The sequence below is a fragment of the Dermacentor variabilis genome, chromosome 1, assembly GCF_050947875.1.
Source record: "Dermacentor variabilis isolate Ectoservices chromosome 1, ASM5094787v1, whole genome shotgun sequence".
Taxonomy (NCBI): Eukaryota; Metazoa; Arthropoda; class Arachnida; order Ixodida; family Ixodidae; genus Dermacentor; species Dermacentor variabilis.
The window spans coordinates 178,351,845-178,423,933 of record NC_134568.1 but is presented as its reverse complement, the minus strand read 5'-3'; the positions used below and the strand labels follow the sequence as shown (position 1 = coordinate 178,423,933).

General features: G+C 45.9%; 1 protein-coding gene across 2 annotated transcripts; it reads right to left on the bottom strand.

Annotated features, from left to right (window-relative positions):
• Positions 1–18,082: 18,082 nt before the first annotated feature.
• Positions 18,083–44,108, bottom strand: LOC142588485 (cytochrome P450 3A5-like). 2 transcript variants are annotated; one of them, XM_075700281.1, is made up of 5 exons: positions 44,032–44,108; positions 34,742–34,921; positions 33,033–33,222; positions 23,467–23,675; positions 18,083–19,103 (listed from the first exon to the last, which is right to left on the bottom strand). In XM_075700281.1, the coding sequence occupies exons 1-5, from the start codon at positions 44,068–44,070 to the stop codon at positions 18,147–18,149; spliced, it is 1,575 nt and encodes a 524-aa protein (XP_075556396.1). In that variant the 5' UTR covers positions 44,071–44,108; the 3' UTR covers positions 18,083–18,146. The 2 variants fall into 2 exon arrangements, with proteins under 2 accessions (XP_075556396.1, XP_075556405.1); XM_075700290.1 differs by lacking the exon at positions 44,032–44,108 and adding an exon at positions 35,648–35,749.
• Between the last annotated feature and the right edge of the window lie 27,981 nt (positions 44,109–72,089).

The following is a 72,089-nucleotide window of genomic DNA, read 5'->3' as shown; positions in this document are numbered from 1 at the left end:
ACTAACTAAATAAGTAACTAAATAAATAAATACATAAATAAATAAATTAATTAATACATATACGACTTACAGTTATAAACTCGCTATGTTCTAATTATCGAGAGAGCAGGGTGCCCCCTTGGGCCACTCGAAGTGTGCGGAATAAGCGAATATTTTAGCTTAAACGATGAAAATAATTGATGTCGAGTGTTTCACAAAACCTCCTCTGGTAGGGATTAATTATAGTCTGAGGTAAAATGGACGCTGAGCAGAAACATAAATACTTAACCAAGCACAATAATTTTGCCTGTGACAATGTTTACATCCAGCAGATTTTGCCATGACAAATGAAATCACGCGTACTTAAAGCCTACAACATGTTTGTATAAGGGAAGTGTAAAACGGACTGTTCATAACTCAGAAACTTCAGAAATAAAATAACAGAAAGGTTATTTTTTAATTTTTTTCAGTATCTACTCTATGCCTTCCGGGGTGTGCATATTGCTTGATGGTCTGAAAGTGTGATAAATAGAGATGAGGCCCCACGATATTGATTAGTACAAAGATCAAAAATGTAATCATAAACGAAGTGCGAATATGTCAGCGTGAACGCTGACGAGCCATGTATCAAATTTAAATTATCATGGTCATTACAGCGAAATAGTTAGGGAAATCATTCTGACCTGTAAAGGACATACGCCAAGTCGGGGTGAATGAAACTTTGAATAGTGAAGCAGGTTAGTTACAATACGTTCTTGTTAAAATGCGAGAATGATGTGCTAACAACGAATTGCGCTGTAACAACTGGAACAGAACGTTATGACGACGCTTTGCCATGTATATATGTGACTGTGCCATAGACCGAGCAAAAATTTACGTATGTCATCCACGTCCGCAGTGTGCAAACGGAGGATGCGTTCATTGGGGCAGCAAAGCGCGTTGCACATCCTCAAATCCAGCAGCTATAGTCAACGCAGCCAGAGTCCAGTGCCCCTGAAAAAAAAAAGAGCGTGGCACTTTTGCGAGTGAGGTTTCATCTCTATGTTTAAGAAGGGACGATTGAGGCTGTGCCGATAATGTACTAATGAGCTTCGCGGCTGCAAAGCTATGCTTTGAAGCCGGTTACCCCCATTCAGGGACCTATCTAGTTTTTCCATTTCATTTTTCTACCACGCTGCTTGCGGCTGAATTTTGATAGGCTTGTATCACGACGCAGAGCGGATGCACAACGACCCCAGAGGAAAGGCGCCCCTACCGCTCCAAACAGGATACTGCAGAGATGGGGTTATTCCGCGAGGCCATCATCCTATTTCATTTCCTGCAGATAGTAGCCCACAATTAGAATTGTCTGCAGTGCGTTGACCACCGCTCTCTCTCTCGTGCGTAGCATCGGACAGACTAACACTACAGCAAGAACGAGCAAAGAATTAGAGAATAGAAAAGAAAGAAGCTCCCGCATTACGGTTTCCATATGCACTTCTAAATATTATGACACAAGCGTGATTCATAGTCAGAAGCCACGGTTTGAGGCTATAACGTATTTAGAGGCCGGCGTCACAGAGGATATAGATGGGACTTTCTAGTAAGGCTGCATTAGATATGCGCGCACACACATACACACATCATATATTTTGTATTATTACATATTATTTATATATTGCACAGGGTGCCCAAACTATCATACACCAAGATTTGAAAATATGCAAATGCCAATTAGCTGGGCCGAACCGAGGTAATGTTGTTCGCCGTCCCTTGGAGATGCTCAGATAATTATAATTAGTCTAAATTAATTAATCAACTTCTCAAATATAATTAGATGAATATTGCCAAAGAGAAAATCGTCTAGAAACACAAAAAGCTTCCTTTACAACTTCATGTTGCTCAATACGGGCTACATAAAAGTGTTTTTCCGAGCGTGAAAGCAGCCCGCGAATACTCGCAAAATTGCCGCGCGACTGGCCGCTCGAGGCACTTTGCGTGTACTCGCGGGCTTCTTTCACGTGTGTTCACGTGCATTTTGCGGGTATTCGCGGGCTCTTCCTTCTCTCCCTCAGTGCCATGCAGCGACTAATGACGGCGTGCTTCCTCCCCGCTTTCCTTCCTTGCGCGCGCGAGATTGAGCCGCGATTGTCGGCTCACGCTTGCAAGCTTTCACTCGCACATACAGCATACGGCGCCCGGCGACAGCATTATCAAGTTTGGACTTTACAAGGAACACCACGGTGAAACCGACAACGATGGCGAAAATGCGCATGGAATGTCCACATTGTGGCCAAGCACTGCCAGATACGAAGCTGAAGGCAGTACAGAAGACGACGGCGCTCGCTGATGTCGCGCGGACTGTCTTCGACCTTGTATGCCATTGGACGTCGTGTAAGTACCTTGTAAACATATTTTAAACCTCTCTTCTCCCCGTAACATTTTGGTGGAGGTTGAGGGCATGTTACAGACGCACGACGGATTTACGCAGCAGCCGCTCCTTAGCTGCACCGGCAATGCCAGCTCAAGGCGAGAATGCTTAGGGCACGTCGCCACCCGCGCCCACCGTCATCCTGGTGCAGCCGCTTGACGCTGGCAGAGTTTCCGGAACGGATCGCACCGACGTTGAAGATTGGCGTCAACTTTACGAACGGTTGAGCGCGAACAATCACTGTGACCTGACCGTCATGCTCACTAACCTGATCTTTTACCTCGTGGGAACAGCACGCGTCAGGTTTGAGACCCACGAAGAGAAACTGACCAGCTGGGACTTGTGCAAACAAAAGCTCACTGATGGGTTTGGCAAGCCTCCTGGCCGCCGGTGTGCCGCGCAGAAAGACCTTGTGTGCGGAGTTCAGACTCGCACCGAGTCCTATGTGACATATATTCAGGACGCGCTTGTGCTTTGTCCCCAGGTTGACGAGAAGGTACCGGAAGTGGAAAAGGTCGCACATATTCCGAAAGGGATCGCGAACGACGCGTTTACGCTCCTTCAAGAACTCTTAAGAAGTCTTCGACAGTGCCAGATGTTCATGTAAATACCCGGCAAATATACTTTAAACCTCTCTTCTCCCCAATAAAAATGAGGTGAGGAAATTACTCCTGACCTCACTGTAAGCGTGCTGTGGTTGCTGACACGTGAATGGCGGTCAGTAGTGAGGAGGATGGGGGCTGCGGAGTAAAAGGACAGCGATACACAACAGCGGAGAGAATAGAGGAAAAGAAGGCAACTATTTACTGATGGGACTAGAAAAACGACAGACAGAAAAAGAAAAGTCGCGGTCAAGATGTGCGCCATCAACGCTTTAGCCTGGGGTAGTTCGTTTATTGCTCTAACAGATAACGTAAACGGTACGGAACAAAGACGAAGACAGCGTAAAATCACAGGGGCACCAATTACCTACTGTTTATTCGTTTCTTCAAGACTGTGATTGCATACCCTGCTGCAAGTGCAAACACGCAAGGTTAAACTTCAGTGATTGGCTATAATCGCGACGGAACTGAACTTTTTTAAATCAGTAAGCTGGCGTGGCACATCTGTTGCCAAGCCTTAAAAAAATTGGTTGCCTTCGCTGCAACAGCCGCTCCGAGAAACGTCAAGGGAGTGTCATACAAAAAAGTAATACGGACTGGGATTTAACATGTATCCTCTGTTTGGAATCCATATGGAACAGTGGGAAATAGGTGCCTTTGGGGCTGTGCAAAGTAAAGTTGTCCGTCTTACTTTATGTCATTTTGACCGCGATTTTCACTACAATCGCCCTCGCCATGCGCTATATCTCCAGCTTCTTTCAGAACGCTGGCGCGTCGGGTCCTTGAATATGCTCTATTTCTTGATTAATTCCCTCTGTCCCTTCTGCTACCCCTTTGACGCCTACTGATAAAACATCTACTAGCGGTTATTGTGCTTTCGATATCATGCCTTGTTACCCGCGCACAAATACCTTCACACGTGAAATTTGCCTCATCATGATTAAACAGTGGGATTAATTGCCTGTCGAAGTTCTGCTGTGTCCAAGTCATGCGTTAGTGCACAGTTTCAGTATTTTTACTTCATTCGCAAGTCACTTTGTTTGTTGCCCACTCCTGGTAAGGTCCTAACAGACAGCAGTATGCACAAAATAAAATAAAATATAAATTATATATATATAAATAAATATAAGCCACACGTTGCTGTCACCCCCATTGTCTTTCCCGATGAGCGTGCGCTGAGCGCGGCGATGGAAAATACCAAAGCATACCTTGGCATGATCCACTGCTGAGCCGGCTTTTTCTGGCTTCAATTTTGTCACGCGTCGCTTCCTCCTAGTATCTTCCTTCCTCTAGCTTCTTACGGCGCCCCAGTCGCGTGAGATCCCTGGATACCTCGCGCTCTTATTTATTTTTATTTTTTTGTCTGTCGAGAGGGTTGACTCTGAATGTGAAATTAGCGTGCATATGGTGAAATTTAATGATGGGATTCTCGGAATACTACCGCTCTATAAAAGTATAAAATAAAATGAAGCCATTTTCCAATACGATTGTCTTCAAATTTTTAATATTAGAATATACTGTAGCCGCTAAATTAGAACAATATTTGCATGCTCTTGTTAATTATATATTTGTAAACTTACTTGTTCGCGTAAATAGTGTCTGCCAAGATGTATAAACAACTTGTGCACATTTTTTTCATAGCTAACATAGCATTTCTATTAAACTTTCTTATAATTTAACTTTAACGGCCCTGCATCTACGTAATATAATAAAGTGCACTGCGTGACTTTCAGGTGGGGAAGTATACTAAACATCTTTATCTTTCACTGAAAAATTGTTTGAAGCTAGAGTTTAAGAGGGGAAATGTAATTGTGACACATTTTCTGTCTGGTGACGTCATAAAACCAATTTCTTTATTGCGACGTCAAAAAAAAATGAAAACACACAGAACAACTTAGGTTTTGCGTGATTATAATTAGGAACTAATGCATTCACTACAGCCTCACGCCTAACGCGCGCAGAAACCAATTGCGTCCGGGGTAATTTAACGTAGTCATCAACTACAGTTCTGAAGCAAGGATAGCCCAGTGCTAGCTCAAGGTAGACACGGAATAAGTTTGTATGAGCGGCCTTTCATCTTACTATAGCGATAGCAATTATATGTACGCTCCAGGCTCATTTCTGCCGTCGCCTTCGCCGTGATGTTCAGTATAAAGTCCAAGGGTGATAACGTCGTCGCCGCGCGCCGTGTGCGGTATGTGCGAGTGAAAGCGTGCGAGCGTGAGCCGACGATGGTGGCTCAATCTCGCATGCGCAAACGATGAAAGCGGGGAGGAAGCGTGCCGTCTTCCGTCGCGCGCAAGGCACCGGGGGCAGGTGAGGGGGAGAGCCGCTCTACTCCGGCGGCGGCTGCGTATGGCGCGGCCGCGTGGGCCCTATCTTGCAAGCGATCTACGATGAGTACAGAGTCTAGGTTCACCGAAGGCGCATAGCTTCGTGTGCGTTGTGTTCTTACCGCTTAGTTCGCGTTGAAGCGAGTGGCAGCACGAAGGTCAATTGGTTCGCTCCAGCGTTTCGACAGCGAGTGTGCGCGGTCATCGATGTGTTCATGTTTGCTTGTGCGAGCGTGACACTATGCTTGTTAATTTAGTTAGTAAGCGAATGTTTACAAGCGTATACGGTCGATAAAACTGCTAATATTCCTTCGTATAGCTGTCTACTGATTTGCTACCGCAGTCGATGCTTCGTTTTTCGGGCAAAACTGGTACTTTCTTTTTTAAAAACGAGGGCTTGATATGGAGCCGTGGGCTTCTCACAGATTCTAAGCTTATGACGAAGACGCAGCTAGCATTCTGAGTAGGATCATGGGTGCCTCGGACACCCTATTCCTTCTGAAAATGGGTTATTCGTCACCGCATGCGAGTACCTTCGATCGGTGCTTGACGATGTCTCGAGAGGAAAGCCACAAGTGCTTCACTTTATCGAGCGTGGAGCAGTCGGCGGTGCTGCCGACTGCTCGCCGGCAGCACTGCCAGAATGTTGTCTATCCCCTTCTCGTTTTCGCAATGTTCGCGAAGCGGATAAGGAGTCGAGATTTCTTGAATGACATTACGCAATGCCTGCTGGCGTCATCCAGACACAGAAAGATGGACACAGGAGTAAAAGCGGGGCTTAACACCGAAAGCGGGCTTGGAGCAGCAAGGCATGCAGTGTGTGAGACAACATCCAAACTTACAGCAAAATGGTTTAGAAATCATTTTGGTGTTAAACTGCACCAACGAAAAGCGAAAGCAACACTAAGAACAGCAATAATGTAAGGCGACGCGAAACATGTGGCAGGGGCTTAAAATACTTCTGTTGATAACTGATGCAGGCGAAACTTCCAAGTTGTCCACAAGTGCTTAAAGAGTTGTAACGTGTCTATTTGCTACCTAGGAGACTTAATATCAAGTTAACAGCGCTGGCACCCTGCGAAAGGAGCCTTCCCGCGTACCGAACGTGCAGAGAGCGCGCTCCGATGGGGAAGGAAGGCGCTTCGGCGTGTCTAATCCAATTCATGCAAACGAGATCTAAACAACGGAAGCGGGATCCACCGCCTGTCCCTGTCTCGAGCGACGCTCGTCCCCCGCGTCGCCTCATCGCGTCCCCGACAGAGCGCTGCAGTGACCACGAGTACATTCTCGCGTGCGTTGAGCCCCACTCGCAGCGTTGACGTCACGCAATTCGCAATCCGCGCAAATTTTATTTGAGTCAGCGCTTGGCGAGCAGTTCTGAGTCACGGCTTGCATCCAACGCGGCATTCCACTCGGGTGCATTGCGAGGCAAGCAGGCCGTGCGGCTTTGCAGAACTTTGGTAATCTCGCTGGATCGTCTACTCTCCAACCCTTTCCCCCTCTCGGCTTCCTGCCATTCACTCGGTTTTTATATTTCTACTCAGTCACGCCTAAGCTTATACGCAGACTACTGCGAAGCATTCGACTGGTTAAGTTATTATATTAGTAAATTGCACATGGTGTAGCGCATTCCCTGTTTGCCATATGTTCATGACAGAAAACAGCCTCAAGCTATGGGAAGTAATTTGTCTTTAATCAAGCAAATTGTTTGTAACTTGCCCCAGAAGAGGGCTTTAGCACCGTTTATTTTTAATACTTTGATTAACGATTACAGCTGTCATTAACTATCATTTGTCTATGGTACGGAATGTAGACGACACTATCATGTTTGTGTACGGCATTGACGAGAAAGGCCTCACGATAATAGCTTAAAGTTCTGTTTCGAACATTTGCCATTGATCATGTAAGAACAGCCTTAAATTCAGCATCAAGAAATCCAGAGCCATTAAACCACGAATGAAACCCGCTGACACAGGTTAGCATTGGCAAATAATGATGGACGGTTGTCTTATTTAGATAATCCACAAGTACTAGTGTAGTTGATGTTAGTTTTGCGGCCGATATAACGTCGGCTTCCGACACAGAGAAATTAAGGAAGTTGCTGCATCAGCGACCAATGCATTGTGGCAGTGCCGGGGCTTTCTGTTACCTAAGGCAAAATTAGAGACATACCAGGCTCCGATGGCTTCCCACTTGAATTACTGCACGCTATTCGGCACAGAGAACCACTTTAGTACCCCTTCGGCCGCACACGTGTTCTATTCGTGGTTTTCTGTTGTTTGTACTTTACTTACGCAATTATATTTTGTTGCTTTCGGCACATGAATGCACGTACAACGTGCGAACAGGATCCGCACATATGAACACGAACTTGATGCACACACGGCCCATGAATACAATCTGAACGTGAGCACAACTACTGACATATTTACACCGGTTGATCCCCAAATCTGTAGCTTTCTCGACTGGCGCTCTTCCGACTAAGCCACATCGGCAAAGTATGCGTAAGCGAAGCTTCCGTAGAACCCCATAGACCAATAAAATGCGGGTCGTTTACCCTGGCGCCATCTCTGAGACTGGGGAACGCTTCTGGTGGATCGGAACCTAGTGTGATGTCACATCCGGAATAGAGAAAAAAAAGAAGAAACGACGCCATGCTTGCATGCTGCTCGGCACAACAGATGCAATCACAAAACCGCACCCGCCCACACACACGCACGTGTAATATAAGCAACACATAACCAGATACCATAAACACACACATATATACGCGACCTCAAAAAAAATATGTTAAGTTCGACTGAACCATGGACCTTTCGATCCTAAGACGAACACTACATTGACAGAGCTACGGTCTTGTTCGCTTTTCTGCAGAGGCTCATCAGACACACTGGCGTACCGGAGCACAAAATTAGTCGTTGGTCGATCAAACAAAATTTCAGCACGTGTTCACTGACAAAAAATATCAAAATATTTGCGATAAGAGTGAGTACAAGTGCCCCTGGAAGCCTACTATAGGAAATAATAACAGACATGACGTGTGCGCGCATCTCTTCAAATGCCAGGAGGACTTCTCGAAACTTCATATGTGCCATCAACTAATTGCGCACAAGAACAATGAAGCAAGCATAACAACAATTGCACCTTACATGAAACCATAAACGTTTCCTATTGCTGTCAATAATTGTTTTCTTGTCCGAATAGGGTAACCCGTTATAATTTACAATTCAAAATTATTTCTATACGCTTCCCCCTCTCACTTAGTCACTTGCTGCTGACAAATGTTCTTAACTACTTTTCGTGCCAAGCTTCCTAACCAATGTTAATCGACCTCGACAACGGTGTTGGATGCAGCATGCGTCAGCAAAAGCCGCAGTGTCGTGCCACAGCTGCTACACAAAGCGGCAGGCGGTCGTGGTCGCGGTGAGGGTGCGCACTTGACGTTGAAGATGATGCTAATGTCCAACAATATATCGGCTCTCTCAGTTCTGTGGGTGGCAGGAGCGGCAATCTTATAGCGCGGGCGCTGCGTATTATATGGTGCTATCGTGAAATCCGGAAGTGCAACAACATCGGTGGATTAACGAAGCAGTCGATCTTAAACGGGCTTGCGCTGATGCTGCCATTGACAACGCCGCGGTAAGCGCAATGTCTTAAAATACAATAGAAACAGCCGTTCAATCCAATTTTCGCACCACTAAATTACACACGCTCAATGTTTTATTCCTGTATCATGATTCTTCTTATTTTCCACAAATTCTTTGTTTTTGTCGCTTCTACATTCCGATATCTCGCGTATATCTCATACGTGGTTGCATTAATTGACTCGGTGACGACGATAACAAGAGCTACCTCGAGCTCCTCGAGCGGTCATTCGCGTAGAAAGTTTGCGTGTATTCGCGGCGTCCTTTCACGTTTCACGTAACAACAGCAAAAAAAAAAAAAATAATAAACACTTTTATGTAGCAGGTATGGAGCAACAGAAAGCTGTATCGGGAGTTTTTCATGTAGCTCTACCATTTTCTCAGTGACGCGTTCAATCTAATTAGAATATTTGAGAAGGTAATTAATTAGCTTACAATTATATAATTAAGTGGGATGCAAAATATAATCTGGATATCTCCCAGCGACAGCAAACAACATTACTTTTGTTCTGTCCAGCTACGTGACATTTGCATATTTTTAAATCTTGGTGTGTGATACTTGGGACACCCTGTATATATGAAGGGCGGACCCCGGCCGAAACGCGGAAATTAAGTGTATGTTTTTGCTTTTTTTACATGCGCCTGCACTGTATTCGAAGGACTACTTCCTTCATCTATATATATATATATATATATATATATATATATATATATATATATATATATATATATATATATATATATTTGTGAGAACAAGGACGTCTTAGGCGAGTTCAGATCAATTAGCGGTTCGTAGGATCTGGGTATCTAATCCCTTTCATGTCGTAAATTACACAAATTGAGGCCGTCTGATGCACACGCAGTACAACGAAACATGCGTGACAATAAAGCTTGTAACAAAAAGAAAAACGAACCAAGTTAGCGTAGAGCAATGAACGGTGCAGTAATAATGCGTAAATAGAAAAAAAAAGGGGCGAAGTAAAACCCACATGCGCTCGTTCCAACTGCTCGCGCCTAAAACTGGAACAGTTTAGTGCGGATTCACTCAAGGATGAACGTTGGCCTTTAAGCGGGGGCTACATGGGGCGTTTTTCTCCTGCGATTATCGCGCACCAAAAAAAAAAAAAAAAAACGCGCTGGCGGGACGCCGGCCAGGCTACATGAGGCGTACGAGCGGCGAACGCCGCCGCAGTGTGGCCAGACATGGCAAAAATGTTTTGGCTACCACTAAATGAACGAGCAATGCTTATATGTTGTTTGCTTGTGTTATAATTAATAAATTATGCAATAAATACCCCACTAATATGTCTATACACATTACCAGGTATGTTTAGTATTGTATCGATATTTTTGTGGATGTTCAGCGGAGAGAGTTTGCCGGAAATGTTTCGTCTGGCGACCTTGTGCGACTGAGACCGCTGGCCGCAACGTTACTCTAGTGAACTAGCCATAACGTTACTAGACTAGGTTCAGTTTTCAAACTCCCGTGACTGCGTGGACCCACCACCGATCCTCGCATCTCGTGGCGCTGCTGTCGCACTTTGCTCGGTCAGCACGGCGCGGACAGGGCGACGAAGCACTGTCCGTTGTTTGTGTTTTGGCGCGTTGTATACATGCGTGTTTTGCTGCAGTCTCGGTGCATTTTTGCGACACTCTTATGCGTTTTAAATGCCGTGTGCGTTTTGAAGAGTGTATGGGCCGTATCATCCAATTTTATTTGGTGACGCGAATGCATATTTATGCTCCGTTCCTGCAGCGATAACTTACCTTGAACGTGCAAGTCTGCTCGCAAGGGAGCAAAGCTCACGTAGGTTTCAGCATTGCACTTGTGAATGCGGTGCTCTGATGAAAAAAATAGTGCTAGCTTCATTTTTTTTATCCCGAAATGAAGTGCTGAGAGTGTGTATATACCATGTGTCCCAGCTCACTTCAGCCAGAGTTTTAGAATATGCGAATGCCGCGTAGCTGGGCACAACCAAGGTAATGTTGTTTGCCGTAGCTTCGAGATATTCAAATTATTATAAATCCGCCTAGTTAGGTAATGCGCAGTTAATTCATTATTAATTAATAATTATCCAATATTTGTTAGTGTACTTCTTAATTCACTCATTAATAAATTAGTTCATCTAGTTATGTAATTCGTTGCCACCACCAAGGTCGAGGCTTCAACTCTCACCAACGACCGTGGGTTCGAGTGCCTTAACTCAATAGTAATTAACTGTGCCTTAATTAACTTCGCCTAATTCACTCTGCCTTGACTGGCGTCGTGAACTGCCTCGATTGGTTTGCTTGGGCTCCCGTGACTTTTTTGGACCATCGTGTGGTCGCGCTAACATCGCCTCATGCGTTCGCATTAATAATTAATTAGTACTAAGCAGCAACAGTTGATTACAACTACTAATCAGCTACTTACAGCTACTCATCAGCAACAGCTGATTAATATAGAGCGCAGTGGACGGCCGGGGCTGCTGCGGCCCTGGACTAAGGACTCCACAGTGCACTCTGGGGCAGCGCAGCAGCATTTTCACAGCTACGTAAAGTTTTTTAATCAATCTCCTAAACGCGAGACTATACAAACATTTAAAGACGCATCGGTGAAAACACTTGCTGAGTACGTAACCTTCGAAGTCTGAGGACTCAAGCCCCTTCGCCAACGCAGAGCTGCGCCCGCGTAGAGCTACCTGCAGTGCTCCCGCTCTCTGGCGTCAAACCAAGACAAGGGGGCACCCGCGATGTACGGCGCCTACGGAGAGTTTGACAACTGAACCTAGTTTAGTAACATTGGGTGGCCGCTCCCGCCGAAAACAGACGGAAGTGACTCGGACAGGCACTTCCGATAGCGTCAGACGCGTGCGCGCCGCGTCAAAATCTAGCCGGTCCTGATCGGCGGCGGCAGGCGTTTTTCTCGACGCCGGGCGTCAAATCGGCGCCGTGAGGCGAAAATCGCCTCAAAAACGCTCCATGTATTCCGGGCTTTATGGTTTGACCATATTTACTCTGAAGAAAATACGGTAGATAGAAAATTCAGGGAAAACCACAGCGCAACGTTAGAAAGATAGGGCAGTACTTAGCACTGCTATCTCTCCAAGTATTCGATATCATACTTATAACGTGATGATTGTGACGTCACGACCGCAGCACGGGGGTGCGTCACAGGCGACCTTGCACACTGTCATTTACTAAAGTGACGTTTCTATATCTCGTGCCTCATACGAACTTGCGATTTCGTGCACACTGAGACGGGCGCTCGCGTACGCGCAACGCACCTCGATTTTTTTGTCGGATACGTCCGAATGCATGACCGATGGTGGGTTTGAGCCTAGTTCTCTTACAGCACATCAGCGCAATACTCTAATAATAATAATATTTGGGGTTTTACGTGCCAAAACCACTTTCTGATTATGAGGCACGCCGTAGTGGAGGACTCCGGAAATTTTGACCACCTGGGGTTCTTTAACGTGCACCTAAATCTAAGCACACGGGTGTTTTCGCATTTCGCCCCCATCGAAATGCGGCCGCCGTGGCCGGGATTCGATCCCGCGACCTCGTGCTCAGCAGCCCAACACCATAGCCACTGAGCAACCACGGCGGCTAGCGCAATACTCTAACCGTTTGGCCACGATTCCACGCATGCTTTTTTCGTGCCAGTTTCTCGCATTCTTTTCTCGCGACAGTAGTGCTTTGAGACGCGGTGTTAAGCTCCACTGCCTGCAAGCTCGGCCCATAATTTTCATCACACGAAAACCTACAAAATGGGTGAGATCCGCCTATAATGCTGCCGCATTAAAAATTGTCACGCCTACTTCAAGTACTCCTTGGGAAGTAAGAACAGGAGCGTCTTTTCTCTCAACGACGGAGATAATGAATCTCGTTGTTGTGAGGACAACTGAAGAGGAAGTTTAATCTCGGCACCGGTTATCTAGATACATGAAAACAAAGAAACTACTTTTCCTGGCAGTCACTGCGCTGAATTTGATTACAGTTGTTGCATTTAAAAGGAAAAGTTAAAGTTCAGTGACTATAAGACGCGGATTTTTGAGTTAGGGCGTCAACTTCTTTTTTTCCCAAAAATTCTTGATGACTGCAAGACTGAAAGATAAAACTCAAGCATAAGTTTAAGCTCTGTCACTCAGCATTAGAAAGGATATGACAATTCTGTAAACTAAACCTAATAATGCATCTAAAGTGGACAAAATTGATGTAGTATACACCATTCTTAAAGGGAAGCTGAAACGGTTTTGAATTTCCATGAATTGCTGGGATTGGGAAGAACAGACCTAATAATTTACGGTTCCGAAATTTTTTTCTTCGTTTGGTTAATATAAGAGGCGGAAATCGCTTTCTAAATCACCCCCGCGGACACGCCCCCATCGCTTCCCGGAGCACCGGGTGAGGTGGTTGCCAGAGGAGAGAACCGGCGAGAGTGACGTCACGCGCGGGGACCGAGCTGCCGGACCGGCGTGCTGGCATGTGTTGGCATGCCTCTTTCCGTCCTGCGCTTTACTGAACGACGCTACGAGAGATTTGCCGCCACCGCCGCCGCCGCTCACGTTTGTTTTCTTTTGCGATTTTCGCAACCTGATCTTTCCTTCGGTGCTGCGTGAGTGCCTACAGCCAAGGGCGCCCAACATGCCCTCGTTCTGTGCAGCATTCGGCTGCGCGAACACAGGCGGGCGAGACGATGTGGTGTTTCACAGGTTCCCGAAGGACAAGAAGCTTGCAGCGCAGTGCGGTGAGGAGAGATAAGTTCGTGCCGACGAAATCAACTGTGCTGTGCTCGGACCATTTCCGCGATAGCCGGATAGCCTTACGACAAATGCGGAAACGCGTTGTTGCTAGCGTTGCTATACTCCGTTTCATACATCAGGTGCAACGCTGTGGAGGCTTGAGATACTTCTTGCAGTGGCTGCGTTCGCACTTAGAAAAAGTTCGATGTTTCTTGACCCGATTTTTGAGAAAATTTTTCATATATAAGCTCAGTTCTGAATGAAAAAAAAAGAATTTACCCATAGAAACAATACGGCTGCTAACACGTTCTTTTAAATCAATTTTCTTTTCGGCATTTTTTAATTGCAGCCCGTCGCGGCAGCTTCACGTGCATGCTCGCGCGAGCAAACACCGCTGGCACGCTGCGAAGCATAGACGGAAACGCGCGCAGTAATAAATTTTGGTGACCGGACTTCGTGTGTAGCTTCCACAGCGTTGCACCTGAGGTATGAAATGGAGCATAGGCTTGCCTAGTGACATTCGACGTACGCTTGCAGTTATCGTGTTTACCACACGGCGGTGCTAAAACTGCCTAATATCTTTATGTCAACACTAGCATGGAGCACGCATACCGATTCTTGATTGAGCCGCAATCGCAAAGTCGTCGAACCATAGTATGAATATTGCACATATAATACCTCTGGCCATCTCTGGATGTGTATGATAAGCAACTTCCATGACTGTACCTCGCAGCACTGCATGTGCGCGCTTTCAAACGCGGCACTTATGTTCGCGATCGTGTATCAACACTAAAAAAACCACGGGACTTTAGACAAGCAGCGGCAAGGTGCTTGACATCGCGGAATTGCACCCGTGTTTACAATCTAATGAGAAGTTAGTGCTTCGGCATTCTTCCAGCAGCAAGTTTCCAGTGACACATTAGCGCATTTTTTCTCCCGTCATTGGAACGTGCAGCTACATGAAAAAAAAAAAACATACGTACCAGCTAAGATTTCCAACGCGCGAGAAGGTGCACACATCGCTCTCGCTTTTGGCACACTCAACATCGTCGTTGCCACCGTTGCCGCCATCGTTTTCCGTATCGGCTGTCGGTTCGAACATGTACGGCGAAAATACAAGCTGTCCGAGACAGCGAGAACGTTCCATAATGCTTACAACTCAGCTATGAAGCCAGAACAGAACTGCGTGCTTACGCTCTGAAACGGCGGTGCCGACCGGCGACTGCCGCGAGTGACGTCACCGCGGCCCCGACCAATCACGGGCAACAGCGGCGTTCGCGCGATACCCTGAGGCGCTGGTGCGCGTTTTCATGAAAAAACAGCCGCTTGCGTTTGTTTCCGCCCTTTTTGAACCAGATATTCGTGTTCAGGGGACTCAAAACTGTAGAATGCCGTAGAGAACTAATTTTTTTCGAAAAGTGTTTCAGCTTCCCTTTAAATGCGCCACTAATTTGTGAGTAGATCTTTTGCAAAAGCCTCTTTGATATCGTAGCAGCTTTACCTTAGCTGTAAATGTATATATCAAATTTTTCCGTTATAAATGTTTTAACAGATGAAGTTTACAGAACTGCGATATTTGTTTTTGGTGCAGACTTCCGGGTTCGTAAACTATTCGCTCGAACTTTTTTTTTTCATGTGTCGATTTTCGGCAATTATTGTAAAACATTTCGTGCCTTAAATCAGAATTTTGTTGCTGACAGTCACTTGAATGTAAGTTTGTCTCTTAAATGCAGCGAATTTCATTTAAATGGGTGAAGCGGTTGTCTTATAAAAACATTTTTGCGTTTTACAGGTATTTGAATAGGGAAATCAAAGATGGCCCCTATCGAAAGTTTCCTCTTAAGATGTGTTGGCGCATGACGGCCCTTGTCAGTGACTGGCCATGATCTCGTAGATATCCCGAGCACGCTGGTCACAATGCCTGTGCATTATGCCCTTCAAATGAAGAAATTCCTCGTGCCTGCAACTGACACGGCAAACGCTCAAATTACTGCTGGCTGCAAGTGCATCAAGCACGATTTGCGCAAGAGACAGTGCAATAAATAGTACCGGCAATGTTTACACGCACACAGGCTCAGCAAGTGCTTCAACGAATGCGTTAGAGGTGGCATGCAGATCTGTTTCAGCAGGGGCAGGCCCTTTGGAGTACAATATATAATCCTTGGTGAAAATCTTCGCTAGATGACATTGGCCGCATAGTTTGGTTAGGTGCTCCGCACTATACATCGGTGCAGGCGGGGTCCGATGAAACTGTTACGTGGAATATGTGTGGCCGCAACGGTTAGTACGTGAACAACTCTGGTTTGAGTAATATTCGGGCTACCCGTCGTGCTCAGGAGCACATCACTGAGTTGTATTTCCAGAAAAGTGCAAAGAAATCACTCCTTTTTTTCTTTCTTCTCCATCTCTTCAAGTTTTGAAATAAATTCTGCGATTTTAGAAGCCAAAACCCTGATCTGACTATATGACACACGCCATAGTGGGGACTCCACTATGACCCACTGTGAGCGACTGCGGTCCTCTAACATGCATCAAATGCACGCACGGTACATGAGCGTTTTTCCATTGTGTCCCTATCGGAATGTGGTTGTCGCGGTCGCGGGATCGCACCCGCGACCTCATTCAATCCCGGCCGTGGCGGCCGCGTATATTTCTGCTATTATTACTTTACCATTCACATTTATAAGGTAGTGTGCTCGCATGCGAGCAATCACATCTAATGAATCTGGCATCTTGCAGACAGTCCTCTAATTACCTTGTGTAGTGTTAACAAAAATCTACGACTCCTGCAACTCGATACGTTTTCGTTCTTGTTACTGAAGCTCCTTCATTCAAATTAAAATTCGCTGCATTTTTTGTTTTTTGTTTCATTTTGTTTTAGCCTTTATCCCAATGTTTGACGCAGATTTCAGAGAAAAGATTGGGAATAAATGACACGCCGCTGCAGTCTGTGGCAACCCACGAGAAATGGTTTCTCAAGCGTCTGTCGTTGCGAAAGAAGTGCATTGACCGCAGAAGGACCGGGTTGAATAAGAAACCGATGGCGCTTTGCCAGCACATTTGTAGAATTCTTAATTTTGCTCGTCTTGAACAACCCTACCCAGACTTGAAAGAAACTGATTTCGCTTGTTAGCTTCAAGCAACGGTTCAAGACCGCAATACCCACGCAAGGTAATTATATTTAAACTCCCGCGCCTTCATTAGAGCTACTGATCATTATGCAATCCCCACTGTGTCTACTAACGCTTCGATATACTAAAATTAACACCAGCATAGGACACCTAGATATGACGTCAATACAGCTTTCTCGGGCCCCCGCAAGTTGTCTATCATGTGCCCTATGATAAATAGGAAACTTCAACAGGGTGGCAAAAAAAGAAAAGATGATTGCGGCGTTAGACATGTGTCTCCAGTTGTGCCTTGTAACACTGGTATAGTTTATCAGATTCCGCTCAAGTGCGGGGAAACTTACGTTAGACAGAGCGGCAGGTGTATTAATATTAGACTAAAAGAACACAAACATTCATTAAACAACCCTAATGCTTCACATCTAGCGTCAAATTGTTTCAATTGTGGTTGTAAACCTTTCTTTCAAGACACAAAAATTCTGTCCACACACAAATGCCAAACCACACGCGAAATAATCGAGGCATTCCACATCAAAAGATTAGGAGACACTTGCGTTATGCATCTTTGTCTCTGTTAGAATGCGAATTTCAGTATCGTCACAACACGTGTGTTAATCTCAAGTAGTGTCTTGTTCTTGTTTCCTTTTTGACTTCCCTACCTACTGATATGATTAACTGATGTTTTTACACCTTGTCATGTTTATATATATATATATATATATATATATATATATATATATATATATATATATATATATATATATATATATATATATATATATATATATATATATATATATATATATATATATATATATCTTCTTCGTTTTAATAAAAATTTAGTTGAGAGTTAGCACTCGTCCTGTCTGCTTCTAGTCTCTGTCCGTGTCACTTTTCGCTACAATCCAAGTTCGTGTCACCTTTTAATTTACATAATTCACTGCATTCGTAAAAAACTGCATTCACTCAAATGTGCTAGTGAAGAAACGAGCCCAGTATATTAACGTTGTGGAGGCTCAACCTGGAAGTAATCTCTCCATGCGGCGTTTATTCTAGCTTCAGACAAAGCGATGCTGGGAGCTAATTTGTGTTGTTTTCGTAATGTATAGTCGATGGTTCCTGCCCACTTTGCGCGTCGTCTTTTCGAATAGGATGCTGTCATTCTAGTTACAATCTTCAAAATATTATGTGTGTAAAAAAATGCCTGCTGCATTAACAGCGAAGAATGCAAGGTTTTATGAATTATATGAAATGAGCAAGACAGTTTTTAATGTTTTATGCATGTACTTTACACAGAACAGGCTGGTGAACACTCCAGCGCTATCATACATTATCATAAGAAACGTTCCTGAGTCCGAACTTCAGCATAATGTCGCTTTCAGACCGAAGAAACAGAGACCTCACGACCGGCTTCATAGGAACGACCGTTTCCTCGCACAGAAGCACTTTACACTTCCTTAGCGTTGTGCAGATAGCCGCTTTGATCTCTAGAACAGAAAACCGCTTTCCCAGGCACTCCCTGGGACCGAGACCAAACGGCATAAACGCCGCCGGGTGGTGGGCGCGGGCTCCACCGCGGAATCTCTCCGAGTCGAATCGGAACGGATTGGGCCAAACTTCTGGATCGTGGTGTACCTGCCACGTTGGAGCCATCACGTTGACACCAGCTGGAAAACGCTGTCCGAGAACTACGGTGTCCTTGTTGCACTGTCTGGATGTGATTAAAGCGATAGGAGGATACATGCGGAGGCACTCGCATACGAACATGTCTAGACGCTTCAGCTGGTGGATGACTTCGTACGTAAGTTCGCCACTATGTTCAAGACCCTGCATCATTTCCGAGTAGATGTCTTCCTGTTCATCGGGGTGCATGGCCAGTTCGTACATTGCGATAGACATAGCTGTTGCGGTAGTTTCGTATCCCGCGACCAAGAAGACGAAGCAGTTCCCCAGAAGCTCGTCGTCAGTGATCAGTGGGATATGCGGTTTCCTGCCCTCAAATCCGTTTTGTTCCGTGCCCTCCTGGGCATCAAGCAGTAGCTGCAACATGTCCAGCGTCGAGGGTTGGTGTTCACACCGGCGAAGTTTTATTATCTGACGCAAACGTTCCAGCAGATCACAATAGATCCTGGAGATCTCGGTGAATGGAAACACCCATCGCAAAAGGCCCCGGAAAGCGGGAACCTTAAGCGCTCCTTCGACCAAGGTGCCCTCGGTGTCCTCGGCGACGCTCCTGACTACTTTCAGTAGCGGGTCATTTGGGTCTCCTTGGCAATCGACCTGCGGTAGCGAAATAATTGAGTTAGGATCCGTGCCGACTCACCTACTTGCAAGTTAGCAGAAAACGATGATTATTAGCAGATCCTCCAAACTCCTCCAAACTATCATGCGGGATAAGTGTGGCGTTAACCGGGGCAGTGACAAACAGTGACCAGCTTTCCTGAAAGGAGGCGTCCGGTCGGAGCAATTGCCGTCATGTATTGCAAGGCTAGATCCGCCTGCAGCCTACAACATCCTCGTCCTCCATCGCTGTTGACTGAATTTCGGATTAAGTTTACTTCATCTGATTCATGAGTGCACCTTCTCACGGACCGGCCGGTGGTTTCTCAGACTTATCCACGCACTAAATCTTCCCGTGTACGTATGTGTCGCACTATACCAAACGCGACGGAATCCAAATTAGCGGGATCTCAAACCTGTTTTCCATATAAGAGAACGCTGGAAACATCCAACGCTAACGTGGTTACATGGAATAACATGGCAAACAGTCAATACTGGGGGCACGCTCCACTGGAAAAGCTGGCGCCACCGTCGGCGTCACGTGGCATCAGAGATCACGTGGCCACAGCGGATGCTCCGGCTGCTTCGGAAATGCCGAAGCGAGCTGAAGACGAAAGTTTAAAGTCCCACCTGCGCTGTAATTTTGATTAAGTGATGAGGCTTTCCCGCCTTATGTGTCTGCTTGACAACCTTTGAAAGCACTATAATAGGTAGTGGCTGCCTTTGGAGGCACGCAGCATGGTAGGCTACTGCTGGGCGCCACAGTGCCGGACGTACGCATTGGAGCCCGGATTCAGCCTTATTCACACTTAGCCGCAGGGCGCGAAGCTTGGCTCGCGAAACTTAGAACTGGCAAACAGCCATCGGCTACAACTAGGGTATGCAGCAAGCACAGATGCGAGGAAGATTTCCGCTACCGCGCCGGGACTGCGATGTTCGGAGAGTAGCAGAAAACGCGCACCGAGACGCTCGCCCGCGCCCGATGCCCGGCTAATGTAATGACGGTTTGGTCTATGAACTTGTTGATGCTTGATACTGGCAAGTTCACTGAAATGGAACGGGAGCTGTAAGAAGCACATAAAAAAAAGGCATGGGATATGGTCATCTTTGTGTTATGAATTAATGTACTGGATACCGAAAAAGAAGCACTGGGAAATCGCACGCTGAGAAGAACGATAAACATATAGCGGACGCAAATAATGTTTAAACGTCCAAGAATTTAGAAAAAGAAAGAAGATTGAATCGTCGCGACGGCACATAACAGTAGCCGTAGGGGTCGAAGTCTCTATAACGAAATTATTTTTGAACAGCTCCGATAGCGTCCACGCAAAAAGGGTTGCTTATGCACTGTGAAATGCTCATATTCTGCGGGCTAAAGCTCACGGCACGGTGCAAAAACGCGCTCGCAGCGAAAGTGAAACACTGTGCGCGGACATGCGTGCAGACGCGCAATCGGTCGCTGGGAACCCGTGCGATCGCTGTATTGAGGCTTCATTACGTTATGCTCCATTTGGTTATACAGGCAGCCCACTATAAGAACATATGTCACATAGTTTGCTCTCAGGGTTTGCCTACCTTTCACGCAAGAAGCCGGTTCGGGAGACTCCATCGCGGCGACCGCGCACAGTGGCGTTCACTGTACGTATTCGGTAAAGAGATAGCGTCTGTAAACGATTCTGTGCTTTCAGTTTGTCCTAAATTATTATTTCGACAGTAAAAAACTTCCCTCGTTTTGAGAATACTTACAGAAATGTCCAGGAGGGCTACCGCGTGATGTTTTTATTGAGCGCCGTAAGCCAAACATGTGAGGTGTGCAACGCGTGATCCCTCAAACTACGCAGATGGCGACTCCGCAAGTCCTCGCCCCCAATATAGTTCTGTGTCTCTGAAACTGCATACCTATCTACGAAAGTGTCCGGTGTTACGACTGGCCTGTGTGGTGAACAATTTTCGCCGCGCCGCCAGAGGAACGGCGAAAGCCTGGAATTTTGAAAACGCCGAGCCACCCGCAACCGTTATATAAAAGATGGAGGACGCTTAAGCTTCTCCTTTAAGTGTGGAACGCGATAGCATTAATAGATACCTGACTGCTTCTTACGATTCCCGGCAACTGAAGCATTATATAACCGTAATGATTACTGGGAAACCCTGGCCACGAACGCTATACACGAAGGCGGGCTTTCTAGTGGAAACGCGGCCTCTTGATTGAGCCATGATGCGGCGGGGGCAAGCGCCGTCTGGAGGTATTGCAAGGAACCGGACGCGCCGCTCCGTGGTCCCTGAGATACTCACGCGCCGGCGCGCGCAAAAGGCGGACGCCGTGGCCGGTTTGTGTATTGTAGAAACGCTGGAAAAGGAATTTCTTTGAGTTTTCGCGTAACATAAATATGTTTTCTCGTATAGTCAAATTACAATTCCACGCTATCATGTCTGTAGGTTGTGTGTAAGTCCTACTTCATGATTTTTCTGCGTATTTTAGCTTAAGAAATTCAATTAGTTCAGTAGCTTCCTTGCGCCACACGGAGGGCCTGGGTATGGGTGGTTCGAGAATATTTTTTTCGAGATGACGTCCGACTCTGGACACCGACACAGGATTTTTGCGACACGGGGCCCTTAACGCTATCGCGTTAAGACGCATAAGTGGCCGCAACGGCGAAAGGACCTTAGCCTTTGTGCGCGCATTCTCGCCCCCTTACCCACGGATCGTACGACGCCCTGATGTCTGCGTAGGCTCCACAGTACTGTCTCCCTTCAGCGTGCGGGACGGCTAAGCTTCATGTGTATATACCCTCTTTCTTCTCATCGGTGAGGGAGGCGTCGCCGGTGTCTGTGTGAGCGTGTGTGCGCGTCAGTGCCTTTCCCTGTGCTGGGTGAGGGATGGTTAGAAAATCCGTTGAACTGTCTTACGTGTCCCAAGTGGCGGCCGCCAGCGCGGAGAGCGTTCGCTCTTTCCTTCTTTTGAGAGAGGGCGTTCCAGACTTTATAACGGACGCCTCCGCCAATGGACTTCAACCGTCAGCAGACTTGAGCACAAGCTAGAGTGTGTGTCGCTCTCCGTTAGGAAGCTTGCAAATCTGACCGCTCGGTAATGATGTAATTAAACGATAGTTGTTGATCGTTATGTCGTCGCCGTATCTTCTGCCTGGCCCCCTCAGAACTCGTGAGCTGCTGCAAGGTGCAATCAGCAGCCCATTCCTGAGCACCCGGGCGTACACTTTGTAACGACTAGTGCCCAACGGTGCGATCCGACAACCACTGGTCAAGCTCCAGATCGCGAGGTCCACGGCCCCACGATCCTGGGTAAACCATCTTTGACTCCGGTGCTTATGCGATGTGCTAACTTTCCGTAGAAATGAATACATCGTTTGACACATCACTGAACTCTTAAAGCGATTATTGACGTTTCCTTTTCCATACACAATCCGCAATGAAGTAGCAAGCACTACCTTAAGGTGCCAACGTCTCCTTAATAGAGAAAGCCACTTTGACATCACTGTACACGAGAAATCCACGTGATATCATCTCCAGGCGATCCCTATGCCTACTACACCTTAATTTATTTTTGTTTATTTATCGTGCTTCAACTCGATATGAGGCTCCCAAGGCTGTGCTAGAATTCTTGTCAACCGCAGGACTAGACTCTCGTCTGTAATGCTCATACTCAGCGAATGACTGTGTTATGAGTTGTTTCTTCCTCTCTTCTTTATTTCCTTCTTTATCTCCTTCTTCTGTTTCTCTTTAGTTTTTCTTTCTTCTGTAACCGGGTGGATGTGTTGTCCCTTTCAGGAGACAATAGCTAGCCCATTTTTATTTCTCTTTGTGGTGTTTGTATACGCTTACATGATTTTTAATATCACACATCCACACCACGAAATACTAGCAGTACAGTGATATTAGTAACGTTTCAAATTAAGTTATACTTAACGCTCATTTAACACCAGTGCCTGATTGGACCCGAAAATTTATTAGGCTATCAACACCATTTCAACTTTTTCGCGTCTTTGTCTACACCCTGCTGAACTGCAGTTCCGATTGGAATAATTTGGAGCAGTGGGGAGTGACTTTAATAATGATAACGTATTCAGTCTACGCTTGCAGCTTCTCTCGCTCCTTCATTATCTAAGGGAAAGTCAATTCTATCCTCCTTGTAGTTTATATGTATCCCGATAATCGATATTGCAACAACGCAAGCAAGTTTTCTTTTTTTTCTAATTATTATTATTGCATCTCATTACGCGTGCACATCACACAGGATCTGATTACTCGTCCTCGTATCCATTTCCTGCTTTCTTATAATAGTTTTCACAATTCCGCAGGTCGTTCAGTATACCTTTTCCGCTTGGCAGTACATAGACCAACTTACCTCCCATGCAAGGGCGCACTTGGATACAACGTCCAGGGAAAGGCCTTTGAATAACTTTGTCATGTTTACTGGTTGTCCATCATCCACGTGACTGTTGATGACTTCTAGTGTCTTCTCGCAACAGCTCACAATGGTTCGAGCCAAATGTTTCATCTTGGTGGAGCTGAAGCTAGGGTTAACCACGCTCCGCACTTTCTTCCATCGGACTCCTGCGAAATGTCGGATCATCCCAATTCACGTTACGTACTAACAAATAATTACTATCAATTCCCTGTTACAAATTGTTTAGTGCTATAACTTTTTCTATGCATGCTCACACTTGCAGTCTCCTTTCAAGAGGCCTTCATGTCTGCTGTTCGTGCCTGTGAGCGCGAATTTTCATATGAGTCGCAGACCATGCGGACAATCTTCTGGTGAATTAATGATTTATTTGGATGAAGAAATATGCGATGATGCTGCACTCGTGATGTACTTCAAAAAGCTTTTACCCCGAGCAGGTGAGGCGCCAAGGGAATTCGGCCAGCAAGCCAAATTTCATCTTTACGATGGAAGTATCGAACAACCTTGCAGCGTCGCGTCTGTGCATGCCAGAGGCCCAAGCCCGAATGGGTATCTCGATGGAGCTATCATATTAGACAACGATGTGACCAATAGTGTCTGAAAATAATGTATTGCCGGTGGCCCCGCCATATACACCAAAGCAACAAGTATTGTTAACATAATAGTTATCTTCGAGTATTCGAACAATTTCTCTAGCTTAATTTAATGTGGCACTGATCGGCCTGGTGAACGAACTTCAAAATCACATCCACATCAGTGCACATGCAGATGGCATCTGCATCTGGGCTTCTGGTACAACACGCCCACAACTACGTGCGAAATTACAACGGGCTGTGTCATCTACTTCACGATACATACGGCGTCAGGGTTTGCTCTTGGGTGCCGAAAAATGTGCTGTGGTAGCATTCACACGCAAATCCGTCTGCCGCTACCCGGTCTTCATTAACGGTGTCATAATACCTTATGTCTCCCACCACAGATTCTTAGGCATTATCATCGACCGCGGTTTGTCATGGTCGAGGCATGTTAATATGTTGAAGCAAAAAAATCTGTTTTGCCATGTTCTTCGCTTTGCAGCAGGCATGAAATGGTGCCCCACGGAAGGCTCATTACTAATACTTTATCAGCCTCTTTTCGTAAGCTACATTCGATACAGCCTTCCGATACTCTCAAACTTGAGCATTTCCTGCTTACGGACATTAGAGGGCGTTCAACCGCAGGCACTTAAAATATGCCTCGGGTTGCCACGGCGTGCCTCCAACAAAGGCACAATTGAGGAAGCCCGCGTATGCCCATTATCGGTGTACCTGTCCCACGAACCACTTCGTGTGTATTTACGCTTACTGACACGACACCATTGTCATCCATTGACGTCGGTTCTACATGAGCGACCGTACAGCAGTTTCACAAGTGCACTCCGCTGCCTTCTACCCCACTAACATCAGGCTATGCCCTTCCATATTACCCCGTCAAACTACCGTGGGTGATGGTTCAACCTTCCGTATGCGTACATGTCCCCGGCATACTAAGGAAATCATTGGTTCCCGTCAGTGGACTACAACAACTTGCTCTCGCGTACATCTGGTCAGAATACCAGACATATGTTCATGTTTACACAGACGGCTCCGCGTCACCAAAGGCATCGACAGCAGCTGTGGTGATACCAGCCCAACAGATGACTCGAGCTTGCATACTAGATCATAATTCTACATCAACCGTTGCAGAGCTTGTGGCTATTCGGGAAGCGATTCGCCACATCTGCGGGGAAAGACCTCAAGAGTGGTGCATTTTCACGCCCTCAAAACCCGCGCTGCAAATTTTGGGATGCTGCCTGCGCCACACCGCATATCAGGTTCTGGCACTGCAGATCACCGAGCTACTTTCATGCGCTCAAGAAAAACACCACCGCATAGTGTTCCAATATATCCCGGGACACTGTGGGCTCAACGGTAATGAGATGGCCGATGCTGCAGCAAGGCGCGCCCTCAGCAATGGCCTGCGAACTACAGTGCCATTCTCCAGACCGTACATCACATGCCCCCTGTCGGAATTAATGAGGAGTGCGACGAGAAGATACTGGGCCCAGCCAGACGCTCGTCACGTCCGCCTTAAAGGGCTGGATCACGATATGAAATTTTCTATTCTGCGTGGAATTCCACGCCCTCATACATGCCTGATACACAGACTGCGATTAGGCGTCGCCTTCGCGCGCAAATATTTGCACATTATTGGACGGACAGACTCCCCGGACTGTTCAGTGTGTGGCGCTGTAGAGGCTATAGAACATGTGCTCGTGGTGTGCCCTGAGTATGCGCGCGAAAGAATGACAATGGCAGATACCTTGAGACATTTACACAATGGACCACTGTCGGAGGACCTCTTGCTAGGCGCATGGCCACAGAGTTGGCAGACGACACAGACAATGCGTGCTCTTTCACGTTTCCTAGATAACACGGGCCTGGACTCACGCCTGTGATACCAGTTGTGTAATGTGTCCTTCACCTCATTCCTTCCATTATCGTCCCCCATTGTGACCCCTTTTCTTCCCCTCTTCCCCTTCCCTTACGTAGAGTAGCAGGCCAGATGCACCATTATCCGGCCGACCTCTCTACATTTTCCAGTCATTAAAATATTTCTTCTTCTCTAGCTTAAGTGTGGCAGAACGGTCAAATGTGTCTTGCTGGCGAAAAATATTTGCCAACATAATGTCCGAACGTTACAGCACTTTTTTTTATGATTACACATTGCATTTCAGGCCCTCTAAGGACTGCTCGTTCGTTCTTATTCCTTCTTGCGTTATCTTCATATTACTCCTCCTTTACACTGCGTGCACTTGAGGGGTGGTATGGGAAACACCTTTATCTTGGCTAAATAATAATTGTTCAGACAAGCAGGTGCCTCAGTTACCTGCTGAGTAAACACGGCCTGAATATTAAAAGCGAACGCGCATGCATGTGTACTTCGGATGCTGAGGCATTGTTTAACGAAGTAATGCACCCTTAGCTAAAGCTGAAATGCACGCCCGCTTATCAATGGAAGCGGTTAACATCAAGAAAAAAGAAATGAATAGTGGCACACACGCTTGCTTGTTTGAATTCGACGGCGATGTGAAAGTCACGCGTTTAAGGCCATGGACGGCGTAACAAAAAGCATATTTCAAGGTTCGGTTCTCCTTATGCTCTGTAATGTTCAAAGTTTGCTTCTTATTTTTTCTGCAACGGCTCTTATGACATAGTCGTATCTATGCACACCTAGACTTTCTTTTTCTGTGCCATTCGTTGGAGCTCCACCGGCATAATAAATTAGGAACAATGCTTCACTCCATTTGCACTCAAATCTTAATTAGGTACACTCACTCTTAATTCCTGCATAATCACATCGCCCTATGGCGTTGTATCCTTGCTAAGCTATTTCTCTAAAAACGCTCTTATTCTACGCATCGGACCTAACTACAGTGTTGAAGGGCGAAATATGCAGTTATACAGCACGTTCCAGCTTCTAGAGAATTTGTAAACCAGATATCAAAAAAAAAAAAAAAACAGGCCACAGCTATTCTATCTCACGATGACTGCCGCGTTAATGCGATTACCATTGAAGCAACGTTGTGACACGCAGTATGGCTAAAGATACATTTAGTTATAATCTGTAGTCGGGGGAAGCAGGCTAAGAAAGGTAATCGCATTAATACACCCATGGGCCAGAGCCACAAACAGACCACAGCGTCTACACCGTCGGATGCCACAAAGAAAGTTTCACAAAACGCGGTTTCCCAATCACAGTCAGTTTTGTCCCGCTGACAGTTTAGAATTGGCGTTCGGCATATTTGACGTCAAATGAACTACGGCGCGATTGCAGAGCCGTATTTTTCAAGCGCAAGACTTTAATTTTTATCGTCAGCTAGAACGGCGCGCCTTCTGTCTTTTCTCAGTCGGACATATAATTTCCTTCTTTTTTTGTTTCACGAGAGAGAGCGACGTTTCAGCGGACGGATAGCAGGCAGCAGCACCACGCCAAAGTGGGCGAAACAATCTAGGAATGCTAATCGCATTAAAGAAGCTGCTACCGTCGGTGTGAAAAATTCATTAAAAAAATTAATTATGGGGTTTTACGCGCCAAAACCACTTTCTGATTATGAGGCACCCCGTAGTGGGAGACTGCGGAAATTTCGACCATCTAGGGTTGTTTAACGTGCACCTAAATCTAAGTACAGGCGTGTTTTCGCATTTCACTCCCATCAAAATGCGGCCGCCGTGGCCGGGATTCGATCCCGCGATTTCGTGCTCAGCGGTCTAACACCATAGCCACTGCGCAACCACGGCGGGTCGTGAAAAAACCATGCAGATACCACTCTCTGTGGGAGTCGGTCTAAGCCAAACTGTGGTGAGCGGGCCAGACGACACAGTGCATCACCATGCCACCGACACCATGCGGCGCACTTTTGTGCGCGTTCGTTTTTCTCTGGCCGAGTGGATTTTGGTCTAGCAGAGTTCTGGACTCTTTCTGGCTGGCAGACGAGAAAAAGAAACAATGGTCGCTCGCCGCCATCACTGTGGGCACTCAACGGACTGCAACGCGTTCGCTTGAGGGCATCACCTTCATTTCGATGTTATTGCAACCTTTCCGGAAAGTCTTTTGTCTCGCCGGTGTAGGACACCGAGTAGTATGCGTATGGTTCTGTTTGGACCAAGCGTCTCACATTTTCATCGATATTCCTCCAGTAGCCACATTAGGTGCCCAAAGTAGGCATTCGATTCTTACCAACATGCTTTCCTTTGCGTTTTTTTTTTCGGTGCCCCCGCCTGACAAAAGAAAAAAGTTATTGTTGCGGCGCAGCGAAATGTCGCATGGTGAACGGTCGATTTTGTTACTTCTTCTTTTGCGGAAAGTAATGGGCCACAGGACTTGTCATTTGCCGGATACCCTTATTATATTATTGTGATAGCAATTATATATATTTTTTTGAAATTCCCCATTGCACTACATCTGCACGCTTGGAGTGACGCCTGACACCGGCGAAAGATGTCGAGAGCGAGTGGGGCTATGCTAATCCAGGTACAACCAAATTAGGAAGGCCCACTAAGCTTGAACAAAGACACTCCCTCACCAGAACAGGAATTGGCCTCCCTGGTGCAGTATTCGGACACAACCTCCCTGATGATATCTACAATTAACCAATGGCCCCCAGTCCCCAGGAGTGGCGGAGCACCTGAGCAAGGCGGCGGTCAGACCTGTAACGCAGCAGAAGGTGCTAAAAATCTCTGGCTCCGGACACGCCGCCAATGGAAACTGACCCTTGCAAAGTTTAACACCCGAACCCTCTCGAGTGAGGCTAACATAGCAGGACTCTCTGAGGAACTATCAGGCATTGTTTGGGATATCATCGGCCTTAGTGAAATTAGAAGAACTGGTGAGGCTTACACATTGCTATATAACGGCCACGTCCTCTGCTATAGAGGTCTCCCTGATAAGAAGCAATACGGGGTAGGATTCCTGATCCATAAGGACATAACGGGCAACATTGACCAATTCTACAGCATTAACGAGAGGGTAGCAGTACGCGTGATCAAACTTAATAAGAGGTATAGATTAAAGCTAGTACAAGCCTACGCTCCAACATCCAGTCACGACGATGAAGAAGTAGATCAGTCTTATGAACATGTTGAATTAGCGATGAGAAAAGATCAAACTCTGTATAAAGTAGTAATGGGCGACTTCAATGCAAAAGTGGGGAAAAAGCAGGCTGGTCAACAAGCAATTGGCAAGTACGGCGTCGATTCTAGAAACGCTAGAGGAGAGATGCTGGTAGAATACGCAGAAAGGAATAAGCTGAGAATAATGAATACCTCTTTCAGGAAACGTAGCAACAGAAAGTGGACCTGGAAAAGCCCTAATGGTGAAAGATGAAATGAAATTGATTTCATACTTTCTGCCGATCCCAGCATAGTGCAGGATGTAGAAGTGATAGGTAGGGTAAAGTGCAGTGATCATAGGTTAGTGAGGGCTAGGATTCCCCTCAATTTGAACAGAGAAAGAGTAAAATTGGTCAAGAAAGAACAGGTCAACTTAGAGGCAGTAAGGGTAAAAGCAGACAAATTTAGGCTGGTACTTGCAAAGAAATAAGCAGCCTTAGAACAGAGAGATGATGATGATGACATAGACGTTATGAATGAGACCGTAACGAGGCTGGCTTTAGAGGCAGCTATTGAAGTGGAAGGCAAGGCACCAAGGCAACCAATAGACAAGCTCAAGCCCAAGTAACAAAAGACCTAATAAAGAAACGACAAAGAATGAAAGTGTCCAACTCAAGAGATAAGATATAATTCGCGGAACTGTCAAAACTGATCAACAAAGCGAAAATAAGTGACATTAGAATTTATAATGTGAGAAAGACTGAAGAAGCCGTAAAAAATGGACGTATCCTGAAATCAGTGAGAAGGAAACTTGGCATAGGACAAACGAAGATGTATGCACTGAAAGATAAGCAGGCTAATATCATTAGCAATCTCGAAGGTATAATAAAAGCAGCGGAATAATTCTACACTGACCTGTATAGTACCCAGAGGAATCAGGAGTACTCGAAACAATAATGAACAATATACAGAAACTCCTCCAATAACTAGAGATGAGGTGAGAAGGGCCTTGGAAGAGATGAAACGGCGAAGAGCGGCAGGAGAAGATTGAATAACAGTCGATTTAATAAAAGATGGAGGAGACATAATGCTAGGAAAACTGGCAGCTCTCTATACGAAGTGTCTATTGACTGCAAGCGTCCCAGAAAACTGGAAGAATGTAAACATTATACTAATCCGCAAAAAGGGAGACATTAAAGAACTGAAAAATTATAGGTCCATTAGCTTGTTCCCAGTATTATATAGAATGTTTACCAAAATAATCTCTAATAGAATAAGGGCAACACTGGACTTTAGTCAACCAAGGGAACAGGATGGCTTCTGAAAGGGATACTCTACAATGTATCACATCCATGTCATTATTCCGGTTATCGAGAAATCAGCGGAGTACAATAAGCCTCTCTATCTGGCTTTCATAGATTACGAAAAAGCATTTGATTCAGTAGAGATACCAGCACTCAAAGAGGCATTGCGTAATCAAGAAGTACAGACCGCTTACGAAAATACCCTGGAAAATATCTACAGGGATTCCACAGTCACCTCAATTCTACACAAGAAAAGTAGAAATATACCTATAAAGAAAGGGGTCAGACAAGGACACACAATATCTCCAATGCTATTCACTACGTGCTTGGAAGAATTATTCAAGCTATTAAACTGGGAAGGTTTAGGAGTAAGAATCGAAGGCGAATACCTCAGCAACCTTCCGTTTGACGATGACATTGTTCTATTCAGCAACACTGCGGACGAGTTACAAGAAATGATTGAGGACATTAACAAGTAGAGTGTAAGACTGGGGTTGAAGTTTAATAGGCAGAAGGAAGAGATAATGATAAATAAGCGGGCAAGAGAACAAGAGTTCAAGATCGCAAGTCAGCCTCTAGAGTCTGCGAAGGAGTACGTTTACCTAGGTCAACTAATCACAGGGAAGCCTGACCATGAGAAGGAAATTCACAAAAGAATAAAAAATGGATTGGATCGCATACGGCAGACATCGTGAGCTCCTGACTGGGAGCTTACCGTTATCATTGAAAAGGAAACTATACAATCAGTTCATTTTTCCGGTCCTGGTATATGATGCAGAGACATGGAGACTGACAAAGAAGCTTGAGACCAAGTTAAGGACCATGCAAAGAGCGACGGAGCGAAGAATGCTAGGCATAACTTTAAGAGACAGAAAGAGAGCGGTTTGGATCAGAGATCAATCGGGTATAGACGATATTGTAATAGACATTAAGGGGGAAGAATGGCGCTGGGCAGGTCATGTAATGCGCAGATTAGATAACCGTTGCACCATTAGGGTGACAGAATGGGTACGAAGAGAAGGGAAGCGCAGTAGAGGACGGCAGATGACTAGGGGTTGCGACGAAAAATAGGAAATATGCGCGTTTCTAGTCGGAATCGGTTGACGCAGGACAGGGGTAATTGGAGATCGCAATTGGAGAGGCCTTCGTCCTGCAGTGGACATAATATAGGCTGCTACTGCTGCTGATGATGATGAATTACATGCACATTCCAGGCGCATTCGTGCCGTCGTCGTCGCCATTATGTTCCGTATAAACTCTAAAGGTGATAACAACGTCACCGCGCACCGCATGCTGTATGTGCGAGTGAAAACGTGGTGGGGAGGGGGATCCGACGATGGTGGCTCAGTCTTGTGTGCGCAAGGGAGAAAAGCGGGGACGAAGCGCGCCGGCTTCCGTCGCGCGCGATCCATCTGGGAGAGTTGGTCGGGGGAAGGAGGCGGGAGGTCGGCTTAGGATTCTGTGATCTGTGAATTTGATTGCGCAACATGTTTATTTGACTTGTTTCTCACAGTGACTTTTGCTAAGATACGCATATTTATTGGAGACTTATACGTATATTTAAATATCCTGTTGCAAGGTTTTGTGCGTACATGCAATGAGATTTGTTTCCAGTGACACTTCTTTTGACCTTTATCAAGCTGTATCTTCGAATTTCTAATGTATATTTTGTAGAACTGATTTTTATATGTGCTCTCTGTGCGACTATAATTTTGGTACAATTATTCACAATACGCGACCGGTGACTGCTACTCCTGCGCAATACACTGGAACGAAGGACAGCGTCATTGAGATTTCTCCCTGGCCGTTGCATATGTACAAAAATGAAAACAAGGTTCTTGAATGACAAAATTTCATTAAAATATTTGTCCTCAACTTGTTCATTTCATGGCCTTTATGCTTTTAATATCAGCGGCATGCACTGCTTTGCTGGTTTCGAACTGATATAGTTTTGAAGTTCGTGTGATGTTTTCTTCACTTAAGAAATAGACAAAAAGGTGGAAGCATTGATATCAGTTATTTCAGGCTCAGTTTTGTAGGACCTACGAATCGATTCTTTCATGAAAAATAGAGATTTTACATGTCTTGACCGTGCGTAGCGTTCAGAATTCGTTTGCAGCATCTTTGGCAATGGTAATGCAGTTATTATTCATGTATTTGATCCCTCCACAAATTCTATAAGGAGCAAGCCGAGCTGGAACGAGAGCGCCCCCCCCCCCCTCCGAACGAAATTTCGTGCTACGTCACTGACCAGCACACGTGCAGGGGCCCATACAGATGGATGTACGTGGAAGCCGACTGGTTGTAGGTATGCTGTCATGTGTTGAACTATTCGGCAAGGCAGCAGCATCCAGCAATTAGGGTCAGCAAAGTCCGGGCAAGTTACTGTGTTTAGATTTAGGTGCACGGTTAAAGAATTTAACGGCGGGTGGCTGAAAAGACCTTTTTTTTTTTAATGCGAAACGACTCCTGGAGGTGCGCAAATAGTCAAGTCAACCGGCAAGGCCTAAGCACAACTCATAAATCGGCGGTTGCAGCCATTATTCGCTGCTTCGAACGCGAGCGACCTCACCTGTGACGTAGAGCAAGCTGCTCAAGAGAGGCTCCACGGGTATCAGCATCGGCGGCCTCTCGTGGAAGATCTGCATTTGCTTGACAAAACACTCTTTGATCATATCCAGGTCAGTGACAATCACGTACGGAATCTCGGCCATGTAGTAACCGAACACTTTGCCATACTTCTGCACCCAGCTGTCCATCACCTGCGCAAAGAGCCGCGCACGTGAGCGAGAAACGCTGGAAAATGTCTTGAAAAGACCTGATAATTTTTCCGTGCGCTTTTTTTTTCCAAACAAGTTGAAAAATACAGGCGGATTGATAAGAGTTCATTTGATTTACTAATTGCATGGAAAACTAAAGAAACATTAGCGACATTTTCTACGCTTACTATAAAGATAAAATTTGTAGAGGAAGCTATAAAGAGGCAAAAGCAAAACACAAGCAAAGACGGGACATCCCATATGGAGATCTGGGAACGCTGAGTTGACCTTCTCAGGTTAACGTTTAAGAGGATAAAGAGAGGGAGAGACCGGGGCACACAAAGTCGCTGATGGCTCTTAAGAAAATTGAGGTTTCATTAGTGAACGAATGCTATAACCAACTACCATTAATGAATGCGATTCCGTAAATGGACGGGTTTCTTGTTTTGTTTTGTTTCTATAGGTTAATTGCGGAAACTGCGACATCATGAAACTCGATAGACTCCCACTCAAGGGAAACGAGGAGTAGTGGTACGCAGATGGTAGTAAGGTACTCACGACCTGTGCGCATTTCAAATGGGGTATTATGACCAGCTGGCACGTCCTGCTGCCATGGGAGCTGTTTTTTTAGCTGAATATGTACGTGAAAAAGCCATTTCACATCGACAACAACCTGTGTGCAGATAATCCAAAAAATACCCGCCGCACATACACAAGAGAGGAGGTCAACCAGCTGTCTCCTACTGTTTCATTTATTTATTTATTTTGCCTTTAATGGGGTCAAATATTTCTACCAGGTTTCAGTTCATTTCGCAGCGCTAAACCGAACTATTGCGCAGAACCTACAAATTTTGAAGCTTGACGACACATGGTGTTTGCATCACATTTTCCTCACATTTATGCGTGACCCTCATCAGAAATGTGAAGCGATAATCGCTGTCTGTGCACCTCCAAGAGCATATGTACACGTTGGCTCTGGCCAGCATAGGTTATAATCACTTTATTTAGTTCACCCCCTATATGTGGACAAACACAACATCATATAGCGAACAGCGACATACAAAGGTACCAGAAAATAGAACGTCTTTAGCCTATTGCTTATTTCGTTTTTTTTCTTGTGACTTTGTGGCTAGTCCTGTGCTAATTTAAACGTACAGTCAACCACAAAAGTTTACGGACCACGGGATCACAGAAAACGTTCAATTTCCGAGCAGCCTCTAACAATAGTCTGTAAAATCAAACAACAGAATGTTATTCACATTTAGGCCTACTTGTTTGAGATTTCCTGCTCCGTAAACTTTGTGGTTTACTGTACTTTTGTGTTTCAGCAACTGGCATATTTAGCTGTGCATATTCAGAGACAGCTCTGACAAAACTGCTATCATCAGGCGCCGTGTTTGACCCATAATCACACAAATGGTAGGTATTTTTTTCTTGCAAGTGCATTTCTGACTAGTAAAAATGGCACCCGAAACAGTCGGCCACAAAAATGTATGGAACACGGTATTAACACTTTAATGACCTTGATGCGATCTTTGCCCAGTTGTCCATAGTTGCCCAAGATAAGCTCTGGCTCCGGCCCTGGAATTCCGTGCCTTCGGAAGAAGTTGTGGTCATACTTTCTCTTCAGCAGCCAGGTAATCGCAACAGTAGCTGCCACAATTGTGAACGCTACAAGGACTGACCATGGAGAGGAATCCATCTGGGAGTGGGAAAGAAAATTACAATAAATTAATATTTTACACAAACCTATGAGCCGCCCAAAGCATCCATATGTGTGCGTAAACATGCAAGAAATAAAATAAGTTTTCGCAACAATGTGATACTTAAGGTCGCACGCTCTCGGCTTCGAAGCCCGTGTCGTAGACCATCAAAATAGGGCACCAACATGATTCGTATCGTAAATTATATAGCATATGCATTATAAATTTACCGCAGTGTAACATCATGGCATGCAAAATATCTACAGTTGGCCACAAAAGTTTACGGGACATGTTTTCCAAAACAAATGTGAGTTTCTGCTCTGTTAAGGCATGGCACTTCTAATTTATTGGATCATTGTGTAGGTCACAAGGACTACTCCTCTCTGAAATAACGTTAATAGGTGATTCGATGGGCGATAGTTGGCATGACATGACTATGTTGTGTATTATTGCGCTTACGAAGTAAAACACACAAGCACGCTGAGACATAAACGGTCCGCGTGCGTTTCTTGCTGATGTGTTAGTGTCCCTACGTGCGCTACCTAAGCAGCGCAACTCACACCATACAATTAAGTACTGAAATTCCAAATTCGGGGCTCTGTGCCCATGACCTCCCGGGAACTCAGTTTCATCGCAAATACCGTGTTCCATACATTTTTGTGGCCGACTGTTTCGGGTGCCATTTTTACTAGTCAGAAATGCACTTGCAAGAAAAAAATACCTACCAGTTGTGTGATTATGGGTCAATGCGGCAAGGAAGGAAGGAAAACAAGAGGTGAAAGGCAGAGAGGTTAACCAGGTGAAGTGTCGGGTTGGCTACTCTGCACAGGGGGATGGGGTAACGGCAGAAAAGCTAAGAAAACAAGAGAATATTAAAAAAAAAGTAATGCATCAGTTCGCATATTCTATAGTTTTTCAATGAGTCCCGTTTTCTTTAAAAAGCACACTAGCGCTCTTAAAGCAGTTTGTGCCAACCTCGGCTGGGACCAGGGTCCAAGAATTCTGCCTAACGTAAGGAGACGTTTGGTAATCCTGTCGAGCGTGGTGCTGATGACTTTCCTTTGTGCATGGAAACGACGACAATCACACAGAAAGTGCGCTATCGTCTTTTTGCACCCGCAAACTTCACCTGGACTTGGTGACCATTCCGACGAGGTAAGAGTACGCATTGGTAAAAGCTACTCCAAGCCATAGGCGACAGATGAGAGTTATCTCCCGCTGTGGTAAGAAAATGTGGAAGATGGAGCTTCAGATCAGGATCTAGGGAACAACGGCGCTGGTTTAAAAGCCAGCGCCGTTTGTCTGCCGAAGTCTGCCGAATTCCATTGGACCAACGTAAGCTATCGAGCAAGCACACGGAGCTTCCCCGCTGCATCTGTTCTTGACAGCGGGATAGCGAAGCAATCGGCACTGTTATGTTAAGATCGAGCGGCTACGTCTGCTTGATTATTTCCAAGGATGCCACAATGACGTGCAAAGCATTGAAATACGATGTCATGTCCTGTCTCACCTACCCGATGGTAAATTTCACGTTTATGAGCGACAAGTCGTTCATGGGGTCCACAGCGTAATGCAGAAAGCAAACTCTGGAGGGCGGCCTTAGAATCACAGATGGACCATTTCTGGGGCGTTTCCTGATCGATCAATTGAATAACGGCACGCAGAGCTGCAAGTTTCACAGCCGTCGTTGTTGTTAAGTGCGATGTTCTGAATTTTATCAATGCAGATTTTTCTGGGACAAATACTACAGCTGCTGGAGTGCATGACCGACCCATCGATGTAAGCATGTAAACGGTCACTGTGGACCTCATGTAATAGCAATAATGCAGCCTGCTTCAATGCTGCTGACGGCATTTGTGCCTTCTTCTTGAAGCCTGGAATGGTAAGCCCTACTCGAGTTGAATGCAGAGACCACAGTGGCAACGAAGGCCATGCTGCTGGGACGTAATTCGATGGTAGCGATGCTCCGTGAGTAGTCACGAGAAGGCTGAAACTCGTATGCGGCCTAGTTGTTGGCAGGAAAGCAAGATGGTGAAAGGGCGTCCTTGCGACATGTCGAATGTGCACGCTTAGAGAGTTGACTGCAATATATGTTGCTACAGGGTGGTCACGCGCTATGGCGATTGTGGCTGCTGTGGACGCACACTTAGGGAGGCCGAGGCACATCCGTAGAACTTGGGCTTGTATACTATGGAGTGTGCGAACGCTCGTTTTAGTGATGCTGCCCGGAACGGGCAGGCTGTATCTTAGAAAGCCAGTAAATAATGCATGGTACAGCTGTAGCATCGATTGGAGATGCACCCCAAGACTTTCCACCGACAAATTTCACTTAACTTTATTTTCTTAAAGATCCTCGTGTGAGGGTATTACATAAGGGGTGGGACACATATAGATTAACAGAATACAGAAAAAATTTTGAACGAGTTATACAAAGAAAAATGATTATTGTGATGCAAGCGCACGCACAATTTGGTAAAGAAACATAGATGGGCATGTGATGGCAGCAAGTTCTTGGGGAAGGCCGTTCCAGTCGCTAGCAGTCCGGGGAAAGAATGATGAAGAAAAAGCTGTGTGGGCTCGTGGTCGAGATACCTGCTGCTGATGTCCGGTGCGAAGAGAGAAGCGTGGTGGGGGAGGGCAGATGCAGAGTTCCTGTGATAGCTCGGAATGAAAGAATTTATTAAATATGCATGAACTAGCAATGTGGCGACGAAGTGCAAAAGTAGGTAGGTTGGACTGCGATTTCAGAGATGATATGCTGATATGAAAAAAACTAAGAGGAGTGAATGAATCTAGTTGCCCTGTTTTGAATTGATTCAAGTGGATTAGTAAGGTATACTTGTTTCGGAAACCAGATGGGCGATGCGTATTCTAATTTTGATCGAACTAGTGATTTGTATGCGAGTAGGTTAACAAGCTGGGGGGCAGAGTGGAGTCGACGCTTTAAGAAGCTAAGCGTTTTGTTAGCAGATGAAATAATGTTCGCGATATGGCTATTCCACGTAAGATCATGACTAAGATGAACACCGAGATATTTATATGATTGGACAGGGTCGATAGGAGCGTTAGAGATAGTGTAGGGAAACGGGAGAGGATTACTGTGACGGTGGAAATAAATATATTTGCATATGTTTATATTAAGTGTCATTAGCCACTCGTTGCACCAGTTTTGTACCAGATTTAGGTTATCTTGTAGGGACTGCTGGTTAAAGGTGTCAGTAACTGTTTTGTAAATAACGCAATCATCGGCAAACACCCGAATATGGTAATATAATTTCTGAGGTAGGTCGTTAATATAACTTAATAACAAAAAAAAAGCCCTAAGACGGATGCTGGGGGCACCCCTGAGGAAACTGGTAATAAGTAAGACATTTGTTTATTGATGACGATTGATTGGGAGCGGTGAGTCAAGAATTCTTTTATCCAAGCTAGTACGTCACAATGCAAGCTTATGTCGGAAAGTTTCAGAAATAGGCGGTTATGGGTACCTTGTCAAATGCCTTAGCAAAGTCGAGAAAAATTGCGTGAGTGTGGAGGTTAGCGTCAAGGTTGGCATGCAGGTCATGAACGAAAATGGCTAGTTGAGTTTCACAGGAGTATCCTTTACGAAATCCATGCTGTGATGAATGAAAGAAATTATCTGAGTCTAGAAACTGCATTGATAAAGAGTAAATGACGTGTTCCATGAGCATGCAGGGTATGCTGATTAGTGATATGGGGCGGTAGTTAGTGGTGAACCTTTTTTACCCGATTTGTGGACGGGGCCGACCTTCCACACTTTTTAGTCGTGGGGTACGATACCTGTAGAAATGGACTGTGAGAACAGCGAGCATGAAAACTTGGCAGACTTTCGGCGAGTTTTTTGAGACCTTTGCGTTGATTTCATCAATGCCGGCAGATGAAGAGAGTTTTAACTTATCTATAAGAAGGCATATGCCGGTCTCTTAGAACGTAATGGCTGGCATTGCAGTTCTGCGGTCCCTGGCTGTCATTAGGGGTGGTGGTTCTTGTTCTTTAGTGAATACAGATGCGAAGGCGGAATTAAATATGTTAGCACACTCAACGTCCGAAATAACGCGTCCAGAGTCGTCAGTCAGGGTAACAACGCGCGAAGATTGGGGGTTTAAAAGCTGACAGAATTTAGTAGGGTTATCTGTAAGTATGTTCGGCAAGTCGATATGATAAAATGAACATTTAGCGTTTTTTACTGCGACCAAATTCGCCTTTTCAGCAGCGTAGTATTTTCCCCTTGGGTAGTCTGTTCTGCTCAGTTTAGCACTTCGTAAAAGGCGTTTCTTTTTATTTTCTAATCTTCCAAGAGTCTTGGTGAACCATGGCTTGTGGTGGTTAGCGCGGAAGCTGTATTTGGGGATATATTTATTAGTCAATTCATTCATCTTATGTTTAAACATTGACCAGTTTGTGTGGATGTCTTGTTCGTCAAATGACTCCTGATATGATGGAAAAAAGGCCTCCACTTCCGCGTTGCAAGCCTCATAGTTTCCTTTGTTGTAAAGAGAAATTGTTTTTTTTTGGGACGTTGCTTTTGTTATTGGAGTGAATTTAAAGCATGTACGAATGACTTTATGACCGCTGATTTCACGGAGATAAGTAATAGCGTTGAGGCTGTCGGGGTTGCTGATAGTATGAGGCCAAGAATGTTAGCAGTATCTCCGGCGATGCGTGTAAGCTGGGTTACTAGTTGGGCTAGGTTAAAATTTAACCTGGGGACGGAGGGCCGGGGTTTGATTTGACACCAGCAGCTGCGAAGCAACCGACCACGGCGGCGGTCAGACCTGTAACGCAGCAGAGGGTACTAAGAATACCTGGGTCCGAACAGGCCGCCATTGGAATCTGAACCTGGCAACGTTTAACGCTAGAAAGTTATCTAGTGAGGCGAGTCTAGCAGTGCTATTGGAGGAATTAGAGGGCAGTAAATGGGATATAATAGGGCTCAGTGAAGTTAGAAGGACAAAAGAAGCATATACAGTGCTAAAAAGCGGGCACGTCCTGCGATACCGGGGCTTAGCGGAGCGACGAGAACTAGGAGTCGGATTCCTGATTAATAAGGATATAGCTGGTAACATACAGGAAGTCTATAGCATTAACGAGAGGGGGGTAGGTCTTGTTGTGAATCTTAAGAGGTACAAATTGAAGGTCGTACAGGTCTACGCCTCTACATCCAGTCATGATGACCGGGAAGTCGAAAGCTTCTACGAAGACGTGGAATCGGCGATGGGTAAAGTCAAAACAAAATACACCATACTGATGGGCGACTTCAATGCCAGGGTAGGCAAGAAGCAGGCTGGAGACAAGACAGTGGAGGAATATGGCATAGGCTCTAGGAATAGCAGCGGAGAGTTATTAGTACATTTTGTAGAACAGAATAATGTGCGGATAATGAATACCTTCTTCCGCAAGCGGGATAGCCGAAAGTGGACGTGGAGGAGCCCGAATGGCGAGACTAGAAGTGAAATAGACTTTATACTCTGCGCTAACCCTGGCATCATACAAGACGTGGACGTGCTCGGCAAGGTGCTCTGCAGAGACCATAGGATTTTAAGAACTCCAATTAGCCTAGACTTGAGGAGGGAACGGAAGAAACTGGTACATAAGAAGCCGATCAATTAGTTGGCGGTAAGAGGGAAACTAGAGAAATTCTGGATCAAGCTACAGAACAGGTATTCGGCTTTAACTCAGGAAGAGGACCTTAGTGTTGAAGCATTGAACGACAATCTTATGGGCATCATTAAGGAGTGTGCAATAGAAATCGGCGGTAACTCCGTTAGACAGGATACCAGTAAGCTATCGCAGGAGACGAAAAGATCTGATCAAGAAACGACAATGTATGAAAGCCTCTAACTCTACAGGTAGCATTGAACTCGCAGAACTTTCGAAGTTAATCAACAAGCGCAAGACAGCTGACATAAGGAAGTATAATATGGATTGAATTGAACATGCTCTCAGGAATGGAGGAAGCCTAAAAGCAGTGAAGAAGAAACTAGGAATAGGCAAGAATCAGATGTATGCGTTAAGAGACAAAGCCGATAATATCATTACTAATATGGATGAGATAGTTAAAGTGGCTGAGGAGTTCTATAGAGATTTATACAGCACCAGTGGCACCCACGACGATAATGGAAGAGAGAATAGTCTAGAGGAGTTTGAAATTCGACAAGTAACGCCGGAAGAAGTAAAGAAAGCCTTGGGAACTATGCAAAGGGGGAACACAGCTGGGGAGGAGATTTGTTGAAGGATGGTGGGCAGATTGTTCTAGAAAAACTGGCTACCCTGTATACGCAATGCCTCATGACCTCGAGCATACCTGCATCTTGGAAGAACGCTAACACAATCCTAATCCATAAGAAAGGGGACGCCAATGATTTGAAAAATTATAGACCGATCAGCTTACTGTCCGTTGCCTACAAAGTATTTACTAAGATAATCGCAAATAGAATCACAAACGCCTTAGACTTCTGTCAACCAAAGAACCAGGCAGGATTCCGTAAAAACTACTCAACAATAGACCATATTCACACTGTCAATCAGGTGATAGAGAAATGCGCGAAATATAACCAACCCTTATATGTAGCTTTCATTAATTACGAGAAAGCGTTTCATTCAGTCGAAGCCTCAGCAGTTATGGAGGCGCTACGGAATCAGGGTGTAGACGAGCCGTATGTAAAAATACTGAAATATATCTATAGCGACTCCACAGCCACCGTAATCCTCCATAAAAAAAGCAACAAAATCCCAATAAATAAAGGCGTCAGGCAGGGAGATACGAACTCTCCAATGCTATTCATAGCGTGTTTACAGGAGGTATTCAGAGACCTGGATTGGGAAGAATTGGGGATAAGAGTTAATGGAGAATACCTTAGTAACTTGCGATTCGCTGATGATATTGCCTTGCTTAGTAACTCAGGGGACCAATTGCAATGCATGCTCACTGACCTGGAGAGGCAAAGCAGAAGGGTGAGTCTGAAAATTAATCTGCAGAAAACTAAAGTAATGTTTAACAGTCTCGGAAGAGAACAGCAGTTTACGATAGGTAGCGAGGCAGTGGAAGTGGTAAGGGAATACGTCTACTTAGGGCAGGTAGTGACCGCGAATCCGTATCATGAGACTGAAATAATCAGAAGAATAATAATGGGCTGGGGTGCGTTTGGCAGGCATTATCTGATGATGAACAGCAGGTTGCCATTATCCCTCAAGAGAAAAGTGTATAACAGCTGTGTCTTACCAGTAATCACGTACGGGGCAGAAACCTGGAGGCTTACGAAAAGGGTTCTACTTAAATTTAGGACGACGCAACGAGCTATGGAGAGAAGGATGATGGGTGTAACGTTAAGGGATAAGGAAAGAGCAGATTTGAGGGAACAAATGCAAGTTAATGATATCTTAGTTGAAATCAAGAAAAAGAAATGGGCATGGGCAGGACATGTAATGAGGAGGGAAGATAACTGATGGTCATTAATGGTTACGGACTGGATTCCAAGGGAAGGGAAGCGTAGCCGGGGGCGGCAGAAAGTTAGGTGGATGGATGAGATTAAGAAGTTTGCAGGGATAGCATGGCCACTATTATTACATGACCGGAGTAGATAGAGAAGTATGGGAGAGGCCTTTGCCCTGCAATGGGCATAACCATGATGATGATGATGATGATGATGATGGTGATGAAAATTAAAGCAGACATCCATAAATTCGCGGGATTCATCCTGTCTAAAAATAGGTCGATGAGGGGACCACCAATTTATGCCAGGATAGTTGAAATCTCCAAAAAGAAGGATGTGTGCCTTTGGGTGTCTAGCTGTAGGTTCGTTTCAAATGTTGTGCAATTTACGGGAGGATTTGGGGCTATTATGCGGGGCTCTATATCAAACTCCAGTTAATATAGATACAGGTGTGGAGCGATAAAGGAGCCATAATATTTCAAGGTCTGATGAGATATTGATGCGGGAACACTGTAGCTGATTGCTTGTAGCAATAAGGATGCCACCCCCTGGAGAGCTAGCGCGATCAGCACGGGAAAGATTAAAGTTTGGTAGGTTGCAAAGAACTGCAGCGTCGCTTATATTATCAGTCAGCCAAGTCTCTGTCAAGACGAGCAGGTTGCTGCCTGTTTAAGACACGAGGCTGGACACAAGGTCGCTCTTTGAAAGCAAGCTGCGTATGTTGGTATAGATAACCGAGAGGCAAATATTCTCTCGAGAGGCCGTATTGCAAAGATTAGATTTGTGACGATGGCGAGGCTAGCGCTATGCTATTTCTGTAACCGTTTCTGTGGCAGCATAAAGGGTGTAGCGTTTCTTTCCGAGAAACAGTGTCTTGTAACGTAGGGAGAACGGTCCGGTTTCTACTTTTGCAAACGGAACGAGGTGTTTGCGTGCTTTACGAATAGGAAGTGAAAAACCTTCTCCGATGTCAAAATCGGTGCCCTTTAACTTGGGCCCGTTTGAGAGGACAGTCTCTTTTGTTTTAGAGGACAAAAATATCACTATAAACGGCCGCTGACGGCGTACTTCGTAGCGGCCCAAACGATGTGCGCGCTCAATTTGACATGGTCCAAGGTTATCTGCAATTTGTCACGACAATGGCGGATTAGCAATTCTTCCAATTCGACGAACGTTTCGCGCGAATTAGAATCCGAAAGGCCATAGAATATCAAATTGTTGTGGCGTGACGTATTTTCTGCGTCATCTAACCGAGCTTCAAGGTTAGTAACAAAAGCAGCAGTCTTAGCGGGCACAGATTGGGCAGACTGTAGATCCATTTTAAGAGTAGAGACACTCTGTGAAACACTTTCTAGGTCTGCTACGCGCTTGCTCAAATCAGAAATGGTTATGTCAGTAGAACGCATCTGACGTTTAAGGTCCTGTACCTCAGTGATTATTTGGTCTTGACCGGTTGACAACGTCTCCGGCTTAGCAAGAATACAGTCCAATTTGTCAGGACCAGAGTTCGTCTCTATATCGCCCGACAAGAGCAGGAGGGATTTTATGACACCAAAACATTCATCAGCGACAATAATGCAACACTGCAGGCTCGGCACCTGTACCAGACAGTAGTTATAAGTTTCTTTAGCAAAAAGGCAGTATGGTTTACTGACCTGCATTGAGAAAGTCAGCGGATGAGGAGGCTGTGTCATAGCACAGCTACCGAGCCCACAAAGCGCGGGCGGGAGGCGCTGCTTTTTATACGCTGGCAGGAGCGATGTTGTCGCTGCCGTTTGCGCTTTCCATCCGGTGTCGAGGATCCAGTGAGGGAGCGCGGCTTTTATCGACGCTTCCTAGGCACTCAGAACAAAGGCTCTGTAGTTCCCGTTGTAGAACGGCATTTCCAGCTCTGGTAGGACGGCCCATAAAACGTTGAAGAGTGCTGGCAAGACGTAGGTGAAGGTAGGCACGAGTACCTGCACTGCGAAAGTCAGTGGATGAGGAGGCTGTGTGATGGCACAACTACCGAGCCCACGTGGGCTATTGCAACCTCTTTTTCATATATGAAATATGTGGCGTCCAAGACAACGGATCTCTTCAAGAGTGCACTGCGCGCTTCTTGACTAAGGTTTCCAAGTATATTGTATGTGATTCCGTCCGGCTCAGGCGATGATGACTTCCTACAAGTCGCCAGCGCAGCTTCTAGCTCCTCCATAGAGAACATGAGACACATGAAGGAGTCCTGGGATGCCGCAACATCACGTAGTGTTAATACAGGCAGTGACGGCAAGCAGCAATTCCTAAGCAGAAGTCCTCACGTCGTCCTTGGTGCAGGGAAAGAGACTTAAAACGATGGCGCTGTTGCGGAGACAATTGTAAGCACGCGGAGTTCTCCATATTGGGACAGAGGCTTAATAGGATCCAAAGACTCGCATAAGATTTTCCACTTTTGTTGCAACCTATCGATGCGGCACTGGATTTTCTTTTGGACCTTACTCTCCTCCCTCAGATTGCAAATACATTTGGTGCGCCTGTATCTTCTTTCTGTTTGTGGGCGAATCGCTCGAAGCCTTTCTAATGTGCCTTCGTATTCCGTATACTTTGGAGAAGGCCTAAAGTGAACATAGTCCCTTGCAGTGTATTTCGAATCTGATTCTCCAGGAATGGCGGGTGGCCTTCTTGACGTTCGTCTTCCATAAGGGACCTGAACTTCGTCCAGTTTTTCCTACGGAGGGCAGTAGATAGAGACTTGGCTACTCTTTTGATCTTGAAACACGTAGGAACGTCATCCCTTCCATGGGTTTCTATGTCTGAAAAAAACTTTACATTGCTTCGAAGACACCAAGAGACGAAAGTCAACTCCAGACAACTGCTGTAGGTTCCTGTAAATATGTTGAGCTGCCGTCATTGAGACAACAAAGCTCTTGATCTGAGGCAACTGCTACTAGTTTTCTTCCCTTGGAGTCCTTCTTCAAACTCTCCCAGAGCAGTTGGTGTGCGTTAAAATCTCCTCTAAAAATCCGAGGGCCAGGTGCTGCGAATAACAGAGCATCCAGTCGTGGCGTGTCGAAACAACTGGTTGGAGAAATATGTGCAGCGTGCAGAGTGAATGTAAGTTTATTTGTTTTCACAGTTAAACATTCTTATTGGTCGTCGTCGTGAGGCAAAACTGAATGTAGCACGTAAGTGAGTTCACACCGAACATAAACGATGACCTTGCTGAGGACACTACACGTGGTGGATGAGAAAGCTTCATAGTCGGACAGCCGGATTGTAGTTTGAAGGTTTCGTTCACAAACGACGATGACGGAAAATTTGTTCGAGAAAATGGAAGGTCGAAAATCGGAAATTCTTTATCTGAGGCCTCGAACATTCCACTGAAAAAGTGATGCTTCCTTGACATCTTTACGGAACGACAGCGGTGAATGAGCCATGATGCTATTAAGACTTGCAAGTACTGGATTCATCGCGTCCAGTGCCTGCAGTGCACTGCGAGCATTCAGGCTGTTCAACAGTAATGTACGCATAACATTCGTGAGTGACCTCAGCATGGCGAGCACTTGCAAATCCTGGCCTTCTGCGCGGACTGCTACAGGGCCTGCTAGAGGGCCATTCCTAGTTGGTGGACAAGTCGTGTCTCATGGTTCTGCGAGAGAGAGAGAGAGCAAATCATAAATGAAAGGTAGGGAGGTAAAGCAAGACTGAGCCCGGCTGGCTACCCTACACTGGGGAAAGGGAAAAGGGGAGGGAACGATTAAAAGACGAAGAGAAAGTCCACTGGGGATATCGATCGGTCACTCTGTCCGGATCACAGACGGTGACTCAATCCGGTAACTTTCAAATATCGCACCAGCGCTTTTGTGGCCTTTTGTAGCTGCGACATGCGAAGCCATGGTCCCAAGATCTTGTTCAAGGTGAACGGCTTTCTATATAACTGATATAGAGCTGTACAGAGGTAGTGTCTTTCATTTTCACAAAATGGGCAGTAGCACAGTAGATATTCTATAGTGTCCTCGGCACCGCAGGCATTGCACTCGGCGCTATCAGCCATTCCAATCAAACACGTGTATGCATTCGTGAATGCTACGCCCAAGCGTAAGCGGCACAGCGTTGTTTCCTCATTTCGCGGAAGCCCAGGTAACAGCCGCAGTTGCATAGGTGGGTCGAGGGAATGCAATCGATGTTGGGTGAATTCAGGTGTGCGCCACTTCTGCAATGTCATACGGTGCGCTAGCTTGCTTAAGTGTTGGGCCGCGTCAGTCCGCAATAAAGGTACAGAAACAAGGGTTGCTCTTTGGTGTGCTTTCCTAGCAGCGTCGTCAGCGAGGTCGTTGCCAGAAATACCTCAATGGCCGAGCATCCACTGAAACACGACGTTGTGCCCTTTCGCGATCATATGATGGTGCATTTCTCGTATCTCAGACACGAGTTATTCACAGGTCCCACGACGAAGAGCTGACAGAAGGCATTGTAAGGCCGCCTTCAAGTAGCAGAATATTGCCCACCGATTAGCCGGTTGGTGGTTAATATAATTAACGGCACCTCGGAGGGCAAGAAGCTCCGAACAGGTCGATGTTGTCACGTGAGAGAGCTTGTATCGGATGCTTATTGATCGTGATAGTATCAACACTGCGCCGGTGGAGCTGGTCTGAGTGGAAGGGCCATACGTATATATGTGGACTCGGTCAAAGTAGAAAGTGTGAAACAATCCAGAGCTGCTTGCTTCAAGGCCAAGGTAGGCAGGTCAGTCTTCTTTCTTATCCCTGGAACCATAAGGCGCACTTGAGGTTGTTTTAAACACCACAAAGCTGAGGTTTAACGTGCTGAGGATGTGAAGCCCAATGGTAGGGAGGCACGATGGATGCTGACCACGTTAGAGAATGGCGCCTGTGGTCGTCGTTCTGGCAAGCAGGCAAAAGAGCTTGATTGCATCCATGAAACATGACGAATATGAGGCCTAAGCGTGTCGGTCCTAATGTAAGTTGTGATCGGACGGTCTGAGCCATTATAACGGTTCCTGCTGTTGAGGCTCTCAGCTGAAGGCCTAGGCAAACGCGTAGTGCCTGTGATTGCACGCTCTGAAGTTCTCGAAGATTTGACTTGTACATTTTAGCGAGCACGGGAGAGCTTTAGCGTAGGAATCCGATACGAAATGCTCGGTACAACTGTAGCATGCGTGGTTATGCGAGTTGGCGTGGCTTTGGCGGAGGTGGCCATGCTTCACTTGAATCAGTGATGGTGGACGTTCTTCTCTCATCTGCGCTGGTAATGCATGACGTCGGCGGTTGACGACCAGTCTTCGCCGGACTGAGCACTTCCTTAGAGCTATCAACGTGTTTTCTTGACTTGCGGTGCCGGGAACGTCGGCGTCTCTTTAGTGGCGGCTTCTTTATGTGTCGAATGGTTTCTAGTCATCTGCCTCAAGATCCTCTGTTCATTTTTCTGGAACGGGTAACCTTTCGAAGTCGCATCGTGTGCATCATTGCAGTTGGAGCACTCGAAGTCCCTTGAACGACAAGTGTCAGAACTATGAAACTCGCAACACCGTGGGCATATGCCTGTGTTCTTGCAGACAGCACTCACATGTCCAATTTTCTGGATTTGCGACACTGTAGGGGCTAGGGCACGAAAGTTTGCACAGTATGACGAAAATGGCCGACCTTCATGTGCGATGGCAACATCTTTGAAAAGGAGCTTCATGCAAGTTGATTTGTCAATACGACGAGCTTGTATTATGGCAATGCTGTATTTCGTTGTTTTAATCAAAATAGGCAGATCACTGTCACAGACCACTGTCACAGAAACCACGCCTGCAGTGGTTTCCAAGCTCTGTGGAATGCGGCAGCGCACTTTGATGTCATCTAGCTGCGTAGTTTTCATCAACAGATCCAGGGTGCTTACCGAGGACAATTGCGGTTATTAATTCTGACGTCTTTTATCTCGGCTGGAGCGAGAGCCTCAGATAAACAGAGATAGTCTGTTTATTGAGTCGGTTGAGATTGTCCGTAGCCGTCTCGGGAACAAAGAATTCTATGCTCCGGAGCTCTCGGCATATGAGTCGTAGTCGACTTATACCCCTGACACACGGCCAAAACTAAAGTCCTTTGCAGTAAGCCCCTTTTGTTACTCTGAAAGACCCTTTGCAGAAAGGAGTTGCGCCGATGACACATGGCACCTTCCTTAGGTGGTTCCTGAAAACATTTTGTTTTCGTTGTTGATGACTTATAATGTGTATATTAGTTTAGTTTATTCGCGTTTTCGCGTTCTTAGCAGCAATTTAAATTGGTCAAGCAACTATGTACAGTCGGTGTTTTGCTGTGATACAGGGTAGTAGAATAGCTGTGCATGCTGTTTATTCTGGTGCTGGCCACGTTTCTGTCGTCCTTTTTCACGCCTCTGTTGTCCCTTCCTTCGCGCGTGCAGGCGTAACGCGTTTTATTCAATGTGTTATTCACACAATTGTGATCGCGTCACAGAACTGCGCATTTGCATCATAGCTCAGCGAAACGCTAGCGATGAAGCAAGAGTTGAGGTTGCTCTGACGCTTGTCGCTCTCGGATCTCCTTTAGATGAGATAAACGCAGCCAAGGCGAAAGTAGAAAACATCAAACGTCCACTCATCATGAGCATGCTTCGTGTTGACTGCTTCAGCACTGCACCCTCGAGCCGCCAACCGCGGAAGGTGGGCCCACGTGCGCAACGAACGATGGTTTCACGATGCTAACACACCAAAGACGACGCAGGAAATGACACTGCCGGAATTCAATATGGCGGCACTATCGACGTGATGCAAACGTTTGAGACTCTAGCTAGAGTAAATGTTCACTGTTCGACAAATCGCATTACCGCAAAAATTTAAAACATTTCCGCAAAGTAAAAAAAAAATATACTTATTGGGAACCGTAGTTGTACGGCAGGATTCCTTCTATTGACGAGTTGTGCACGCTGTGTGCGAGAGTAACTCCTTTCCCGCTCGAAAAGTAGATGCGCAATGCACATTTCCTTTCCCGCATCCTTAAGGAACTTCGACTTAAGGGAGATATTCCCTTATCGTGTGTCACTGCGCTTGAACACGTTTCCGGTAGATGCCACCCTACCTAAAGGACTTTGGAATGCCCGGGTGTCAGGAATTACTTGATGCGGAGCACCCGCTGACATTTCGTCTTTTTCGGTTTTCGTCGTGTGTAGACCTTGAAGCCTTCATCGTCCGAAATGGCGTCGCTAGAGGGAGAGTACAGCTCGGTGTCATCGCTGTCAGCTTCGCTCCGACGGCAGTTCCTCATTCTTGGAGTAGCTCCCACAGACACTGGCAGGTCTGGGCGGTTCTCGACCGATTCCACTTCCATCGCCGAAAAGAGGAGAGTGGCGTCTCCCAGCTGAAACCGGTGAAAATCTATAATATTCCAGAGAGACCAAAACAGTGATGCGTACAACAACCGGTTCGTGAATTGCTGACAAAGCATGGAGGGTCACCGAACCGAAAACGGGCAAGAAGGGAAAGGAGGTGACAACTCCACTCGCTATGAGCGCGGAGTATAAATAAAAAAGCATAAAAAATAAAATGGCTGCTTCCAAATGTCGATGTTCGCAGACTACGTCATCCAACGAGCAATTCTCATCAACAGTGACCAACATGCACAGTAGGACGACCTGATGAATCACCCTAAACCTTAATAAATGTACCACAATTACTTTCTCTCGGCGCCAGAATCCCTTATCATTTCCTTATCTGCTAACAGACCTCTTGAATCAGTCGAGTCATTCAAGATCTGGACATAACCTTCTGAAAAAATCTATATTGGTGGGCGCATACCACGAACATCAGCTTCGCCGCTAACAAAATGCAGGTATTTCTGAAACGTGATCTACGACACGCACCACAACACATTAAACTCGTTGCTTATAAAACACACTTAAGCCCCAAACTTGAATGCAGAGGAACCATCTGGAGCCCACACCAAACGTATCTATTTAAAATGCATAAATCCATCCAACACCGCGCAATCACATCCGTTCATTCCTCATACTCATACCAAATTAGCGTTGCATCGTTAAAAGCGCAATCTAATCTGTACACGCTTTCGTCTCGTCACCGAATCGCCAGCTTAGGTCTGTTTCATAAGTTTTATCACAAGCAATTCCTTCGTGCACCGTACATCTTATCCGCACCTGCACGCTTTTCGCTTCGCACAGGACAACCACTGCAAGTCAACCACTCACACTCTCATTCGGTCACTTTTCCTGAATCTTACATTTATTGGGATAGCAATTATCTGAGCACTCAAAGCGAATATTTGCTGTCGCCGTCACCGTGATGTTCCGTATAAAGTCCAAGGGCGACAACACCATCGTCGCGCGCGTATGCTGTATGTGCGAGTCAAAACGCGCGAGGGGAGCCGACGATCGCGGCTCAATCTGGCGTGCCCAAGGGTAGGAAACGGGAAGGAAACGCGTCGTCGTCCGTCGCCCGAAAGGCCCGGGAGGAGGGGAGGGAGGGGAGGCGGTGTTGTTCTCCGGCAGCAACTTTGGATTGCGAGGCCGCGCCCGACGGGAGCCGAGTTTGCGGCTCAATCTCGCACTCCCAAGGCGGAAAGCGGCGTGGCAGCGCGCTGTTTTCCCACGCGCATGGTCCCGGGGGGGTCAAGGGGAGGGAGGGGGTGCCATTGTACTCCGGCAGCAACTGCGTATTCCGAGGCCGCGCGCGGTCGCGCGCGCCCTGTCTTGAAAGCGATCTGCAAAGTATAGGTGTGCCGACAACTCAAACCTTTGTGCGTGCTGTGTTCTCGCCGCTCAGTTTGCGTTGAAGCGATAGACAGCACCAAGGTCACTCTTCTCGCTGCTGCTGCCGCGCCTCCTCGCGTCAGCGTTTTGACAGCGGGTGCCCGCGGTCATCGAGTGTGGTGTGTTCAGGTTTGCCTGTGCGCGCTGAGACCACGCTTGTTAATTTAGTTAGTTAGTGAATGTTTTAAGTTTATACACCCAATAAAACTACTACCCTTACTTCGTATAGCTGTCTACGAATTTGCTATCGCAATCGGTGCTTCGTCTTTCGGGCGCAACTGCCACTTTTTGCAACAGCAGAATAAAACGGCCCGTGCCATCACAACGCAAAGACCACCTGCTCATATGCGTTGCCAGATGCCATCAATATTGCTTGCCAAAAAGAAGTGTGTCTATGTGTGTATTTCTGCAGTTTATGTGTATTTCCATGCATGATTTCTCTTGTTATTTTCATGTTTGTTATTGTTTTGCATTATGGGAACACCGCCGTCATCATCATCGGAGCCACCGGCATCATCGGAACTGCGGCATTTGGAGCAAGCAGTCGAAGAAGGGAGGACAAAGTGACTCGGGAGCGCGGCCCGTGGTTCGAGGCTAGGCTGGGCGCTCTTGGACGCGGCCGGCCAGGACTGGGGCCTGCTGGCGTGGACTGAGGTGGGTAAACCGTTTCCACATTGGCGCCCGTAACGTGGGGCGCCGGCTGAGTTCCGGGCCGGACCATGATCGTGGGGAACGCGGGCGGCGCCCGTACCACGGCCATTAGCGACACCTGCCTGGCCTGGTGCGTGACCATCTCCGTGGTGCGAGCAGTGGCTCCGGCGTTCGCTGAGAAGTGTTTCCGCCAGCTCCTCCTCTGTCACCGTCATCGGGTCTGGCACGGGCCTTGGGGGCGTTGTGGTCTGCTGCGCGCTGCTGCAGCTCTCGGTGCCGTCATTGGAGAAGGACGCTACCAGCGTGGGTGACATCAACGCGATGGCATCGACATCACCTCCGTGAGTGGCTGCATCCCTCGGCTGTTTAGTGTGACGACTTGCACACTGTAGGCTCGGGAGGACTTGGTGAGTGGTGCCCGGTGTTCCAGAGAAATCGCGGGCGCTCGAGGTCAGTTGTCAACTGTAGTGAAAGCAGCACTCTTCGAGCAACGATCATGATAGCCTGCGATATTCTCATCCTGTTACCTGCGCACCCGTGGTGTCTGGCGGCGGTGACATGACAGAAAGCATGCAGCCTGCACCTTCAGGCGACCTACAGCGTGCACTCCCCAGAATGAGATCGAGGAGGAAGACCGGAGCAGGTGTTCCTCCGGAAATGGTTTAGGGCCTTCTGGTTATTGCAAGACTTCGACAACTCGGAGGCTCCACCACCTGGTCTGCCGTATCTTCGCGAGGCGTACCTCCTGGAAGCCAGCCAGGTTTACGGCCTTCGGGTTCCTGGAAGACCTTGGTGACTCGGACATTGTCTGCTCCGCCGATCCTAGTTCGGTGCAGCAGTATGCAAAGGTAGCCCACCACCGCGAATGCGGTGCCGCCGCTGCAAGCCGCCGTGGGCCAGTGCCATCATCGCCTTCGCAGAGGGAGGGGCAGTATGGGAACTCCGCCATCATCATTATCGGAGCCACCAGCATGACCGGAACTCCGGCATCGGAGCCAGAAGTCGAAGAAGAGAGGACAAAGTGACTCGGGAGAGCGAGCGATGGCTCGAGGCTCGGCTGGGCGCTCTCAGGCGCGGCTGGCCAGGGCTGGGGCCTTCTGGCGTGAAGCCGAGGTGGGTGGACCGTTCCCACAACATGTACATATGCAAATCCCACCCCTACACTCAGGAGTCTTTAAAGAAGTAAAAGTGAATTGAAGTTACGTGTTCTTGACTAGGAACGAGGTCGTTGGTAGAACTTGCAGCCATGGTGGCAGCATTTCGATGGAAGTGGAATGGGGCCTTTAACAATGATCATGTATTTAGGCATCCGTCACGCTAAAACAGGCTAGGCATTCAATTTATTCCGGGGCTCTACAATTCGCCCCCCATGCTCATATGGACAACACAGGGAGTCCACTACCACTGCACCACCGCCAATCAACCTCAAGCACAATACGCTCGCTGCCAAAGGTACCTGGCGTCTATCACGCAGGGACGGAATGCTTTCACGTGATCTCGCTCACGACTGGCTCACGCCAGCCCCGCTGTAGCTACAACTCGAGCGCCAGATGATTGTTAAAAGGAGTGTCGTGTGAAACTCAGTATGTCAAACCGAATGACTACCCTCAGCTTCAGCTTTTTGTTTCGTTTCTCTGATTACGAGTTTAGGCAGAGAAATTTCGCCGCACCAAAGCAGACTGTAAAACATAGCTTCGCTGTTGATTAATATGGCGAATTATTTAATGCTGCTCGTGTATCAATGACCCCTCCGATAATTTTTTTATTGGCAAGTACAAATAAAGAAGTATGACGCGAAGAAGTAGCAGTCATACGCAAAGAAGGGCTGCCGCAGGGATTCTCTTCTTATCCACAGTGCGACATGCATGGCGTGGGTGAACGGAATTAGAACGGTGGCAGCAAGCACAAAATCGGAACGTATGTCAACAGATCACTGCTGTTCAAACAGTCACATTAACAGTAGTGCATGCAGTTTCAGTGATTGTAAAAACCTACTTATGCATAAGACAAATGCGTAGAACTGTCCTTTGGATGCAAACGTAACGATCAGTTTCGTAATTGTTTTCGAGAGGCCATTTATATTCTGATGCCCTGAACTAGTGAGACTAGGAGTAAAGCGCGAGGCTCCCGAAAACTGATCATGTACCTCTGTCTTCCGGACTAAGGTTTGTTATGAAAGCAACCGATTGGCACAGAATATTTCAGTGATACACTATCAACTCCCCATGCATAATAAAACATTCTTTTGCTCGTGCATGATGATGCGTCGATGTTCAAAGATCTACAAGTGTAGTTTAAGCTTTGATATCAGGAAAAAGACTACGATAACGCAGATGTCAACCAATGAAAGTGTTATTCCGCACTCCGACTTTGCTGCTAGCCGCAATGAGGCCTACATTTACAGAGACAGTTGAATGCAAACGGCATTAAAGAAAAAGAACAGTATTATTTGTCTGTTTCTTATTGTCTGACCACGTTTTTTGCAGCTTGATCCGCTTTTCTTAAAGAAGAAATACTGTCATTCAGCGTACTGGCTTTTGCCGCTCGTTAGGGCTTTATGTAAGTAAGAAAGTGGCACAAATTCGCTTACGTTTTCTTGGATTGGGAGCTTCTGAATGTAGGCACGCCGAAAGAGGACGACCGCAGTACTTGCAGGCCTCTTCGGGCACAGTCATAAATGGGAGGAAATACAGCAGCAGTCCGAAGAGGGACAATAAAAAGGACACAACGGATCCGATGAGGCTTCTCGCGTTGCGTAGAGCGGCACATTAGCGTACATTATTATTCAGCACATGCTGCACAGGAATCCACAGTTCCTCCTGGGTACACGCGCCGTCGCTGCCGGGTAACCAGTTGGCTCTGACGAGGAAACAACGTGGCGAACTATGATTCGAAGTATTACTGAATGAAGAAGCGGCAGGATTTAGGTTTTTTTCTTTCTTTCTTTTCGCGCTATAACCTCATTTGCAATGCGACAAAGAGGACTCGTGCAGCGTGGATTTGTGTACTGCATACGTGTGGTGTTTCACCTTGCATATTTAGTGATTAGGCTAACGCATAGAGCCAGTCGAAAAAGTCATCGTCTCTACAATGGGGCGCAATCCGGGTTCATCGCCATGACTTTACTTTTTATCTCTCCTCTTCAAAGACAAGCGGTTGGCTCTAAAAAGCGAGCACTCCCCGATTTCTACATTTAGACAGTGCTCTTGTCCTAATTGAAGTCGCGAACTTACTCGCTTTCACCTGGCATCCTTTTATTACTATTCATTTTTTGTCTACAGTCATCACAGTTGAAACGTCCAGCAAATGGATCGAAGACGGAAGCTGTAAAGCGAGTGTTCGTTTTCTTCAGGCATTGCCCAAAATCTAGAAGAAAAAGAATGGATGATGATTCATGACATTGAAAGCGTCAGTGCTGGTGAAGATCGTTTACTCGAAAGTTCCTTTTTTTCTTCTGTGAGCTGAATTTATGAAATACAAAATGGGCCGACGATCACGCTGGTGTGTTCCTTCGCCACCCTTTCTTTTAGCCGCCCCACGACTTTAACGATCAATAAGATGTTCGCGCAGTTATACTTGAGATCTAACCAACAATAGTGCGCTTTCAAGCCTTGTGTAGGGTTTTAACGACGGCGCAACGCGGTGCAAAGGCCGCTTATCGCAAGCGAAAAGGTTAAGTGAAACTCGTATTATAACATGAACTACAGAAAGCTGAGCAAGTTGGTAGCGATTCATGGCTTAAAACTGACAGGCTGAAAACGCGGACTGATGGGTAACCACAAAGATTACACAAACGCCCATGTTGTCCTTTTTGTTTCCTTTTTTTCTTGCCCCTCATTTCTACGCGTGGCTTTCCAAGCCATGCACAAATAACACTTGTAGTGGGCGCAGAAAAACGCTGACGATTCTCCGCACGGCCCGCATCATGCACCATAGCCATCGAGACGTGGTGCCTGCGTTACCACGCGTCCTGCGCCGCCCTCTTTCTACCGTCCACCGGCATGCGAATTACACTGCACGCAACCTACGCGATTCGCATGATTGTAACGCAGGTACGCCGACTCTTCAATGGATACTTCCCGGAAGGCTCGCCAGCTGAGTTGCTGCTGCATGCGAGCTGCATGTCTCCTCAGATTGCATAGAAGCCTCTTAGCTTAGTCCAGGAGCCCTCCAGATGACACTGAAATAGCTCTCTCAGTGTTTCCAAGAGTACCAGGGGTTTCTCAAGTTCCAGCGGCAGTCTGTAAACGCATTACGGAGGGGGAGGCTCATAACTACCGTGCGAAGTGCAGGGTGATGATTTTTAAGTTTTATGGAATTTTTTAAAATTGCCTGTTGCAGATAACATAATTCTAGTCCTTGAGCTGGATTATTCAGAGAGGCGGACATAACTTGCACGGGAAATCAAAACACATATTCAACTAATTAACCAAATTGCATTAATTACCTTTTGAAATAGTTAACGTACGGCACATATTGTAATTTACGAATTTTAGCCGGTAGTCTTGTAAGGGGTATCCATTTGAAATGAATTTCTAGAATAACGCCGGTTTGGAGATATGCGTAATCAAACTTGTAAAAATGCAGTGTTGTTCCACTTACTTTTTTAACAAAACGCTTTTTTATGAATTTAAACACAAAAGTAACTGGAACGTCCATGTATTTCATTCCACAACTTGGGAAATAATATCTCCAAACTGTTGTCATCCTGGAAATTCATTTCAAGTAGATAGGTTTCACAAGCTCACCGGGTACAATTCGTAAATTGCAATGTTTGCCGTAAAGTAATTCATTAAGAAGTTAATCAGTGATTTTTTTAATTAGATACACAAGTGTTCCGACTTCTCCTCGTGCTAGTAATGTCCACCTCTTCGAACAATCCCGCTCAAGGGCAATAATTATGCTATCTACCACAGGCTATTTTTAAAAATGCCATAAAACTTAAAAATGATCACCGTGTATATTGAATTAAAGGAATAAAAGCCACTGAAGTCGGGGAATATTTATTTTTTGTCCGGTTTCCCACTCAACACATTCATCCACTTCGGACAATTACTTAACTATGCTGCGCAAGAACGTTTCATAATAAAGTTGTAGAGTGCAATGGCTCAATGTCGGCTTCTGAAATGAGGGCGCCGTTTTTGAAGTACTGTTGCGAAGTGGTACTGTTGACGTGATGCAATTTATGGTATGTTTCCCTATACCGTTCGTGCTGCGGTGCTCCGGAATTCGCGGTGGAGAAATCGCGCGCGGCGTGCTCGATTGGCGGCTATTTCACGTTCCTTCAATGCATATTTTTTTTTTTTTGCGGTTGGTACGCGTTATTAAGAAACGTTCACATTTAAGGTGAGTACCTCATTCGACATAATCGAGAGTAAGAGGGAAGCCCGTCAGATCGGGATGAAACATGACAAAGAAAGGCGTACAGCGGCCCAATAAAGTTTTTGGAAACATCTTGAAAGAGAGGGAACGGCTCTCTTTCTAGGTGTCATCTGGATGATTCCACGTCATAGCTGGCTCCTGTGGGTAAGAAGAAATGGTGGCGCGTTTTTAGTTGCAGGCATAAGCTGCTACTATAAACGCTCGTAATGTGTCCTTCAAGTAGAGATCGTGGGGATCACAGAGGAAGACCGATTTATGTAAGTATGCCTAAAATGTAGCAAAAGCTTGGGAATGTTTGCAGTGATGATCTATTTTCGTGGTTTTGCACGCATGAAAGAACGTGGCGTACATTCTCGACCATATTGGGGAGCAAGATACAAGGATAAAAACAAAAATCTCTAAATTATACTAAGTAGCCAACAAGAAACCGGGAAATCCAGAAAACATAAGCAACCCAAGAAAGCAACGAAAACCACAGTGCAACACGATTTAACGCGACGCGTACTAAGTTATCACTTTTTGTGGTAACGCTACTGATGCCGCAATCGTGCAGCGGTTCCGCAAGCGAATAATTTCGCCGGCTTACATGATTTTACTTAGTCGTTTGGTCATGATAGCTGACGATAAGCAATCAGCGTTAAAAACCAGGGTCCGAATTGAAATGCTTTTCGTTCGTAAATACTCTTTGCCTCTACAAGCCGATTACTTCTGCAAATTAAATCCGGCAGAAATCCAGTGACCCAACTTGGCGTGAAAAAGATTCATTGAAGAGCGGCACCTACCCAGTGACCTAAGTGGGTACGACGGTTGCTTTCGAAGCCGGCTCTCTCAACACAGCATCGCGATGCCCAACCCATTAGACCATGAACTAGCCATGAAGTGACCCAAGTTGGCGGGAAAGAGGTTAGTCGACGGCAAGCACAACACAGACTGGGTGAAGTTCCCAAAGAATGTTAATCGCATTAATATGTCCCATTGACTGACATCTGCTTTCACTGGCAGCTTTAGCGCAAGAGCATTTTTCTTCTTTTTGTGTGCGCTAATACGTGCACAGGTTGTCAACTGCATTCACGGCAACGGATTCCTACAAGAAGTGCCCCTGCATCTATTTGGAGGCGCTGTGACACCATGTCCACGGAGCCTGTAACTCCCATGCTTTTTGTTACGGACGGCGCACGCAATGCTTTCAGCAGAATGCACGAGTAGCTTTCTGTGCTTTAAAGCAGACACCTGTGTCTACCGCACGGCTTTCCTTTCGTGATTAGCAAATTTAAGTACTTGTTTAACTTAGCCGCTCTACACACATGCGTTCGCCCGCCTTTTCCAAGCTGTGGGAAAGACCACGGAAATAAAGAAATACAGACATTTTTTACGCTCTTTTCTTCTTAGACCATCTGCATAGACGCGTGCAAGGAGCTGCGTATAACCCATACAGCTCACTGAAGACTCCCTAACCTGCGCTCAAAACTTCCTTGCATGATGGTGGTATGAATTCTGCAGAGCGGTCGTAAGGAAAAGTTTAGCTACTTCCCGTTTTACGAGTTTGCAATGGCTCAACGACTCAGACAGAAGGGTCCGTGTCTAATACCGCCAAGATCACCCGTATCTCATACCTTCATCACAATCGTTACTCGGAAAGGAACAGCTTCGGACATCCAGTAAACGGGCTGAGCCTTTTCCAAAAGCATTGTTGGTACACTTTTAAAAATTTACACCATTTGAGCCGCATCTTGTCCGACAGTCTGCATCATCATGTCAGACAATAATCATCAGACAATAATCATCTGCCTTGCCCGCATTTCCTTTCGTTGACGCTGCGAGCCCGGCACTTCCAAGTTACGAACAGCTTGCGCGTTAGCAGTGTGACACGGGTGACACAGCATTCTCAACAGGAAAGTAGCCAGCGAGTTTTCAAGAAAGGAAACGCGAGCAAGGCAGATGACGATTGTTCTTGTGGGACAAATACGGTATAAGGAGTGTAAATTTAAGAGTGTCAGTCATAGATCAGTCATCGAAGGTTACAGAATAATCGCTGGTGCCCGCGTCTTCCAGAAAGTACTTCACATTACGCGTCGCGCAAACAATCAGGTTGAACAAGGTTTAGTGACACGATAACATTCGAGAAACGTCCAATACATGCAAGCGCGTCCTGCGGGTAGCGGTAGCGTTTAACTTTTGTTAGACGGTGAAAAAGTGCTCACCCGAGAAAGATAAACAAGTACACGTGTCAATGAGTCCTCACGTCTCAACATAACACAGAAGTCATCCGCTTAAAGAATAACCTTGAGCAAGGGCGGAGAGTTTTTACATTTCCGGGGGGGAGAGGGGGGGGGGGCTGGGACCCAACCAGCTTTCCGAATCTCATATATATATATATATATATATATATATATATATATTGCACTTGAAGAAACATTGCGTGACTTCGAAGAAATAATTGAGCGCTGAAGTGACGGCGTTATATGAGTATATACAAGACCTCATAGTAGGAGACAGTTCAATTTCACAGCCTGAGTCCTCTCGGCGGTGTAATGTTCCTTCGTGTAATTGTCGCATACTTGGCCATCACTAATACTGCTTCGCCTTTCCGGCGAAACTGCGGCCTCCCTCTCTCTCTTTCTTTCTTCTTCTTTTTTGTGAGTGAGTCCGAGTATAAGCGCTGCTGCGCATGACTGCTGTTGATTCTGATTTCGAGTGAATCCGGCTTAGCCTCATTTCGGTTACTGAGTGAATTATACAGGGTGCCCCAACTATCATGCACCAAGACTTAAAAAAAGAGCAGTTGAGTTACTCGAAGAAAACCTTCTGCATACTGTTTCCAGTACAGTGGAGTAGCCGCCAGTAATTCGTTCGTTATTGAGATTTAATTCAGTAACTGCTATTAACTATCAAACGCGAGAAGTATTGTCCTAATTTTCAAAGTGTCATTGAGGCATTTGTAGGCACCTCAAAATGACATATAAATGTGGGGTTTTCAGCGAAGTACTAATTGCGTACAATTTTTCCGACTGGCAAAGAAGCGTCACGAAGTATGAAAAATACCACGTGAGTGCACTCGCACCCGCATGATAAAGCAGCGCCCTAAAATAAGCTGATTGAAAGCAACTGCATTGCCTTCCGCAAACCCGAAGAGATAGCGCATCAGCTTGATAATGGTACGGAAGGAGCACCAACAGCCGATTTCGCGGTTTCACAGCCATTCCTTCCACTCGTTTCTAAGTCACACTTATTATCCGTCTCTCAAGGTAACAAATAACAGGTAACATTGATAACAAAAGCCCCTTAATAACGCGGCCGAAGCGCCACTCAGACGACGCACGAAATGCTAAAAGCAATGGAATAGGCAATGTTTCAAAATCCCGACATTGCTCGCACCGCATCGAAAGAATGCGCGCGAAGCTATATTTCGCGCCAGAAACTTGCTTCGGACCAAAGCCAAATTAAAGTGACCGTTTTATTTTTCATGAAAGTGTATAAGCGCTTCAAAGGCAGGTTAATGTAAAAAAATACAAGCAAAATGAACAGACCGTGAAGCAACCAACGTGTAGAGAAAAGGCAAATCCGATGCGTTCAAGAAAGTAAGTATACCACTTCTAAGTGAACCGAATTGACAATCAGGATGTTTGCACAAAAAAAGAATCGGATTACACTGTGCCCTTATTATCTATGAATTCGTAAGCTCCGTTGAACACCAGCCTAGAGGACATGTTCGAATAGGTCTTATTTTGCAGCTAAGCAGTACTGTGTCCGTTTTATCACGTCTTCAGTGACTTTCTTGATGACCGACGCCGGAATTCTTCGGCAGACGTTCGTTATCCTTGCCTTGAACTAATCTGACGTCCGTCTCGATCATGTAAGCACGATCTTTCACATAACCGCAAAGAAATAAATCGAGCAGAGCGGTCAGGTGACCTAGCCAGCCAATTTAAAGGCCTGTGCCTTCCAATCTATTACGCATGAAAAGTCACATCCAGCCAGTTTCGTGCTCGGCTGCTGCTGCGTGTGGGTGCCTCATCTTGCTGATACCACAGAAGTGGAAGACGTGACAGCATGACTTCGCTGAGAAACTCATCCACCACTCCAAGGATTTCGTTCACGTAACGCTGTCCAGTCAGTGTGTGATCGAAAAAGATGGGACCGATTATAGCACCGGCGTAAATTCCGAACCACACATTTAGCGACCACTGGTACTGGTGCCGATTGCGCTTTACCCAGTGTAGATTGGAGTGGCTCGAATAGTGTGCATTATACAAATTTACCTACTCGTTTCTGCGGAAATTGGCTTCATCCGTGCACATGATGTTGCTCAAAAAGTCCTGTGACTCATCGGCTTTTGTGAGGACCCAATTCGCGAAATCTAGACGATTCTAGAGGTCCCTATTTTCTAAACATTGGTGCTGGTTAAGGTGCTACGGGTGAAACGCCGTCATTTAGAATTCTCCAAACTGATGACTTGGAAATTGGTACCTGGGCGGCCACGTTCCGCACGCTAGCATAAGGGTTTGAGGCCATAAATGCTAGAACATCCGGGCTTAGGCTAGGACTCAAAGATGTAGTCCTACACCTCTTTTTCTTGAAGCTGCCGGTTTGTCTCAGATTTTATCATTTCTGATGATAGTCGATGCGTTTCGTCTACCGCCACACTTCCATGATTGATGTATATATTGCGGCCTTCCTCTTGTTGTCATTTGCAGATCCAAGGCAAGGATCATGTTTACCTTTTGCTCATTAGAGAAATACATGGTGGCTGGGACGAAACAAAACGCACCTTAAAACCTTCGCACAGTCGCTGTCAATTCGCTTATGTAGTGATATGTTTTGTGGCAAAAAAACAAACATACGTGCACTTTACGCTAAGACAACATCGCCCGGGGGGGGGATGTTGTCTTAGCGTAAAGGGGGGGGGGGGCTCGGGCCCCGGAGTCCCCCCCCCCCCAGTCGGCGCCTAGGACCTTGAGAACTCGTACATTGTCCTCGGTGTCCTACCAAGCACTGTCATATTGAGCCGGCAATAGATCGCTGGCACAGGAGCAATGTACGAACCGTTTCGTACCTCATTCATTCATTCATTGCGAAAAAGACCTGTAAATCTCTTACTTTTCTCAATAGTGTTAGGCAACTGCTCAAGTTTGACTGACCATATAGTTTTTGTAACTGGAACGTGAAATTTAATAACCTAATTTCATTGTTTAGAATTCTAGACTGTGAAAAATATCGAGAAAAGATATTTCCTTAAGGACCCCCGCGGGGGTATTACATACGGGGTGGGTTATATTTTTTTTATCGCAGAATATTGTTGACACAACGATCAGTGCGATGTTACATTTGATATGCTATGCATGAAGCTTCACGGGCAGGTGATGGTGGCGATGTTGCGAGAAAGGACGTTCCAGTCTTTTGCTGCTCTGGGAAACAAATTGAAGCTCAGAATGTTTTAGGGCGGGCACGTGGGCGAGAAACTTCTAACGCATGACCAGTGCGATGAGATATGTGAGCTGCAGGTATAATGTAAGGAGCGCAATTAAGTGGTGAGTGAAAGAACTTGTGAAATAGAGAGAGGTTTGCAATGTGTCGGCGACAGGACAAAGGTGATAAGTTACACTCGGCTTTGAGGGATCAAGCGCTGATTTCATAGGACTACGAAGCATGATTGAATCTAGCAGCACGATTTTGCACGGATTCTAGGGTATTAGTGAGACCTGCTTCGGGTGTGTTCCAGATAGGAGATGCGTACTCTAACTTAGTCCTCACTAATTATTTTTAAGCAAGTAGTTTTACGTGTTTCGGAGAGTCACGTAAATGACGTTTTCAGAAACCCGTAGTTCTGTTAGCTGATGACGTGACTTAAGCAATATGCGTGTTCCAAGACATATTGTTAGATAAGGTAACTCCAAGGTATTTATAAGTGGTTACTGATTCAACGGGGACGCTAGCTATGTTATAAGTGAAGTGAAGGGGAATTTGACGACGAGTAAAGGAAATGAGCTTGCATTTAGTAGGGTTTAGGGACATTAGCCAGTCATCACACCATTGTACTATGTGGTCGAGTTTTTGTTGTAGAATCATATGGTCATATGGGCTAGTAACGGTTCGGTAAATAGCGCAGTCGTCAGAAAACACGCGGATATTAGAAGATACATGCAAAGGTATGTCGTTAATGTATATTAGGAACAGAAGAGGACCGAGGACAGAGCCTTGAGGCATCCCCGGTGACACTGGAAGTGGGCTGGATAATTTGTTATTTGTAAACACTACTTGTGAACGGTTAGTCAAGAATTCTTTTATCCAATTTTGTACATTCGGGTGCAAGTTTAAGAAGGATAATCTTAAAATTAAGCGTTTGCGGGGTACTTTATCAAAGGCTTTCGCGAAGACAAGAAATAAGGAGTCGGTTTGTACGTTAACATCAAGGTTAATATGAAGGTCATGAACAAAGATGGCAAGAGAGACCCCTACGAAACCAATGTCGAGAATGGTGAAAGAAGTTATGACAGTCGAGGAAATTCATGATGTAAGAGTAAATGACGTGATCCATGAGCTTGCAAGGTACGCTGGTCAAGGAAATTGGTCGGTAGTTCAGAGGTGTTTTTGTTACCGGATTTGGACATGGGAACGATCTTTCCACTTCCCAGTCTTCTGGAATGATACCTGTCGAAAGAGATTGGGAAAATAATAGAACAAAATAAGCCGAAGCAATGTGACCTATATATTTCAACAGTTTCGCGTTAATGTCGTCCAATCCAGATGCCAATGACAACTTGGTCTTTTCGATGAGGGATGAGATACGATCAACAAAAACGCTGATTTTAGGCATGGAAGATGTGACACGACATGAAAACATAGGTAAGGAAATCTCTACTTCTTTAGTGAAGACAGATGAAAAGACCTTGTTAAAAGCATCGGCACATTCAGAGTCTGAAATAACCTCTCCAGAGTCGTTAGTAAGAGTGGTAGAAGCTACTGCTTGGGGGTTAATTATCTGCCAAAACTTGCGGGGGTTATTAGTTAACATATTAGGCAAATCGTTGTTAAAGAAAGAGAATTGGGCGTTACGGATTCCTGACAGATAAGCTTTTTCAGCTCCATGATACTTGTCCCAGTTTTGGGCACCCCCTTTAAGTTTGGCATTCCGGAGTAAATGTATTTTTCTTGTTATCTAGGCGGTGCAAAATTTTGTTAAACCATAGTTTTTCGCTGTTTACATGGATAGTAGTTTTAGGGATGAACATGTGTATTAGCTCGGTTAGCTTGTGCTTAAAAGTGAGCCAGTTTTCCTGAACAGAACAATGGTAAAAATTGGCCTCATATGTCGGTAAAAAGGTGCAAAGTTCGTTATTTATGGCATCATAATTACCCTTATCGTATAAGGTTATTGTTTTCTTGTGCGAAGGATTTGCAGTAGGGCAAAAACTAAAATCTGCACGAATAACCTTATGGTCATTAATTTCACCGAGATAGTGAATCGAAGACAGGCTATCCGGATGGGTTGTCAGTATTAAATCCAAAATGTTAGAGGAATCGCAAGTGACACGCGTTGGCTGAGTTACTAACTGCGTTAGGTTATAGTCAACGCAAACATCAAGAAAATCTTTAGCTTCTGTTGTGTTAGCGGTTGCACTTTCTTCGCTCCAATTAATACCATGAAAATTGAAATCGCCAAAAAGAACGAGGTCGGCTTTAGGATATGTCAAGGAAGCTGGTTTATAATATTACTAAATGCGCGAGAAAAGTTAGGATTGTTATGTGGGGGCCAATAGCAAACGCTCAATAATACATATTGTGGTAAAGCTTGAAATAATACCCATAAAATTTCTAAGTCAGAGACAATGTTAATTACAGAACATGGTAATTGCTTACTGGCTGCAATGAGAACCCCGCCCCCGCGAGTGCCTATATATGTGATAACCTTGACAACAGAAATCGGAACGACGATGCACGCTGTAACATTAGGCTTCAGGGGGCGACATTTAAACTTAACACCTTTCGTGCGCACACCTAGCGCACTGTCTTTTCAATCACTCACTTTCCCCCTCAGTCACCCATTCTTTCACTCATTCATTGACACACTCACTCAAACGAACAAAACGCGTCACATTGCGAAGGAACGCGGGTACGAATACACGAATTTCAGCTGGAAGGATGGATGGATGGATGGATGGATGGATGGATGGATGGATGGATGGATGGATGGATGGATGGACGGACGGACGGACGGACGGACGGACGGACGGACGGACGGATCGATGGATGCTATGAGCATTCCATTTGGAACGGGGCGGTGGGTTTCCCCACCAAGCTCTTGTTATTATATTGCCTAATGTCCTACCTATGTTAAAAAGAAAAAAAAACATGAGGAATGCCCATAGCCAAACTTTCTGAATCCCTCTTTTATTATATTGCCTAATGTCCTACCTATGTTAAAAAAAAACACAATAAATTCCCATAGCCAAACTTTCTGAATCCCTCTTGTGAACTTTGTTTTTGCACACCTCCGTTGTTTGTCATTTCCCTACTTTTCTTCCACCAATTTTCCAACCGCCACTTACTGATCTCTACTGCGGACATGTTTACTTTGCCCTACTCTCGCTGAACCCAAGGGCTTCAAAGAGGCCAAAGATGCCTAAATCGGCCGCTGTGCAGATATCTTCACATTCTAATAAAATATGCTCCATCGCTTCCCTATAGCTTTACCGCAGCACGCACATGCTTCTTCTTCCTTCTTATATCTCGCTTTATAGGTGTGTGTTCTAAGGCATCCCGATCTCGCTTCGAAAAGTAATGAGCTTCCCTTTGAGTTATCATAAATTGTTTCTTTCCTAATTTCGTTTTTTGCTCTTACGTAGTTACTCATGGAAGGTTTCTTTTCCATTGCCGCCACCCATGAGATTATTTCAGCCTCTCTGACTTTCCGCTTGACGTTCTTTGTTGCTGTGTTGCTCACCCTACAGGCCGCGTACTTGCTGGTAAGCTTCCTAGTTCTTTTCCTCCACTGTGAATCAATGTTTTTCCTGTACAATTACCTCAACGCTCTCCCAGCCCATTTACTTTCTTCCCTATTCCTCAGTCGAGCTTCATAATCAATTTTACTGTGAGCTAATCTCATTTCAAAGCTTGTCCAGCTCATATCACCCTTCACAGCTTCATTTGTAGTCTTCCGATGAGCACCCAATGCGAGGCGTCCCACTGACCTTTGGTTGCCGTCGAGTCCTGATTGTACCCCTGATTTCAAGCAAACAACCGCATTTCCAAAAGTAAGTCCTGGAACCATTACACTTTTGCAACAAGTGCATATTCAAATATAAGTCCTGGGACCGTTACACCTTTCCACATGCCCCGGAGCACCTCGTACCTGTTGTATCCCCATAGCGCTCTGTGTTTCATTATGGTCGCATTTCTCTTTCCCTTCGCTGTTATTGTCTTTTCCTGTGTTTCCATGTATCTATTGCTTACGTTTATCTGTATACCGAGGTATATACCAAGCCTCGACAAGGATGTACCTCTTCTGGCGGCGAGAGGATTAGCGATTTCGTCAACGTGGCGTCACACACGTCGCCCGCGGTCCACTTCCTTTTCCTTTCCGTTATTTTCAGATGATCTTTTACACTCCTCGTGGCCTGTTTGACGCCGTGCGCGCGGTAGCGTGGCCTGTCCGCGTACTGCGCGACCGCGCGAAGCCCCGGGGGTTGTCCCCCCCCCCCCCAATTGCGCGCTGTGTAAGGCCCGTTAATTAAGTGCGTCGCATCAACATGCACACGTGCCGCACACCGGCCGATGCCGTTCGGCTTGCGCTCGCATAAGTATCATTAAATGTCGCCCAGACAGGCGCTTCCATAGCGCATATGCTTCCATTCCGGCTGAAGTCATCAACGCGCAGCCCCCGGGGAGGTAGAGGCGCGTGCAGCCGTCCCGATCGCGCTTCTAATTAAGGCCGTCTCTAAGTGGTGCCGGCAATCGAGTTGAATGAGCGCCTCATTTGTATCCGCCTTCCGACACACCGCCGGCTCCTTTGCGCCCATCCTCCGGGATTTCAGCTCTCCCTTTCGGCGACATCGAGCGCAAACCCGCGGCCTGAGGCCAACGACGAGGAGATGGCCTCGAGAGGATGAGCCACCGAATTCCTTCCGGGCCTTGTTTCGTTTTGCGGGTCATTCAGCGAAAGGATATGTTCGGCCACGCAGCATATTGGTACGCGTGCTCTCCGGGTCGTGTCGCGGTCTCCGGGTGACGCACATTTTCCGGTCACCATTGTTATTACTGCTTTAAATTCTCTCAAATGGTAGTAATGAACAAAAAAAGAATATCCTCGTTCCAATTTCGCTCTTGCGAACAACTAATGAGAAGCGCCTCATTAATTAAAAGGAAGACGCTTTCTTTTCCTAAGATTAGTTGTAACACCGAGCCGTTAAAAGCTCGCGTCATTTGGGACGCTGCTCTCAGAGCGAATGTATGAGCAGTTGGCGATGTTGGCGAACTTAAACCACCATGATCATGACTGAAGTAGATTGCATTCCCTTTTTAAGGACAGAGAAAAATGAACGCCGCCTTCCACTGTTATACGTTTAAAGTGTTCTCAGACCTACAGAGCTATTATCAGGTATTGTCGTGGAAGATATAGAAAGGTAAGAAAGGCAACCGTCCGTGTCTCATCTAATGGTTTTAATCACCTTCAATGATAAAAACCCAGCTTGTGGTTACACCCATCACGGTGACCTGGCGGCAACATCGGAAAGCGGTGAGCGCCTTCTGATGGTACCGGAATGCAAAAAAATTTCCAGCGACCAGAGGTGGTCCAAGTTAGTCTGGCGCCCTCCGCTGAGGCACCTCTTAAAGCCAGAGTGATGCGTTCTAACGTTAAACTCCATCAACCAGTCAATTTCCACCCGCCAAGCTTCGGAGATTTGCGGAGACGTCTAATTTCAGTAACATTTATTTATGCGCTCTTCAGACCATTCACCACGAAAACTCTGGCTGGTGCCATTTCAATGCCAATACGAATACGCCGAGGTTTCTGGAAGAATTCTGATTTTTGACAGGAAAACTGAATACGAGTGAGTGGTGGCATTAAATTCTTAAATATGGGCAAATAAAATTCACACATTAACTGATTTTTCTTTGTTTCTGCTGTTTTCATTTGCTTTTGTGTTGAGTTCTTCTAACCAGCCACCTAACCATCGCATTAGCGACGCGATGATAATGCAGCTATGGTTCTTATTTTTAAAGCGAAGCCTTCTTTGTCTTTTATCCCGGGTTTCGCGTCCTTCCATGCTGTCTTACCAAGTAGGAAAGGCAGCAGACCAGCCTATACAGGATATTCTTTAGTTGCTCCAAATTTTTAAATCGTGCCTTCGGCAGATATCGCAATTCTAACCTTTGTTATAAGTTACTCGTTGAGGCGGATGTTACTTCAAGAAATTAAAATGCTTAATTGAATAATTAAAATTATTACAATAATTCTTTTTTGATCAATTACCTTACGGTACATATTTCAATCTACGAATTGTAGCTATTGAGTATGCAAGGCATATCGACTTAGAACGAATTATTCTGACACCGGTTTCGAGATATGCATCGTCAAATATTCGGCAAAAATGCACTTTTGTTCCGCTTACTTTTTTAAAAACAACGTTGTTTTATGCATTGAAGCACAAAAGTAACAAGAACGCTAATACATCTCGTCGGGCATTTTGAAAATTAATATCTCGAAACAGGCGTAGTCCTGAGAAGTTGTTTTAGGTCGATATGCCTTGCATACTCACTAGCTGCAATTCGTAGATTGGAATATGTAGCATAAGGTAATAACCTAGCCCAATTATGTTCATTATTAAATTAAGCATTCTGATTTCTCGTAGAAGTAATGGCTGCCTCTTCGAGTAATTTATATCAAGGGTTAGAATTGTGATATCTGCCACAGGTAAATTTTAAAATATTGTTGCAGCTAAAAGAAAAAAAAACACTGTATAGCAAGAAATGTCCCACAATATGTTGCCGGCGACCGCACGTGTGTCCTACGCAATGAAACATTAAATCACATAAAACCTGTACCCATAATGTCGGCTCATAGGTATCTCTAATGCACGCATTCTCCTCCTAATGGAAGACTCCATCATATTCAATGGCTTCTTTGAGCTTCTTGATATAATTTCCTTTGATTTGGTCATTGGGTATGTGCCGCCGCGTATGTACCACTCGGTATGGACACATTTCTGGCAAATCCTTTGGAGAGCGTATTGGGTAACTTCGAGTTGGTAACTTTGTATGTTGCTCAATGCGTGCTACATGAAAATCTGTTTCCGTTCGTGAAAGAAGCCAGCCAAATACACGCTAGGTGCCTCGATCGGCCAGTCACGCGGCAATTTTGCGTGTATTCGCGGGCTTCTTTCACACTCGGAAAAACACTTTTATGTAGTACGTATTGAGCAACAGAAAGCTGTATAGGGAGTTTATCGTGTTGTTCTACAATATTCTAATTGACACTTCTTATCTAATTATAATACTTGAGAAGTTGATTAATTAATTAGGACTAATTATGTCCTTAGGCGGAATGCACAATGTAATCTGAGTGTCTCCAAGCGACGGCAAACAACATTACCTTGGTTCTGTCGAGATACTTGGCATTTGCCTATTTTAAAATCTTGGTGCATGATAGTTGGGACTCACTGTACACTGGGCGTTCCTACGACGATATAAATTAACCTTTTTTTAAAAAAAATCGTCTGAGGCTGATAGCACAAATCTTATCCTTGAACAGAAATACTCAAACAGGTTGACATTGTTAGACGGAGAAACCCAAGCTCATAATCAAATAATTAACGAAAATTTGCTAATTTAGCTAGAGGCTATGTACGATGCGTTGACCAGTTTAGGATTCCTATTGTCACGAGAAACATCAACACAAATTGTCTACTGCTGATCCAACGCAAACGGTGAAAGACTCGCGAGGGCTTGAACGCGTGACCTTTCGCAAACAAAGAGCATGCCGAAGCGTCGACGTTCCCGTGCATTGTGCGAATAATATTATGTACCGTTCTTCTTCCCCAGAACACATTAGGCAAACGCACCGACTGACACAGCCACAGTCGCGTATGACGTGGTACTCGCTAAAGGATATGCCTGACCGCTTCACACATACCTCCTTCGCTGTCTCTCTGGCCACCAACGAGGTTTCACTAAGGGTCACATGGGTGAGCCACTGACACCAGCTACAACATGTATATGGGCTCCAGATCGGAGCCTGGCCTTCAGTACGACTTGTCAGTTCTGCCCTTTGCCAGCTACCCTCGTGGACATAGACAGCTGACAGCATAGACAGCTCACAAGAGCTCCGCTAAACCGAGCCTCTTTCATGATGTTTCGGATTACCCTCATCAAGGCGCCACAACCTGCTTAAGGTGGGGCTGCATCGATGCCGCCCACCGGGCTATAATCGGTGGATTTATGGTATACACCATAAATCTACGATGAACATTATTGTATAAAATCAGCTATATGTATATAGTGTTATAATGGACTTGGAACTTCGATCTTCAAGTGTGGGAAAAGCTCCAGCTCGCTTTCTCGCGTCGATGTAATTGCCCTCATCCCAGAGAAAGTGTCACCTTTCTGCCCACTGCCACTTCCTGAGCGGACACGAAGGGGAGGAGGTCAACCACTTCATAAGCTGCCAAGGGGACACAAGACTGCGCTGAACACACAGGCACTGACACCTGTATGAACGCAACCAAAAGCAGAACGACTACCACAAGACCACGAGGAGTGAATGGCCCTTTCGGTGAGGATCTCTCCACCGATTATATCGGCTTACGAGAGGGGTTAAAGGGCCCCTCACCAGGTCTGGCCATTTTTAGCTGACAAGCGCAGAGCATAAACTGCGCGCTAACGATCGCGTTTCCAAAGAATTACATCGCTACGCACCGCGGAAATGTGTGAACTTTCAATACGACCGCCGTATTCCCTTTGCCTCGCGGCGACCGCGCTCCAAGCCGGACGGTCACGTATTCATGTCCCTGCGCCTACGTAGTCGTGTGCGCAGTGTGACGTCGCTCGTGGCGACACGTGACTTCAAGAATTAATAATATTTGGGGTTTTACGTGCCAAAACCACTTTCTGATTATGAGGCACGCCGTAGTGGAGGACTCCGGAAATTTCGACCACCTGGGGTTCTTTAACGTGCACCTAAATCTAAGCACACGGGTGTTTTCGCATTTCGCCCCCATCGAAATGCTGCCGCCGGGGCCGGGATTCGATCCCGCGACCTCGTGCTCAGCAGCCCAACACCATAGCTACTGAGCAACCACGGCGGGTGCCTTCAAGAAATTATTCAAGGCATCATCTGTTATTTGTGTGATCTGTGTTTGAATTGACGAATTGAAGTTTAGAAAAATAATAAAACACACAAACGGAATGCCTGCGTGTTTTTCGTTTTACTTCGCACCGAAGCAAGATAAATGTACTTCCGCTTCGTCTGCTTGTTCCCACGGTCGCGCAGTCACGTGCGCAGGTACCGAAACTATGCCATTTTCTACCGTGTTCCAGCACGTGATCATGCTCTGCGATTTGCTTGATCTGCCTCAGTATTCGTGTACCACTGAATTATACCGCTAGTCATGTGTCCTTGCGCACAGCGCTCAAAATCGTGCGCTGCGCGAAACGAGACATCACAACAGCTTGTGCGCAACGCCGTCAACGGAAGCGCCCAGCGCCGCAAAAAAAAAAAAAGAAAAAAAAATATCGAGGACAAAATAAATGAAGGCGGGGCCCGTGACTCAAGAACACAAACGACAGGACCGGGGGCCTTGCCTTTACTAATTCAAGCATGAACCAACTAGCCCAAGCAAGAGTTTTACTTGGGCCCGTTGTTGAGTTTTACTTGGGCCCGTTGTTTTACTTGATCCTCGAGGTCCGCTATGGGAGAACGCAG

Coding starts and splice junctions, on each gene's coding strand:
- LOC142588485 (XM_075700281.1), bottom strand. CDS start 44,070: ATGACACAGCCTCCTCATCCGCTGACTTTCTCAATGCAG. Junction 33,223..34,741: donor TGGGCAAAGATCGCATCAAG/GTCATTAAAGTG, acceptor CTCTTTGCGCAG/GTGATGGACAGCTGGGTGCA. Junction 19,104..23,466: donor AGTGCGCCCTTGCATGGGAG/GTAAGTTGGTCT, acceptor TCGCTACCGCAG/GTCGATTGCCAAGGAGACCC.